This window comes from Danio rerio, chromosome 19 (assembly GCF_052040795.2).
Source record: "Danio rerio strain M-AB ecotype USA chromosome 19, GRCz13ab, whole genome shotgun sequence".
In the NCBI taxonomy this organism is placed as follows: Eukaryota; Metazoa; Chordata; class Actinopteri; order Cypriniformes; family Danionidae; genus Danio; species Danio rerio.
Window position 1 is genome coordinate 1,985,001 of NC_141039.2, and position 70,000 is coordinate 2,055,000.

General features: G+C 36.1%; 1 protein-coding gene across 2 annotated transcripts; it reads left to right on the forward strand.

Moving 5' to 3' along the window:
- Positions 1 to 27,811: 27,811 nt before the first annotated feature.
- On the forward strand, positions 27,812 to 44,384 carry lrrc3b (leucine rich repeat containing 3B). 2 transcript variants are annotated; one of them, XM_087293785.2, is made up of 2 exons: positions 27,812 to 27,968; positions 38,936 to 44,384. In XM_087293785.2, exon 2 carries the CDS (start codon positions 39,049 to 39,051, stop codon positions 39,823 to 39,825), a length of 777 nt encoding a protein of 258 aa, XP_087149911.1. In that variant the 5' UTR covers positions 27,812 to 27,968; positions 38,936 to 39,048; the 3' UTR covers positions 39,826 to 44,384.
- Positions 44,385 to 70,000: the final 25,616 nt, after the last annotated feature.

A 70,000-nucleotide genomic window follows, 5' to 3' on the forward strand; every position in this document is an offset into this window, starting at 1 on the left:
TGCTTAAAATGTCACTAAAATAGCTTGTCGGATGGTCATCCTAATCATACTTTTTGAGGTACCAAAAACATTTGCAAAATATGTATAATAAAGAAATATTTTTTAAAAAATACTTATTTTTAATTACAAATTTATTACATCATATATCATTAGAAAAAATTCGTTAAAGTTTTAAATGAAGAAAAATAAACTGCATCATAGTGTCATTAATTGGGCAAATAACAAACTGGCCAGCACTGACAGCACTGGCCATCTGAAAAATAAAACAATAATATTAATAATGTGGAGCTTGACGATTTTTCTAGTCTCTTTTGTAAAAAAAATAAATAAATAAAAAATTTTACATTTTGAAAGTTCATGGATAACAAAAATAGCCTAATTAGTATTAAAATTAGCTTTAATATGGGTCACTTTTGCTGCTTCAGACCATTTTATTGGTGTTTATTTGTTCAAGAATAAGGTCCACGATTCACAATTAAAGTAGGGCTACTTTTAGTGAAAAATCACTTCACTTTCGTCACCTTTTTCTTGCACAACTGCATGTTAGACTCAAAAAATAAAAAATAATTGTTTGCATTCATGTGAATCCTTCTTTGATGGGTTATTTTCACAATTTATGATGGCATAGCAGTAAAAATAAGACAAATGAGCTCACGTGTGGGACAAATTCTGGACCTTTTATCAGGTCTTTCGAACACACCCTGACTATGGGCCTGTTCCATCTCACAATACTTCTCAGGTTATGATACATGCTGCACAAGCTCTAGGTTAATAATAACCATATTCAGATCTTTAAGTGTTTTAGGCTGCTGTTTCTGGTAATTAAGCCTGAAATCTTCAGTTCAAAATTCAATTTGAATGCACATTTATTGAATAATGACCACAAAACCGATGCATAGTCAGACTTTACAGTACGGTTTCATTAGTTAATGTTAGTTAATGTCTGAATTAATAATGAACAATACTTGTACAGCATTTAATAATCTTAATTCAACATTTAATGCATTATTACAATCCAAAGTCATGCTTGTTAACATTAGTTAAGGCACTGGATGAATAAATACTTAAAAAAATGTGTTCATTGCCTGTTTATATTAGTAAATACATTAACTAATACAATCGTATTGTAAACTGTTGCAAATTAAAGTGTATAATTGTGATTAATCGTCCTCGATTTTTTTATAAAACAACATCCAAGGGTTGTTATAACAATATAAATCTTTTACCATGAAATCTAACGTTAAAGATATTTAAACCAGCCGATCACATAAGAAACATTAATCTTTTTTACACTGTTTACACTAATGCTAAAATATCTAAAACTGAATTAATAAATAGTAACTGTACAGATATTATAAAAAAGATCATTCATCCTATTTGAACTAAATTTGCATATTTACTGAAAGCATTGAATATAATAATAACACAATATTTCTTAAAATTGGAATAAAATAAATCATCACAGTAGAACCACATGCGCCCTCTTGTGGAAAGTACTGCTACTGCTGCTGACCATTGAAAGATGCCTCAGCTCCTTTACATCAGGAAAAGCACATTTAATTCTGTCATGATTTACCCGCATGTTATTACACATTTTATTTATTTATTTACTCAAGTCACTGGGGTTCAGTGCTTTTTGGATGCTGTTGATTGTTAATAATAATACTAATACATTTTATTTAAAGGCGCCTTTCTAGCAACTCAAGGACACCGTACAATCAACAAGATTAATAAAACAACAAGAGAAATAATAAAATATACACAGCAATAGTGCAAAAAAAAAAATTAAGCATTAAAAGCCATCTTAAATAAGTGGGTTTTGAGCCTTGATTTGAACAGTGTAAGGGAGTCAATGTTTCTGATGGCAGGTGGTCCAAAGCCGCGGAGCAGAGCGGCTAAATGCTCTGTTGCCTATAGTTAAAAGGCGAGAAGAGGGAACAGACAAGTGGAGGGAGGAAGAAATTGTTCTTTAAAATACATTTTTGTGTGTGTTCAGCGTTATTCAGGTTTGTGTGGATTGTCCCTATACAATAAATCGATGTATGTTATTTGTTTGATATCTCATTGCTTCACTATGATCAATAGAGTAAAGTCTGCTTGTTTTTCAGCTCATGCATCTATAACCCCACTAGTCCTACACCACCCATCCACCTCCAAGCTGGTATCGAACTGGTGATCTTCCGCATGGGAGTCGGTTGCTCTACCAAGGAGGCTAAAGACCATGGCTTCTATCATCTGTCGCTAGAGCACATTTAGAGATCATAGGAGTGAGGTTTTACCCGCACAGCGCCTATTAGTTGGCCTCCGTTACACATCATTATAGACCAGGGCGGTATGACCAAAATGTCACGGTATGTTTATTTCTTGGTAGCACTATCTTTCATGACATAGTTGTCTATAAACGTAGTTATTCCCGAAAATGTAGCTACAAAAGGGCTTTATATAACAAATAAGCTTGAATATTTAAGAAAAGAATAGGACTTTATTTTATTTTTAGCCTTATAAATATAGTAAGAACACGGTGGCTCAGTGGTTAGCACTGTGGCCTCACAGAAATAAAGTCGCTGGTTTAAATCCCGGCTGGGCCAGTTGACATTTCTGTGTGGAGTTTGCAAGTTCTCCCCGTGTTGGCGTGGGTTTCCTTCTGGTGCTCAGGCTTCCCCCACAGTCCAAACACATGCGCTATAGGGGAATTGATTAACTAAATTGCCTGTAGTGTATAAATGTGTGTATGGGTGGTTTTCAGCACTGGGTTGCAGCTGGAAGGGCATCCGCTGTGTAAAACATTTGCTGGATAAGTTGGCGGTTCATTCCACTGTGGTGACCCCTGATGAATAAAGGGAATAAGCTGAAGGAAAATGAATGAATACATTACGGTACACATTTAATTTCATAGTAGGGATATACACCATTATACCACCAAGCTGTTCATCATCTTCATCATCCTCATGGGTGATATATGAGGAGCAGTTTTTACTGACACGAGGATCCTCATCGGCCTCTCTCTAACAGACGGTAAACCTCCTTCTTTCCTAATTACGGACTCATAAAGCAGCTTCCTGAAGTCAGAGATGTGTGATGAGCTCAGAGACGCACATTAAACCTGTTTAACTTTATGCTCAAGGTGCTTCCTGGAACAGAGGAAATGAAGCTTTATGAGCTGCTGCCAATTACAGCGCATTGAGCCTTTATTTAGAGTCACTGACGGACGGCACACACGGAGAACTTCAGATTAAGGTACTGATGGGACTGATAGTTGTGTAAATGTGCAATGGTGTTTACAAGTGATGTAGATTGAGTTTTACTCTCCTTTTTTATCATCAGGTGACCACACAGTGTTAAACACCAAGGATTTTTGCAGGGGTTATTTGAATAATTTTAGTTTTGTGTCTTGTAAGATATACAAGGGGTCCACAAAATTATATTAAGTCTGCATTTGTGTGTTTTTAATGTTATATACACTCACCGGCCACTTTATTAGGTACACCTGTCCAACTGTTCGTTAACGAAATTTCTAATCAGCCAGTCACTTGGCAGCAGCTCAATGCATTTAGGCATGTAGACATGGTCAAGACGATCTGCTGCAGTGCAGACTGAGCATCAGAATGGGGAAGAAAGGGGATTTAAGTGACTTTGAACGTGGCATGGTTGTTAGTGCCAGACTGGCTGGTCTGAGTATTTCAGAAACTGCTGATGTACTGGGATTTTGTCTTTGAGTGGCCCAGCCAGAGCCCAGACCTAAATCCTATTGAACATCTCTGGAGAGATCTGAAAATGGCAGTACGTCGTCGCTTCCCATCCTACCTGATAGAGCTTGAGAGGTGCTGCAAAGAGGGAATAATTCCCAAAGACAGGTGTGCAGAGCTTGTGGCATCATATTTAAAAAGATTTAAGGCTGTAATCGCGGCCAAAGGTGCATCAACAAAGTATTGAGCAGAGGCTGTGAATACTGATGTACATCAGATTTTACAGCTTATTATTTTTAATAAATTTGCAACAATTTCTAAAACTCTGCCCACATTGTCATTATGGGGGATTGTGTGTAGAATGTTGAGGAAATAAATGCATTTAATCCGTTTTGGAATAAGGCTGTAACATAAAAAAAAAAGTAGAAAAAGTGCTACGAATGCACTGTATGCTACATTATAAAACATATCTAAAAAAGAAAAGTGTTAGCAATAAACATTTATACCACATATATAATCATAAATGCATTACACACTATAAAGAGATCCAATTAAAGCTGTTATCTTTGTGTTTCCGAGTCCCGTGAGGTAAGACGAGAGCAGATGGTGAAATTAAATAAAGCTTGAATCAGCACTGAAAATGAGTCGCTTTACTGCTCGAGATTATTAGCTTACAATAAAAGTCTAGCAGAGATGATCCTGAGCAAACGTGGAAGGATGGCTTTTCACCAACTTGGTTTCAGTGGGAAAGTGTTCATTTTTGAGTGAACTATCCCTTTATGGACATTAACGTAAACAGATGTGAACATACAAGCATAACTTTTCAATGCGCATCTGCTTGCACCTGTTTACTGTCCTTAAAGGGATAGTGCACTCAAAAATGAACAAAATGCCTCATTATTTACGTATCCCTCGAGTTGTTTCAAACCTGTCTGAGTTTCTTTTTTCTGTTGAACACAAAGGAAGATTTGCTGAAGAATAGGGTATATGCTGAAATATGCCAAAGGACTTTTAATTTGCCAGTACCTGGGTTAAGCGCTTCTGGTGTACTGTATGCCTTGCAAAATGAGCATGTTTCAGGTTTGTTTTCTATAATAATCAGCTATCTCCACTGGCTGAGTGATATCTGATATAATGTGGCTCTCAGATTGTACAAGAAGCACTGCATTACGTTGTATTTTTCCCCATTAAGTCTTTATATGAGTATTTATTTAGCCCCAGTATATTCAATGGAGCTTCTGCGCTAGCCTGCTGATCCTGATGGGCACGTGCGAGCAAACGGCTATATGTCTCGTTTTACGCTTGAGCAGCTAAATGAATGCTTAAGTCTATTTAACTGATTGTATTTTAACTACATTACAACATCCATGCTGTAAAGGGAACCGTATATAATGGAAAAAACTCACAATAACTGGTCACCGGAAGTTTATCAGTATTGGAAGAAACACTGGCTCCGCTTATACCCTATGCTGGTGAAAAAACAGCCACTGGCTTTCATGGTATTTTTTTGTTATATAATATATATATATATATGTCTTGGATTCCTTGCTGCAATAATACACTCAACCTGTATATGTTTATATACATCCATCTGTAAATATCACCATAGTTTTTTCTATAACTGCACTTTATAACTTATAACCTGGTTAGACCTAAACTGCATTTCGTTGCCTTGTACTTGTACATGTGCAATCACAATAAAGTTTAATCTAAACTAATCTAAAAAAAATTCCAACTCAACTTTATTGTCCCATTTAGGGAAACTATTTTCCAGCAAAGTGCCACATTTACCCTTAGTGATGGGAGAAATTAAGCTTTTTGAAGTTTACATATTTTTAAATCCAATAGTTGAAAAAATATATATAAAAAAATATACATGTAAGCAGGCATTTTTGCAATGTGTTGCAAATACACTCACTGGCCACTTTATTAGGTACATCTAAATAGTACCGGGTTGGACCCCTTTTGCCTTAGAACTGCCTTAATCCTTCATGGCAGAGATTCAACAAGCTACTGGAAATATTCCTCAGAGATTTTGCTCCATATTGACATGATAGCATCACACAGTTGCTGCAGATTTGTCAAATGCACATCCATGATGCCAATCTCCCGTTCCACCACATCCCAAAGCTGCTCTATTGGATTGAGCTCTGGTGACTGTGGAGGCCATTTGAGTACAGTGAACTCATCGTCATGTTCAAGAACCAGTCTGAGATGATTGACGTTTTATAACATGGTGTGTTATCCTGCTGGAAGTAGCCATCAGAAGATGGAGACACTGTGCTCATAAAGGGATGGACATGGTCAGCAGCAATACTCAGGTAGGCTGTGGCGTTGACACAATGCTCAATAGATACTATTGGGCCCAAAGTGTGCCAAGAAAATCTCCCCCACACCATTACACCACCACCACCACCAGCCTGAACCGCTGATACAAGGCAGGATGATCCATGTGTGTTGTGTGTTCAGAGATGCTCTTCTGCAGAGCTCGGTTGTAGCGAGTGGTTATTTGAGTTACTGTTGCCTTTCTATCAGCTGGAACCAGTCTGGCCATTCTCCTCTGACCTCTGGCATCAACAATTCATTTGCGCCCACAGAACTGCCGCTCACTGGATATTTCCTCTTTTTCTCTGTAAACCCTAAAGATGGTTGTGCGTGAAAATCCCAGTAGATCAACAATTTCTGAAATACTCAGAGCAGCCTAGTTCAAAGTCACTTAAATCCCCTTTCTTCCCCATTCTGATGCTCGCTTTGAAATTGTCTTGACCATGTTTACATGCCTAAATGCATTGAGTTGCTGCCATGTGAGTGGCTGATTAGAAATTTGAAACAGATGGACAGGTGTACCTAATAAAGTGGCCGGTAAGTGAACTCCAGATATGAACTTCATGTATCATATATGTATTCGTCATATTTTCTCATACACTCGGGACTTTTATTGCAAACTTTAACAAGATGCACAATCTGCTATTTTGATGCCATAAAACGCCTGCATTGCAACTGTTTAACATCTTTATTTACAACTCTGCCTGCTCAGTCTCTAATGTGCATTGTGTTTTGTATTAATGCAATGCTTCTTTTTTTTTATACAGATTGTGTCCGGTGTGTTTTACTTATAGATGAAGGCAGATGTACAGAGGAGCTCAAAGGCAGATTGGGAAGGAAGATGTCCAGACCTCCGGGGGTTTTTACTGAGGTTTGATGGATCACCAGGAATTTTCAACTTCTGTGAGCCATTTTAGGAGACGGGGGAATCTTTATTAACTTTTATGTCGGATTACGGATGTCTTAGCCTGGTAATGAACTAATCAATTATTCATCTTTTTTTCCCTGTAATTTGAATTCATCAGACACCTCTTATAGACCAATGTTTTGTTTTTTTCCATATAAGACTCTTTCTGTGCTTCCACTGAAATATTGACAAAAACTAATAACACAATCTACAGGGTATTCTTCAGTGAGGTTTGAGTGTATTGAGTAAACACACACGGTTCCTTTGACACATTCACACACACATTCACACACACACAAGCGTTCTGTAATTATCCATCCACCGATGTTTGACACTTCATCCTGGACTCTCATGTGGAATACTCATTCATTCTTCAATTTTCTTGTCGGCTTAGTCCTTTTATTAATCTGTGGTCGCCACAGTGGAATGAACCACCAACTTATCCAGCATTGTTTTTACGCAGCCTTCCAGCCATACACATCCATACACTCATTCACACTCACACTATGGACAATTTAGCCTACCCAATTCACCTGTACTGCATGTGTTTGGACTGTGGGGGAAAACGGAGCACCCGGAGGAAACCCTCGTGAACGCAGGGAGAACATGCAAACTCCACACAGAAATGACCCAACAGAGGCTCAAACCAATGACCTTCTTGCTGTAAGGCGACAGCACTACCTACTGCGCCACTGCGTCGCCCGTGTGGAATACTTTCGTGCGTAATTCCTGGCACTCATTAAAATATAACCCTTCTTATATTGAATCTCCTCCTATATGTCCCAACATTCCAATTAGGAGATATCCAGGCTGAATTACGCTCACCATGGCAACCGAGTCAGCATGTATTCCCTTTGATATCCGCCTGTCCCACAGGGCAGAGCTTTAGCACCGCCGGCTAAAATTAGCACTTTCTGCCTCTTTCTGTCACTCGTTCTTTAGTGACCCGTGTAGTACACTAGTGACCTGAAGATGACGGGCTTTCTGGGAATACTGGATCACAGTCCCTTATTAACTATTTACTATATTATTACTATTTTAAACTTTTATACAAAGCAAAGAAATCCGTGAACATCTTAAAAAAACAACTCAACTGCTTTTGAGGGAAGAACTGCAATGCCATGAAGCATAGCAGATGATATAATCACAATAAAAAAGGACAGAAATATGAAACTACACTACATGACAAAAGTCATCTGCTCGTTAACGCTAATTTCTAATCAACCAATCACATGGCAGCAACTCAATGCATTTAGGCATGTAGACATGATCAAGACGATCTGCTGCAGTTCAAAGTGAGCATCAGAATGGAGAAGAAAGGGGATTTAAGTGACTTTGAACGTGGCATGGTTGTTGCTGCCAGACGGGCTGCTCTGAGTATTTCAGAAACTGCTGATGTACTGGGATTTTCACGCACAACCATCTCTAGGGTTTACAGAGAATGGTCAAAAGAAGAGGAAATATCTAGTGAGCGGCAGTTCTGTGGGCGCAAATGCCTTGTTGATGGTCAGATTGGCCAGACTGGCTTCAGCTGATGGAAAGGCAACAGTAACTCAAATAAGCACTCGTTACAACCGAGCTCTGCAGAAGAGCATCTCTGAACACACAACACGTCCAACCTTGAGGCGGATGGGCTACAGCAGCAGAAGAGCACACCGGGTGCCGCTCCTGTCAGCTAAGAACAGGAAACTGAGGCTACAATTCACACAGACTCACCAAAACTGGACAATAGAAGATTGGAGAAACGTTGCTGCTCTGATGAGTCTCCATTTCTGCTGCACATTCAGAGGGTCGGGTCAGAATTGGCCTCAACAACATGAAAGCATGGATCCATCCTGCCTTGTATCAGCGGTTCAGGCTGGTGGTGGTGGTGGTGTAATGGTGTGGGGGAGGTTTTCTTGGCACACTTTGCGTCCATTAGTATCTATTGAGCATCAACACCACAGCCTACCTGAGTATTGCTGCTGACCATGTCCATCCCTTTATGTCCATCTTCTGATGGCTACTTCCAGCAGGATAACGCAGCATGTCATAAAGCCTGAATCATCTCAGACTGGTTTCTTGAACATGACGATGAGTTCACTGTACTCAAATGGCCTCCACAGTCACCAGAGCTCAATCCAATAGAGCAGCTTTGGCATCTGGTGGAACGGGAGATTGGCATCATGGACAACACTGACAAATCTGCAGCAACTGTGTGATGCTATCATGTCAATATGGAGCAAAATCTCTGAGGAATATTTCCAGTAGCTTGTTGAATCTCTGCCATGAAGGATTAAGGCGGTTCTGAAGGGAAAAGGGGTCCAACCCGGTACTGTTAAGGTGTACCTAATAAAGTGGCCGGTGAGTGCATAGTAATAAAAAAGTGTATTAAAACAGAAATTATGTAAAATATTTTTCTTTTAAAATATATTGACTTAGAAAATTGTTATTTTAACTCATTATTAAGTAATATTTATCTCTTTACTATATCAAGAAAGTTCAGCCGAATACCATGCTGGTGTTCTTTCATGAGTGATTTTCAGCAGAAAAAGCTTTTCTGTCATGCTCTTCTTCTGTGTGTGTGTGTGTGTGTGTTTCTCTGGGGTGCAGAAGGCCTTCATTAGCCTCTCACACATAAAGAACAGCTGTGTGTTAATGGATCGATGAGTTGACCAGCTCTTTCCATGCTTGACCTTTGCTAAGTGGCTAACGCTCCGTCTTGTTAGCGTCTGTGCTATTGACCACCGCGAAGTGTGAAGCTCCTGGACAAACTGTGCGGTTTGTTAACATCAACCAATTACTCCCACATATTAATCTTGATCAGACACAAACCAGAGCTTGACTAAAGCTAATGAAGTCCACACGGGTCTGCCTGAACTCTGCTGGAGAAAACCAGCAAGACCAAGATTAATCTGACTGTCTGTCTGTGCCGCCATCTTTTCTCCAGATATCTATTCATTCAGCTTTCATTCATTCGTCTATTTTTCATCTGTCCATCCAAATTTCACTCTTTCATCCATCTTTTGTCTATCCATCTATCTATTCATGCATCCCTTTTTTATTCCTCCAACTTTACATCCCTCCATATTTTGTCCATCCACCTTCATCCATTCTTTATACATCCATCCATCCATCCATCCATCCATCTATCCATCCATTTTTTCTATCCATCCATCCACCCGTTTCATTCATGTATCCATCTTTTGTCAATCTATCTATTCATTTATCTTTTTAAATCAATCCATCAATCTTTTGTCCCTCCATCCATTTATCCAGTTTTTATTCATCCATCCATCCATCCAAATTTCACCCATCATCTGTGTTTGTCCATCTACTCATCTGTTCATCCATCCATCCATCTTTTGTCTATATATCTTTCCTCTGTCCATTCATCCATCATTTGTCTATCCAAACATCCATCAATCTTTTATTTATCCATCCATCAATCCGACTATCTTTTGTCTATCCACCCATCTTTCATTTGTCTAAAGATCCATCCATTCGTTTTTTATCAATCTATCATCTATCTTTTGTCTTTCCATCCATCCATCTTTATTCATCCCTCCATCCATCCACCCATCCATCCATCCATCCATCCATCCATCCACCCATCCATCCATCCATCAATTTATCCATCCAAATTTCACCCATGCTTCCTTTTTGGTCATTTATCTATCTATTTATTCATCCATCTATCCATCTTTTGTCCGTTTTTCGTCCATACGTCCATACATACTTTTTCAGTCTATCCATCCATCCATTCATGCTTCCATTTATTTTTGTCTATCCATCCATCTTTTGTCCATCCATCCATTTTTTTGTTCATCCGTCTATCCATCTTTTGTCCATTCGTCCATCCATCCATCCATCCATTCGTCCATCTATTCATCCATCCATCCATCCATTCATCTTTTGTCTGTTTTTTCGTCCATATGTCCAAACATACTTCTTCCATCCATCCATCCATCCATCCATCCATTTATCTATCCATCCATTTATTTTTGTCTATCCATCCATCTTTTATCCATCCATCCATGTTTTGTTTATCTGTCTATCCATCTTTTGTCCATCCATGTTTCTTTTGTCAATTCATCCACCTTTTGTCCATCCATTCATCTTTCATTCTTTCATTCATTGATCTCTTTTGTCCATCCATTTTGGTTTTCATCCATCCATTTACATTTAGTCTATTAATCCTTCTAACCATCTATCCATCCATTTTTCATCCATCCACCTATCTTTTGTCTACCTTTTTATCCATTTATCCATCTTTTGTTCATCTGTCCTTTCTATCTATCTATCTATCTATCTATCTATCTATCTATCTATCTATCTATCTATCTATCTATCTATCTATCTATCTATCTATCTATCTATCTATCTATCTATCTATCTATCTATCTATCTATCTATCTATCTGTCTATTTATCTGTCTGTCTTCTCTTCCCTCGCTCTTTTCCGGCAGTGTGCATCACCTTTAATTGCACAAATATCCATCTATAGTCTCAGTTAATGAGAGCTCATGATGACTGCATGCATAATTCTCAGAGGATTGAGCAACGCGCTGGTGAAAATAGTAAGAGACGGATCACAGTGTGTGACACAGCAGGACCCAAACTCCTCTATTATCTCTGTTTCTGCTCATTCTGCAGTTTCTGTATCTTCAAACAGTATGAATGTCCACCCTGGGACTCGATCACCTTTTCCATCTTGACCTTTCTGAAGTCCACAAATGACCTTTTCCCGCTCAGGAATATTAATGGCCGTTTCTCGGACTTAAGTACCTATAAAGCAAATATGCAGACATGATGGCGGCATCGCAGCAGAAGCAGATTTATTCTCTGAGGGTCGAGTTCAGACGACTGAAAGCAGGAATTAATTTCCTTTGACGCTTTATGACACAGACAGAGCTCTCCATTCATTCATCCATCTTTTTTTCAATCCATATTTCTTTTGTCTATTCATCTAACCAATTTTTATATACCATCCTTTTATCCATCTTTTTGTCCATCCATCCATCCATCCAACATTTGTTCATCCACTTTTTCAATCAATCTTTCTTTTGTCTGTCCATTTATCCATCCAACTTTCTTTCACCAAAATGTTATCCATCTTTTTGTCTATCCTTTCTTTTACCTGCTATCCATCTTTTTTCATCCATCTTTTTTCAATTCATCATTCCTTTGTCCATCCATCCAATCCAATGTTGTTCATTTACCTTTTTATTGCATCTTTCTTTTGTCCTTCCTCTGCCCATCCATCCATCCATCCATCCAAATTTTGTTCATTCGTCCTTTTCAATCCATAATTCTTTTGTCCATCCATCCATTTATCTAACTTTTTCATCCATCTTTATTTAACCTTTTTTGTCCATCCATCCAACTTTTGCTCATTAATTTTTAAATCCATCTTTCTTTTGTCCAACCATCATCTGTTTGATCCATTCGTGCATCCATCTTTCATCATCCATCCATCCATCCATCAACCAATCCAATCATCTTTGTATCCACCATTCATCCATCCATCTTTTGTCCATCCATCTGTCTATCCAACATGTTCACCCAACTTTTTTAATCCATCTATTAAACTTTTGTCCATACATCTTTCTGTCCAACCCTTAATCCATTCATCCCTCTATTTACACCCATCCATTCATTTATGCATCCAACTTTTGTTCATCCATCTTTTTTCGATCATCTTTCTTTTGTCCAACCATCTTCTGTTTCATCCATTCGTACATCCATCTTTCATCCATCCATCAATCTATTCTTCAACTAATCCATTCTTCTGTGTATCCAACATTCATCCATCCATCCATCCATCCATCTGTTTATCCAACATTTTTTCATCCAACTTTTTTCAATCCATCAACCTTTTGTCCTTTCTGTCCAACCCTCTATGCATCCATCCATGTATACCCATTCATCTATCCATCAATCTATGCATCTTTCTTCCATCCATCCATCTAGCTTTTTTCTTTCATTTTTTTTCAATCCATCTTTCTTTTGTCTGTGCATTCATCCATCTATCCATCCATCCAATTTTCATTCAACAAAATGTTGTCCATTTTTTAACCATCCATCCTATATTTTACAATCAATCATTCTTTTGTTCATCCATCCATAAATTTATCTAACTTTTTCATCCATCTTTATTTAACCTTTTTTTGTCCGTCCATCCATTTTTCCAACTTTTGTTTATCCATCTTTTTCAATCCATCATTCTTTTGTCCATCCATCCATCCATTTATCTAACTTTTTTCAAATCCATCTTTATTTAACCTTTTTTGTCCATCCATCCATCCATCCATCCATCCATCCATCCATCCATCTATCCAACTCTGCTCATTAATTTTTAAATCCATCTTTCTTTTGTCCAACCATCATCTGTTTGATCCATTCGTGCATCCATCTTTCATCATCCATCCATCCATTCATCAACCAATCCAATCATCTTTGTATCCAACATTCATCCATCCATCTTTTGTCCATCCATCTGTCTATCCAACACATGTTCACCCAACTTTTTTAATCCATCTATTAAACTTTTATTCATACATCTTTCTGTCCAACCCTTAATCCATCCATCCCTCTATTTACACCCATCCATTCATTTATGCATCCAACTTTTGTTCATCCATCTTTTTTCGATCATCTTTCTTTTGTCCAACCATCATCTGTTTCATCCATTCGTACATCCATCTTTCATCCATCCATCCATCCATCCATCCATCAATCTATTCATCAACTAATCCATTCATCTGTGTATCCAACATTCATCCATCCATCCATCCATCTGTTTATCCAACATTTGTTCATCCAACTTTTTTCAATCCATCAACCTTTTGTCCTTTCTGTCCAACCCTCTATGCATCCATCCATGTATACCCATTCATCTATCCATCAATCTATGCATCTTTCTTCCATCCATCCATCCATCTAGCTTTTTTCTTTCATTTTTTTTCAATCCATCTTTCTTTTGTCTGTGCATTCATCCATCTATCCATCCATCCAATTTTCATTCAACAAAATGTTGTCCATTTTTTAACCATCCATCCTATATTTTACAATCAATCATTCTTTTGTTCATCCATCCATAAATTTATCTAACTTTTTCATCCATCTTTATTTAACCTTTTTTTGTCCGTCCATCCATTTTTCCAACTTTTGTTTATCCATCTTTTTCAATCCATCATTCTTTTGTCCATCCATCCATCCATTTATCTAACTTTTTAAATCCATCTTTATTTAACCTTTTTTGTCTGTCCATCCATCCATCCATCCATCCATCCATCCATCTATCCAACTCTGCTCATTAATTTTTAAATCCATCTTTCTTTTGTCCAACCATCATCTGTTTGATCCATTCGTGCATCCATCTTTCATCATCCATCCATCCATTCATCAACCAATCCAATCATCTTTGTATCCAACATTCATCCATCCATCTTTTGTCCATCCATCTGTCTATCTAACACATGTTCACCCAACTTTTTTAATCCATCTATTAAACTTTTGTCCATACATCTTTCTGTCCAACCCTTAATCCATCCATCCCTCTATTTACACCCATCCATTCATTTATGCATCTTTCATCCATTCATCCAACTTATTTCATCCATATTTTTTCAATCCATCTTTCTTTTGTCTGTCCATCCATCCAACTTTCATTGACCAAAATGTTGTCCATCTTTTTGTCCATCCATTTTTTGATCCATCTTTCTTTTGTCCTTCCTCTAACCATCCATCCATCCAACTTTTTTCATCCATCTTATTAAACCTTTCTTCTGTCTGTCCATCCATTCCTCCATATAACTTTTGTTCATCTATCTTTATTCAGTCTTTTTTGTCATCCATCATATGTCATTCATCCATTTGTGAATCCAACTTTCACCCATCCATTTTCATCCATCATTTCATTCGTCAACCAATTCATTCATCTGTGTAACCAACATTCATCCATCTTGGGGGATTGTTTCTAAAGAGCAAACCATCATTATACAATAACTTGCCTAGTTACCCTAACCTGCCTAGTTCACCTTATTAACCTAAGCCTTTAAATGTCACTTTAAGCTGTATAGAAGTGTCTTGAAAAATATCTAGTCAAATATTATTTACTGTCATCATGACAAAGAGAAAATAAATCAGTTATCAGAGATGAGGTATTAAAACTATTATGATTAAAAATGTGTTGAAGAAATCTCTTTCTTCAAAGGCTTTTCTGTGTGGAGTTTGCATGTTCTACCCATGTTGGAGTGTGTATGGGTGTTTCACAGTACTGGGTTGCAGCTGGAAGGATATCTGCTGTGTAAAACAGTAGTTGGTGGTTCATTTCGCTGTGGCGATCCCTAATGAATAAAGGGACTAAGCTGAAGGAAAATGAATGAATGAATGAATGAATGAATGAATGGTGTTAAAAACATACACTGCAACTCATCCAAACTCATGTCTTTGAGAAACTTCCAGAAACTCCTCTGAGCCCCATTAGATTCACAGCCACAAATGGCCCAAACCCCTCAGTGCTGCGTTTCATCTTCTGCAGCCAGAAATCAACACGATTCAGGAAAGTGCTTGTGCAGAAAGCTTGAAGAGCTGAAGTCATCTATCAGCTGAACACCTTCTGACCGCACACTTTGAATCTGCACTAGTCATTTAAACTCCAAACACTTTAAAACCAAAAGCTGCTGATATTAATCTGCTGCTGAAAGATGAATGCGGCCCGCGTTCAGGAAAATCTGCACAATGACCCGAAAAACACAACTGAGCTGATCTGATTCTGGATAGATCAACAAAAGATAGATGGAGTGGAGAAAGATGCATACATAGATAAATAGATGGATGGATGGATGTAGGCTTGGACAGAAGTATGGACAAAGGTTGGATAGATAGAAGGCATGAAAAAAGTTGGATAGACAGATACAGTATATAGACAAAAGATTTATTATTTTCATATTTCTGTATTTATTTTTTCTGTTGATTGTATTAATGCAGTCAAAATGTTTTTAAACATATATTTAAATTTAGAAAATTCTATATTTTTGTGTTAATAAAATATAGTTTCTTTTATATTTGATATTTATCTTATAGTTTTCTAAAAAAATACATATAAATATATACAATGATAATATAAAATATATAAAGTACAAAAATGATGTATATATATATATATATATGTATATGTATATATATATATATATATATATATATATATATATATATATATATATATATATATATATATATATATATATATATATATATGTATATATATGTATGTATATGTATATATATATATATGTATATATATATATGTATATGTATATATATATATGTGTGTGTATATATATATGTGTGTATATATATATATATGTATATATGTATATATATATGTATATATATATATATATATATATATATACATATATATATATATATATATATATATATATATATATATATATATATATATATATATATATATATATATATATATATATATATATATATATATATATATAATTAAGATGAGAGATGAGTCATCATTTAATACACAACTGTTGTGGTCCAGTGGTTAGCACGTCAGATTATGATGCCGCCGACCCGTGTTTGAGCCTCGTCTGAGAATGTTTTTTTATTTTAAGACATATAATACTGTTAGGGTTGTTGAACATTTAAAGTTCTAAAGCAGCTGTTTTCTCAAAAAAAGACGTGATAGTGTAATTGGAAACTGAATTGGAAATGACCATATTTTAATATAGTCAGTCGTGAACTGAGGTGGGCCGGTCTGAGGCTTGAAACTCCAGGGCTGAGTCCCACTCCGGCCCTGTGCTGGAGGCACTATGTCTCTCTTGGTGCAGCAAAAAACACACATCATTTTCAGACCAACACGCTCATAAGTGCATAAATGAGCACAAATGCATTTGCTGTTTCAGCGTGATGCAAAAATGATACCTGCACCATCTCTTTTTGCACATCGCAGAGGTGTATAATGGGGGATTGTTATATTGCTCTAGAGTTGATGTGATATGAGCTTCCCTCTGACGCTCTCCTCTTTCCTCTGAGAGACTATCAAATAAAAGCATCAGGGCTTTTCTGCATGCCATCGCTCTTCATTCTGCATTTATATTTCCGCATGTTTCCCGCAGGAGGGATTGAGATGTTTCAGATCTCACGCGACCTGCTCTTGACCCCTGAATTATTCCCATCATTTACTCTAATCCTCGCCGGCTCTGAAAGGATCTTTAAACTCAGCGAAAGGTCAAGCTGATCAATGCAGAACATCCGACCGGCATTTATTCTGCTTCCATCCATTCATGAAAAGCTGGCCGAGTGCATGCTTATAATGATGCAGTTCTGCTGCATATGACAGAATATGCATTATATATTCTAAATAAATGAATGAATACTGCTTTTTTATTTTTGCCATTTTTATTTTGATGAATAATAGCGATAAAACTTTGCATTTGGATATTATTTCAAGGGCGAGGCAGTGGAGCAGTAGGTAGTGCTGTCGCCTCACAGCAAGAAGGTCGCTGGTTCGAACATTGGCTCAGTTGGCGTTTCTGTGTGGAGTTTGCATGTTCTCCCTGCCTTCACGTGGGTTTCCTCCGGGTGCTTCAGTTTCCCCACAGTCCAAAGACATGCGGTACAGGTGAATTGGGTAGGCTAAATTGTCTGTAGTGTATGAGTGTGTGTGTGAACGTGTGTGTATGTTTCCCAGAGATGGGTTGCGGCTGGAAAGGCATCCGCTGCGTAAAAACTTGCTGGATAAGTTGGCGGTTCATTCCGCTGTGGCGACCTCGGATTAATAAAGGGACTAAGCCGACAAGAAAATGAATGAATAATATTATTTCACATTTATTTTGCCATTATCCATTCGTGAAAATTGCAGGAAGAGAATATGATTCATAAAATAATCAGATATGCTTCATACGTTAAAATAAATCTATATTTTTTATTTTATGCACATTTTTGTCACATTTTAACTCGTGCTTGAGTTAAGCAGGACTGAAGGTGTTTTAGACTCAGTGTCTCGTCATTGATGACAGACTCCCTGCAGACGCCGCTCTTAAAATAACACTCAGTGCACTAATAATTCATGCTTTTGTCTGACCTACAGCACACGTCACACAGCAGAAGTAGACTATAGTGTACACCGATCATTCCAGAGCACAAGAGTCACGCAAAACTGACTCGAATCTATACAGTAAAAAAGTTAGGAAACCAAGGCAGGGCCTTCCTTGTGACCTAACAAACATTTTCACACGCCTCATTTAAGACAAACGTGGAACAAAATGACAAAACTGAAAATTAGAAAAAAGTCGATATTAAATATGAGTATATTACTCCTGTACATGCAGCCCTGCCACAATTTCTGACTGGTCTCATACCTTGTAAGATAACATCAACATGTTTGCTTCATGATATTTACAAACATAGCCAAATATATACAGTTGAAGTCAGAATTATTCACCCCCTTTTGATTTTGATTTTCTTTTTTAAATATTTTCCAAATGATGTTTAACAGAGCAATGAAATTTTCACAGTATGTCTGATAATATTTTTTCTTCTGGAGAAAGTCTTATTTGTTTAATTTCGGCTAGAATAAAACCAGTTATTAATTTAAAAAAAAACATTTTTGGGACAAAATTATTAGCACCTTTAAGCTATTTTTTTCTGATAATCTACAGAACAAACCATCGTTATACAATAACTTAACTAATTACCCTAACCTGCCTAGTTACCCTAATTAACCTAGTTTTTAATGTTTTAATTAAGCCTTTTAATGTCACTTTAAGCTGTATAGAAGTGCCTTGAAAAATATCTAGCCTAATGTTATTTACTGTCATCATGGCAAAGATAAAATAAATCAGTTATTAGAAATAAGTTTTTAAAACTATTATGTTTAGAAATGTGCTGAAACAATCTTCCCAGAACAGAAAAGAAATTGGGGGAAAAAATAAACAAGGGCGCTGATAATTCAGGGGGGCTAATAATTCTGACTCTACAGTATATATATATATATATATATATATATATATATATATATATATATATATATATATATATATATATATATATATATATATATATATATCTATATATATATATATATATATAGTGCAAAAGAGATAATAAAATCTATTTGCAAATGACTGTTTGCTTGATGTACTTTTTTGGCCATTTAAATGTATTAAGATCCAAACTACATGCTATTTTAATATATTACAAAATGTTAATAAATATATTATCTATTTACATGCATACATTTTTACAAACTTTTGATTACATTTCTATTGAATGCAATGAATGGCTCTATTTTCATAAACTAAAATAAAGAAAAACTAATAAATGCTGTAATGTATTGTTTATTGTTTGCTATGCGAGTTAATACATTAACTAATAGAACCATATTGTAAAGCATTACTATTAAATTGAACATAATATTGATATTTTAACAATACAATACATGCAACAAAGCTTATTAAAGCTGTTCTGAAGGAAGTCCGGTGAGCATTTATCCTCCAAACCATCATCTTCTCATAATATTCTTGAAGTCTCCACGACTCTGAATGTCGTTTTTCAGAGCTCGCTGCACCATAAAACACCATGAAACACCATAAAAGACTCCTGAAGTATAATGATAGCTCTATCAGACAATTGTTGGCTGAAAAAGAGGAAAAACAGACTTGGATAGGATTTTTGGTCATTTGAGGAACATTTTTTGTCACTTTTTTAGGCATTTGGTCATTTAAGGAGCAATTTAGGTCATTTGTTGAGCCTTTTTGGTCCTTTTAGTTATTTTGTAGTATTTTTGTAATTTTAGGAGCCTTTATGGTTATTTGAGCATTTTTTGATCATTTTAGGAGCATTTTTGGTCAACTTTTGAGCATTTTGGCCATTTAGGAGCATTTTGGTCACTCTTTTTGGGCATTTGGTCATTTAAGGAGCAGTTTCAATCATTTTAGGAGCAATTTAGGTCATTTGCTGAGCATTTTTAGTCATTTTAGAAGCATATTTTAGTTTTTTTTTTTTTGGTATTTTTGTAATTTTAGGAGCATTTATGGTTATTTGAGCATTTTTGGTCATTTTAGGAGCATTTCTGGTAATTTCAGGAGCTCTTTTGGTCAAATTTTGAGCGTTTTAGTCATTTTAGGAGCATTTCTGGTCAGTTTAGGAGCATTTTTTGGTCATTTTTTGAGCATTTCTGGTTATTTTAGGAGCATTTTTGTCAATGTAAGAGCATTTTTGATCACATAGGAGCATTTTAGGTCATTTCTTCAGCTATTTTGTTCATTTTAGGAGCATATTTGGTCAATTTAGGAGAATTTTTTTGTCATTTCAGAAGCATCTTTATATTTTTAGAAGCATTTTTTTTTTGTCATTTTTGGAGATTTTTTTTCATTTTAGGAGCATATTTGTTGTTTTATAAGCATTTTTGATCATTTTATAAGCATCTTTGGTCATTTTAGGAGCATGTCATTTTTTACTTTTTTTGAGCTTCGCACTATTTGTTCCTGATTGTATATTCAGAGTGAAGATTGAGATGAACTTGTGACCTTTCCTTCACTAATGTGTGTTACTGTAGTGTGTGTGTGTGTTTTCTATGTTTTTATTAACAGCATTTGTTCTTGGTTCCGCTTTCAGTTCATTCTAATAACCACGAATCAACCATGCGAGCACTGAAATGAACAGATGAATGTTTTAAAATGACTAAAGAGACACACAGCGATTCCTCTCCACATTAAACAGCGAGACCAGAATCATTTTAACCTCCAAGAATATTCCAGCTCTAAATGAATCTCATTTGCGATTCTCCATTCATTCCTGTGGGAAAGATATGAGAGAGAGAGAGAGAGAGAGAGAGAGAGAGAGAGAGAGAGAGAGAGAGTGTTCATATGTGCCTCATTACAGTCTGTGACGTCCAGCCTCACTTTTCACATTCATAAAACATATAAAAAATTTAGCACGAGGATAAATGCGACTTCTTTCACATTCAATTATTTCCATTCTGTTCCTGGAGAAAGGTGATCCCCTGCCATATCTGTCTCTGAATACTCAATTACCTCGCATGTATTGAAGAATCATTTGCAAATGTGAAAGAATAAAGCATTGAATGAAACGAGAAAGGCAGCACAGTGGCTCAGTGTTAGCACTATGGCCTCACAATAAAGGTCGCCGGTTTGAGTCCCGGCTAGGTCAGTTGGCGTTTCTCTGTGGAGTTTGCATGTTCTCCTCATGTTGGCGTGGGTTTCCTCTGGGAGCTTCGGTTTCCACAGTCCAAACACATGCGCTATAGGGAAATTGATGAGCTAAACTGGCCTTAGTGTATGAGTGTGCTTTTAAATGGGGGTGTATGGGTGTTTCCCCAGTACTGGGTTGCTGCTAAAAAGGGCATCCGCTTTGTAAAACATATGCTGGATAAGTTGGTGGTTCACTCCACTGTGGCGAGCTCTGATTAATAAAGGAATTAAGCCAAAGGACATTGAATGAATGATTTGAATAGATTTTTATCTTAATTTTCTTTATACAAAGGCAATCAATAAAATAATTATAAGCTGATATCTGACTGGCTCTGCTGGTTGCCATGGAACATATTTCTCATATTCATTAGGTTTACCTTGACATACTAAAAAAGCCAAACTAAAATACTAAAATAAACTGACATAAATGAAAAAACTTAAATATTAATACATTTTTAAATGAAAACAAAGTATAAAAATGAGCAATAATTCATACTACAGCAGCATCTCATTAATATTAAAAATACAGTGAATTAAACTAGCAAATTTGAATTGATCGTTTATTTATATATATTTATTTAGCAAGAAGGTCACTGAGTCGCTGGTTCGATCTTCGGCTCAGTTGGCATTTCTGTGTGGAGTTTGCATGTTCTCCCTGTGTTTGCGTGGGTTTCCTCTGGGTGCTCCGGTTTCCCCCACAGTCCAAAGACATGCGGTACAGGTGAATTGGGTAGGCTAAATTGTCCGTAGCGTATGAGTGTGTGTGTGTGAATGTGTGTGTGGATGTTTCCCAGGGATGGGTTGCGTCTGGAAGGGCATCCGCTGCGTAAAAATGTGCTGGATAAGTTGGTGGTTCATTCCGCTGTGGCGACCCCAGATTAATAAAGGGACTAAGCCGACAAGAGAATGAATGAATGAATGAATATATTGCCTTTTCATGTAATTTTGAAAGTTATATTTGAAAGTCTGTTCAAATTATAATAAAAAAGATTCATTATTTGCCTTATTTTACCTGACATGCGAGCTCACAAACATTGCATTTAAAATAAAAAAAACATATAACATATAAATGCGAATATAATAGTTCATGCTGCAATTTCTTATAATAAAAACCACAGTTTGTCAAATGTAGAACATCATGCATAAACCAAACATGCGTGCATTTATTGGCTGATTTATTTCTGAAGCGCAGAAGAGAGAATTTGCATATGCATGAATGTGATGTGTCTATATAGGAGACGCATGACGTGTGCTGTTATTAGGTTTAATTAGGCTAATTTCCTCTCACTGAGGTTAAATTACTGACACAGACAATCTGACGTGTGTCCTCCATTCAGCGGTGATTGTGTTTGGATGCAGTTCAAGACTGATGACCGCTTTCACACTGCTCCACATACCTGCCTATTGGCCGCAAAAAAAATAATTAGCCACTTAGTATGCAAATGAGTGCTACAAAGCGTGACCTTTGAAAAAAGCAGGAATGTAAATGTCTTGTTCCAAATCAGTCCCTTTGCAAATTAATGAAGGAGCGGTTTGGGGTTTGGGTTTGTCTGTCATTGTTTTGTTTTTGTTTGTTTTGTTTGTTTGCCAATCAAACTTAATGTATCGATGCCAGGAGGAAAAACCCCCGCTAGATAACATGCGACACAGGCAACCTGCCAATCTGAGTCTTGAAAATCATATCAAGCCATAATGCTGCAGCTGCACTACTGAGAGTTGCCAAGTCCACTCAGAATCCACACAACACGGGCTCATTGGAAATGCATGCTTTAGTCCACATTTTTGTCTAAATTAAATATAAACTGGAGACAGATATTTTTCACCAAAAATTAATTTAGAGCCTTGGGTCTTGTCTTCTGTACCCTTGTACCCTTAGTAACATATTTCAGATTTGCAAAAATGTAGACAGCGCCCTCTAGTGGATTTTTTATTTGTAATGTTCAACAAAATACACCCAAATAATGTATTTCAGATTTACAAAAACATATATAGACACTCCCCTATAATGATTTTTAATCTGAAATGTACAACAAAACATACCTTTAGGAACATATTTCAGATTCGCAAAAATGTAGACAGCGCCCTCTGGTGGATTGGTCATCTGTAATGTACAACAAAACATACCATATGTAACCTATTTCAGATTTTAAAAAGTCTAGGCGTTGCCCTCTAGTGGATTATTCATCTGAAATGTACAACAAAACAAGTAACGTGTTTTAGATTTGCAAAAATGTAGACAGCGCCCTCTAGTGAATTTTTTTATCTTTAATGTACAACAAAATACACCCAAATAACGTATTTCCGATTCACAAAAAATATATATAGATACTCCCCTCTAATAATTTTTAATCTGAAATGTACAACAAAACATACCTTTAGGAACATATTTCAGATTTGCAAATATGTAAAAAGCGCCCTCTAGTGGATTAGTCATCTGAAACGTACAACAAAACATACCCTAGTAACATATTTCAGATTTGCAAATATGTGGACAGACATCGCCCTCTAGTGGATTTGTCATCTGTCATGTACAACAAAACATACCCTAAGTAACGTATTTTTGATTTGCAAAAATGTAGACAGCGCCCTCTAGTGAATTTTTTATCTGTAATGTTCAACAAAATACACCCAAATAATGTATATCAGATTCGCAAAAAATATATAGACACTCCCCTCTAATAATTTTTAATCTGAAAGATACAACAAAACATACCTTTAGTAACATATTCAGATTAGCAATAATGTAGACAGCGCCCTTTACTGGATTTGTCATCTGCAATGTACAACAAAACATACCCTAAGTAATGTATTTCAGATTTGCCTAAAGGTAGACAGCGCCCTCTAGTGGATTTATCATCTGAAACGTACAACAAAATATACCTTAAGTAATGTATTTCAGATTTCCCTAAATGCAGACAGCGCCCTCTAGTGGATTTTTTATCTGCAAAGTTCAACAAAATACACCCAATTAACGTAATTAAGATTAATAAAAAATATGTAGACACTCCCCTCTAATGATTTTTAATCTGAAATGTACAACAAAACATACCTTTAGTAGTGTAATCCAGATTTTTAAAAGTCTAGACAGCGCCCGCTAGTGGATTTTTAATGCAAAAAATGTAGACATTGCCCTATAGTGGATTTTTCATCTCTAATGTACAACAAAATACACCCAAATAATGTATTGCAGATTTGCTAAAATATAGAAACTGCCCTCTAGTGGATTTTCATTTGAAATGTACAACAAAATATACCCAAAGTAACGGATTTCAGATATGCAAAAATGTAGACGCTGCCCTCTAAGGATTTTTTCATCTGAAATGTACAACAAAACATACCTTTAGAAACGTATTTCAGATTCGCAAAAATGTAGACATTGCCCTCTAGTGGATTAGTCATCTGAAACTTACAACAAAACATTCAATTAAATTCAGCTTTAGTTGTATAGCGCTTTTACAATGTAGATTGTGTCAAAGCAGCTTCACATAAATAGTCATAGTAACTGGAACAGTGTGGTTCAGTAACTGGAACAGTGTGGTTCAGGTTTTAGTGTTTAAGTTCAGTTCAGTTCAGTTTAGCTCAGTTCAGTGTGATTTAATCATTACTGAGAGTTCAAACACTGAAGAGCCAATTCATCGATACGTAGCTCTACCAATCCTGAACCTACATACCCTAAGTAACGTATTACAGATTTGCAAAAATCTAGAGAGCGCCCTCTAGTGAATTTTTTATTTTTTATCTGTAATGTACAACAAAATGTACCCAAAGTAACTTATTTCAGATTTTAAAAAGTATAGACAGCGCCCTCTAGTGTATTTGTCCTCTGAAACTTTTAACAAAACACACCTTTAGTAACGTATTTCATATACGCAAAAATATAGACAGCGCCCTCTGGTGTATTTGCCATCCGAAACGTGCAACAAAACATACCTAGAGCAACGTATTTTGCGTTTTGTCAAAAATTATCCACATATTTCCCATTAAGGCTGGTTAAATTTGCAATTTTGGGCTTATTTTTAAAGTTCCAGTAAAAAATAAAATAAGATGTAGGTTGCGGGTTTTTATCATATTTTTTACATTTTTATTTGCTTTCTCTAATGCATTTTAAAACACATTTTTCATTACATTAATCATTACAGTCAACATTTGTTTTATTCTGCTGTAAATATTTGACTGCTTTTTAATATTAATATTAATTTATTTCATTATTTCTCTTAAATAACTCCTTTTTTTGCATTACAGATTCAAATTAAATTCTATTTAAGCTATTAAAAGCTGATTTAATGATAATGCATAAATAATAATAGTTCAAATTGATTATTATTATGAAATCTGATAACATTGGGCTTGTTTTTGATGCATATTTGTCTTGTGATTGGTTTGCCTTGGGAGCATTTACTGAGCCTATTTTTTCCTTCAACAAACAAGTGTAGGGTGCCGGAAAGTGCACGAAACACTCAATTATATCTGCGGTGAAATGACATTTCTGATGTATTGTGTTTTTGAGGCCTCAAGTGTGGCTGGTTTAAAGAGCCGTTCATTTGCTGCTGATGGATGTTTTTCTGTCATGACGGCGTTTGATCACCTTTACTAATTATCTGGAGTGATTGATATCTGGAGGATTCTGAGCTCGGCTGTGAACGGATGATCTGCCTTTCTCTCAGACAGACTGTGTTTATCAGGAAAAGCACAGCTAATTGTTGGTTTTCTCCAGCGTCTGACGTTGAGTGAGTACTCAGACAGCAGCTCCTCGTGTATTAAACATGCCGCGCGCTGGTATTTACTGTAAAACCATCAAAACAGTCACTGAACCGTGGAGTTATAATTGATCACGAGTGCTTTTATGTTATTAATGTGCCATTTAGCCGATGTCCACACACACATGCAGGCGTTCCTCAGAGTTCACAGAGGTTAAAAACCATCTCAAGGACGAAAGCAGGACGGCTCATGTGTGAGTTCTTGTGAGAGTTTGACACTGCAAACATTTAGTTGTGATTTTTAACCCTTGTGCTGCCTGTACTTCAGAATAAAAACTAATTATTGACAAATATTGCATTAAAACACACTTAAAACACTTAAAGTGTAGTCTTATGTGTTTATAGGTATGAACAAGTACTTGAAATCCAATTGAACATTGGGTACATGACCATATGCATGCATGTTTTTTAATGTCATCACCATAAGAAATACAGCATTTAGTGATTTCTTCTTATCTGTAAAACAGGGATTATTTGTTTGATAATGCTTTTGCCTTTATGTTGTGTAAATGTACACTTAAGATGATGTTTACTGATACTATTGGCCCCATATAGCAGGACAACAAGCCACAATAGTGTATAGTTAATGTACATTTAACTGTGCACTTGTTTACAGATGCTGCATTGACTTAAAACTAAAGTATCCTCATTCTACATTGCTCAAAATGTACCATTCCAAGGTACCACTCATAAAAATTGTCTGTGGTTTAGCTTCAAATAAAGCAGAAAATCTTGGTTTAACCACAAATGAACAGTGGGTTTAGTTTAACCATGGTATTTATGGTAAAAATAATTGTGGTTTTACACATTAATCTGCCAGAAACATGGTTACTGCGCTTTTTACTGTAATAAATCTATGATTAATTCTTCCTAAGAGACAAGAGCAAGCATTTTTGTTTTTAAAAGATGTCCAATAGATGTCTAATAGACGTCTAAACTCAGTCATCTTGGCTAAAACAAGGTTAAAAATAAACAGAAATGAATGACTACACATATAAAGTGTGTCTAATCTCTATTTGATGACTAGTCTATTTTTGTGCTATATTTGGCCCAATTTTAGCCTTGTTTAAGCCAAGCTGTCTCCGTTTAGATGTCTAGACGTCTATTAGACAAAATTGTTTGCTGGGGTACAGTACGCCATATACCTGGGTAAAATCAAGGTAAATATTAAAAACAATTACAATGCCTTTTATTATAGTTTAAGCACTCCAAGAGTTTTCCACATTAAATCGTTTTACAATGGACACACGCGGGCTACTTTTCAGAAGTCGAACACTTGAGAATAAAGCACGCCTCAAAACGAGTTTCAGCTTGAATTTCTTATATCATATTTACAAGAAATCCGTCAGAATGGGTATTATTTCGCAGATTAATAAAAAAAATGAGCTTTAATTAGTCACACAAACGCAGACGCACACACACGGCCATACGCTCGCGCTGCTGACAGAATCCAGCTTGCAATGTTCGATTCAGTTCACAGAATCGGTTCATTCAGATGGTTCGTAGTTTGATCAGTGTTCATACAAGTTAATGCGTTTTAGCACTGTGTTTGGTCACCAATGTAGGCTGTAGATTGTGTTAACTCAGTTATGCTAACGTTAGCGTCTAAGACATAAGCAACAATATTGCTATTGAACTACTATAAGAGCAAACAGGTGTTTGACTAGACACCATAGATCAAAACGTGCAGTTTAGATGACTAATTTCTGAAGAATTGCTCCAACAACAAAATATGAATGATAGTAATGTTAATCTTTTGGACTGAACATTAATTTATCTCCACTCTAATACAGAACAACAGCAGTGATTGATGAATCGACTCGACTGAATTGCTATAAGGAATCAGTTCAAAAGAACCGTTCGTTCGCGAATCGAACGCCACTTCCACGGAGCGATCGAACCCCTCCCAGTTACTCCCGTGGCTTTTGCCACGAACATCAGCCAACAACCTCCAAATATGCGAGAGTGGAGATGAAATAGGGACCGAGAGCGTCTGATCTGATGTCTGAATGATTCCCCGAGGATGTGAGAGTCACGGATGCGGCGATCGATGAGTGTTTCTGTCGCAGGTAAGAGACAAACGCATGTCGCCTGTTGCTCCGCCGCACGTAAACACACACATGACAGACACCGACATGCATTCATCTGTCACATATATGCATTTTACATGTTCACAACTGCACACTGGTCATTCACGGTGTCAAACGAGCGGATTGTACGTGCGTCAGCCGCTGTTTGTCTGCGAGTCAATTATTGCACACGTTTCAAATGATGTGCACCTTTTGAATAGCAATTGACAGGCTTTTATGATTAATGCATGCACCCGGAGAGACTGATTTAACCAAACCAACCATGCACGAGCAACTTATTAGCAGTTATCGATGAATTCCTTATGATGCACCTAATGATCAGGGTTATTGAATACAATAATTCTCCAGGTTCGCTGTAGGGTGTGGAGACTGAAATCCAAGATCGACTGGAGAAAAGTTCTTTCCATCACTTAGCTTTGTGATTTGGAGCTGTCTCTGAGTGCTCTGGATGCTGAAATTGCCAGGAGAAGGTGATGCTGCTTTGATCGCACCGGAAGGGTCAGATTTCATGCCAGAGCCGGTGGGATTAAATCAGGGATAATGCATTGGATCAAAGCTGTGATGCTGCTCATATCTGAATGGATTATTGTTATATTTGACGAGAGACGCTTTTAGAGGGGGCCTACAAAGCAAAAATCAGTTTTAGAATATGGTTTAAACACAGATTTGTGTGAAAATATTATTTATTGTATTTTTTTTTACAATCACACTTGATAAGAACAGTCTGCAGGAACACTTCCATTGACATTCTCTCTTGAACGTGTCATCACAGGGGGAAAGCCCCGCCCACTAGTGACGATTTCTCTTTCATTAGCATAGACAGCCCTGAGTAAGAAGCAGCCCAAATGAACACTGCAAACTCCCAGGTCTGTAGCCAGTCTGGTTAAAGAGGTGGTTCATTTTTTCAACAAATAAATCTTTTTGCAGTTATTCGGCTCATTTTCTATTTAATTATGACATTTAAATACTGCATTTAGTTGCATATTTTCAGCACTATTTTTAGCTGATTTAGCTTGTTGGATGGTCATCATAACCACAAATTTTGATGTATTTACTAAATATTTAAAATAAAAAAATTGACAAATATTTATTTTTAAAATACAGATTTATTACATCATATTTCATTAGAAAAAAATTAAATAAAAAACTGAAGCCTATTGTAATTTATTAGGCAATTAACAAACAGGGGTGCGTTTCCAAAAACCATTGTTAGCCAACTAACGACGCAAGTTACGTCATTACAAATCCGTTTCCTAAATCCGTTGCTCTAGCTAACATTAGCAAACTGCGTCGCAAACTTGAGCACTCGCAACTTCAGCTCTGGAGCTGGAAACATAGCTCCTGGCTGTGTTCTATTCCCACTTATCCCCCCTATGCCCTATTCATTTAGAACATTCTAACATTCAAAGTTGGAATTATTAAAAATAAAAAGCAGTAACCTCATCTCTCATAGGTGTAATTTGCTTTCAAACTATTTCTACAGTTCAGGTTTAGCGATCTTCATATTTACAATTGTGCTCCCTTCGCAGTGCACTTTGAAAACATTAATGTCATTTTCAACAGCGCCTTATGGCGAAAGCTACAGGTGACCTATTATTTAAAAGCGAATTTAAGTTACGTCTCCAAAGTTTGTGGAAACAAAAAGCATACGTTAATTCTTTTAATTGATAGTGGGTTATTTATTAAGTATCTGTACTGTATATGACATGGGCCTGCTGGTTAGAACTTTCTGCAGTGGTTTACGTGTCAAATTGTAAAAGTAGACTTTTCAAATAAATAAATAAACAATATCCTACTTAATAATAATAATTTTTTTTATTATCATTCATCATCATCATTAATATTATTATTAAATTATGATTCTTTTCATTTCTGATCAATAATAAATATAACATTTCATTTTATAATAAATCACCTCATTATTTATTTATTTATTAATTAATTAATTTATTTATTTATTTATTTATTTATATGATTTATATATGATATTAGAATACCTGTTAGCTTTTGTAAGTGATATGTTTTAGAGTAGAATATTATAATGTTCAACTTCTCAGTAATTTTAGTAAAGCAGACATAGGCCCTATGTGCCATTCACATATATTTCAGTTAATATGGAAAGCGAGTGCATATTTTTACCAAATATTGCATTTTATTTTAAATGCCTGTTTGTGTAAAATAATATAATATACACAAAGAAATTAAGGGTTTTTTCTCTAAAGAAGTTGTTACTCCACCCAGTTTAGAGCATCATTATGTGCATTTTACGTTATAACTAACGTGGTTAAAGCGATGGATCTGCCACAGAGAAACTACGGGTTTTGGGAAACACTCGTCACTACATCGTTCGTTTCACAAACGATGCATCGTACTATGATAGTTCTACTCTAACCAGCAAATTCTACTTTCCTCAGTCAGAATGTGGCTATTTGAATAATAAAAATGTACACATAATAATAATAATAATAATAATAATAATAATAATAATAACAATAATTTAGAGCTTCATACTTTTTTTAGCCTCTCTTGTAAATGTGCTTCACACTTTTTATTGGTCGTTTTCTTTCAAGAAAAAGGTCAGAGAATTAAAATAAAAGTTATTTGTCAAATGTTTTTTCTATTTAAAAACAATTCAGTAGCTAAAGATGGCTTTGGCTACTGTATGACAGATGTTTTCTTGCACAGCTGTTTGTTGGACTCATGAAAAATAATTGATTGCATTGGTCAAAATTGATTAGCGGAAGTCACACCAGGTATCTGCTTGGTCTTAAAGCATTTTTCGATTGGCTATTTTCACTATTTATGAGAGCATATCAGTCTAAATAGGACAAACGAGCTCATGTATGGGACAAATTCTGAACCTTTGTCATTGAGGGGTGGGTCTTCTGAAACACCCTGCTGTAGCTCCGCCCTCTTTTGAAAAGAGCACAATCTCATTTGAATTTAAAGCGACAGTCACTAAAACACCACAATTAGAATAAAAGCCTAAAAGGGTCAGATTTAGAGCATTGTAAAACATTATTTGTGTGCTATTTTGTGCTGAAACTTCACACATACATTCTCCAGGGACATCAGAGACTCATTTTAGGTCTTATCAAAAGATGCATAATAGGTCACCTTTAAAACAGCCTCGTATTTGACCTTTTTGCTGCATGTATTTAAAGTAAAATGCATGTCAAAATATCTCATTCCTGCATTAGATGTTGCTTATTTATTGACAAGTCCATGAGTTGTGTTTTTCACATTCAAAGCTTTATTATATGAATGAATCATTGCAAGAGCAACGAAGAAAACCATTATGATTTCATTCCACAGCTCTATAATCTTCGCATTATACATTTTAATGTGTTATGGAGGCAGTAATGTGGTAAAAGCCCATAACTCTTTGACCCACATCCAAGCCTGATCATCTGAATCAATGTGTTTTAATATTAAAAGCTGAGGCTCTTCTGCTCATGATGATGAGTGCTGTAATGTCAAGAGCACATGATCATTTTGCAGGATCACTTCTCTTAACCAGCACCTGAGAAAATACAACACAACTCGATGCATTGTGCATCAAATATTAAGATTTGTTTTTGAAGAATGTTGAAAAGAAGTTTTAAATATTTAACGCTGGCATTAAATCAGAGATATTTGTTTTCTGAATTTACATTATTGCCTTTATATAGTGAATGATTCATCAATGCATGAATTATTGTTTGTTCTTTATTTGATCTCAGCCTTGTTATATTTCATAGGCTTTGCAATTTTAATAATATTAATAATAATAACAATATATATATATATATATATATATATATATATATATATATATATATATATATATATATATATATATATATATATATATATATTTATATATATATATATATATATATATATAGTATATAGTAGTATATAGTAATAGTGAATTAAACATGTATATTAAATAAAATTATATCATTTTATTTAATATAAATAATTCTCTAATACTATTAAAGCTATATATTACTATCATATTTAGTATATATTTTTTATATATATATATATATATATATATGTATAGTAATTTGCATGTTCTCCCCATGTTGGCATGGGTTTCCTCCGGGTGCTCCGGTTTCCCCCACAGTCCAAACACATGCGCTAAAAGGGAATTGATGAACTTAATTGTATGAGTGTGTGTATACGAGAGTGTATTAGTGTTTCCCAGTACTGGGTTGTGGCTGGTAGGGCATCCACTGTGACCCCGGATGAATAAAGGGACTAAGCTGAATTAAAATGAATGTTTGGTAATAAACAATACATGGCTTTATTGTAAGTGTAAACTGCAGCACCAGATCTAGCTGCTAGGTTTTTCAAAATATGCATTTTGCATTGTTTGTTGTGTCGTATCCATAAACAAGAAGCAAATAAAATCTTGTGGAAGGTCATGCAGTGAACAGAGGCCGTAAACCTCCAGCTATCAGCAATGATCTGAGCTGAACAGCAGAGCTAAACTCAAATGCTCCTCTGCTACCAACTGCAGATTTATCTTTAAACAACAGAAACAGAGCCCGGAGGCTTTAGAAGCTACATATAATGGACCACACATGATTATGGCGGAATAAACCCTGACAGTGTCCTCAAGAGCATCCTAATGTCAAATTTATTATATTATTTTTTATTTTATTATATTATATTATATTATATTATATTATATTATATTATATTATATTATATTATATTATATTATATTATATTATATTTTATTAAATTATATTATATTATATTATATTAAATGATATTATATTATATTATATTATATTATATTATATTATATTATATTATATTATATTATATTTTATTAAATTATATTATATTATATTATTATATATTATATTATATTATATTATATTATATTATATTATATTATATTATATTATATTATATTTAAATATATTATAATATATATTATTATATTATATTATATTATATTATATTATATTATATTATAATATAATATATTATATTATATTATAATTAATTAAATTATATTATATTTTATTAAATTATATTTTATTAAATTATATTATATTATATTTTATTAAATTATATTTTATTATATTATATTATATTATATTTTATTATATTATATTATATTATATTATATTATATTTTATTAAATTATATTATATTATATTATATTATATTATATTATGTTATGTTATATTATATTATATTATATTATATTATATTATATTATATTATATTATATTTTATTAAATTATATTATATTATATTATATTTTATTTTATTAAAATTAGCATATGTTTTACACAGTGGATGTCCTTCCAGCCACAACCCAGTACTGGGAAACACCCATACACTCTCATATTCAATCACATGAATATTTGATCAGTCAGAATCACTCAGAATATTTGCGTTTGCCTTCTGGGGTTTTTTGCATGTAGGCTTCATCCTGAATTCCTCCTGCCTGGAATTGTGGAAGTAGTTTGTCTGTGACAGTCACACATTTTTTCAGTATTTCCTGTGATGGCCTGTCAGTCATGATGGTTTGCAGTAAAAGGCGGGAGTTCTGCCATCATGTATATCTCTATACAGTAGAACCCACACGACACCTCAGTCAGAGAGCTGGGATTCACTCTGTCAGTCCAAACTGACCAACCAGAGCCTCAGGCAACACACACACACATACAATTCTAAAGATGTTTGGTGACTAAACACTCATATTAAAAGATATAATTGTTAAATAAATCTGTTTTGTTTAAACGCACTATAATATATTGTCTATGTTCACTGAGAAATTGATAAAACCGGTAATTCTGACTGAACTAACACACACATACACACACTCGCACTCTCTTTCACACGCACACACACTATCTTTTCCTCACACACTCTCTATCTTTCTCTCACAGGCACACACACACACACACTCTCTCAATCCTCTAATCACCGAGCACGTCATTTGTCAGGACTCCTGGGATGCTTATTTTTACATCACTATTGATTTACTTGCATGCATCTTTCACTGCTAAATTTAGAAACTGCCTCACATGCAGGATGAACACAAAAGGTCCAGATGTGCACACAGTAAATGACCACCCTTGTGCTAAATCAGTGATATTTCCGCCTGTGCTAAACTCAGCTCAGAAATGTGCCGAGGACACAGACGTCCAGACGCTTTTCTCAGTTGTTTACATCAATCCTGATTGGCGTCACGTACTGTACACACACATACACACACAGGAGTGGCATGTGTTAATGCATGTTAATTATAGCTTGCCTGAAATACAAGCGGTTCATGTTTGCTGACCTTGAAGGGCCATGAAGCCCCCTCGTTTCAGCAGGGTGTTTTCACACCTCTACTTTGGAAAAAGTCAGAAAAGTGGGCGTGTCCAGCTCTGTTTAGGGGGGAGTGTCGGAGGAAGAAAAGAGGCATGGTGTGGGAGTGTCTATTTGGGCGCGCTGACTTTCAGAGTCAAAACACACACACACACACACACAGGGGAGAAAGGGACTGTGTTTACATGGACATCTGTAGTCGAATTATTTGGCAAATTATTAAATGTTGGACTTTAACTGCAGTTTGGCTCTTTCATTCAGGGAATTCATTCATGTCCCTCCCGACAAACGAGATATTTGATTCGAGGAACTGCTCTAAGCGTGTATTTTTCATGCAATGTTTGATACCGCACGGCGAATGAGAGAAAAAAAACTCAGCATTTCCCGGAAACTTGGCAACACACGGCAGGTAGTGTCAGAAAGCCGCGTGTGTTATTCCGGTCACAAAATGCGGTGAAAATCCTACCCGAGGTTAAAGTTTGGTTGTGGTGCTAACATGTTTACACTCGGTGCAATAGTTAACTTAGTTCGATACTAACAAACTGAATAAACAAAGAGCACTGGTCGCTCACTGACCAAATCTGTAGAGACAGGACAATCACCAGCAACTAGAGCCGCGTCTTTATCAAGAGGAGACGAGCAGCGAATCCGGATCTCAGCGTTTGCAGATGAGAACAGCTCTCAGGTAAACAATAATCCTCCTTAGACACGTAAGTTATTGTTGTCGAGCGTCGCGTACACTGTTAATCCACACGTGACTCCAGCTGAGCTCTCACAGAGAGAAAATGAAAACAAAACTGAACTGCAGCAAACTATAAAAGCAACACTTCACGCTTGTTTTGCCAACACAACGTGGCGTCTCTGTCGTCTAAACACAGTCTGCACGCTGGAATACACGCTATTATGTCATGACCGTGACGCAGCTTCAAAAATTCGTTTCAAACCGGAAGTACGAGTTGCTTGAAATAACGCAAAAACAACCAATTTACACTTTTTAGAGAAATATAGGTGTCCTGATAGTGTTTTTAGCAGTGTGGGACACATATACGACTGTCAACAGCTTAACACATGTGTTCTGGTGTTTCGTGACCCTTTAAGTGTGTGTTTCTGAAACATCTTCACGTGACGAATTGTGCTTCGCTGAATCAGTGGTGTGTCTGTAATTGGAGTTGATCACTAATTAGTCTGTAAATGTTTTGGTTTAAGAAAGAAATCCTGATCAGTAGTGAGGGTTTGTTCACTCTGAGGGGTTTATTTTAGTGCTAACTGCTGTGTATTTTCCATTAGCTAACTATATAAAAGCTGTGTAGGGAAGGAAATGTTCAGCCTTTCTATATAGCCAGTGTTTATCAGGACAGACAGCGATAGGTTGAGCAGATCAAACACACACAATAAACCGTGAATCACGATTCCGGTGTGAAAACGTTCAATTAGAGGTTTTGTGCACAAATAATTTTGTGTGTGTGTGTGTGTGTGTGTGTGTGTGTGTGTGTGTGTGTGCCGCTTTCATTCTCTCAGAGTTATTCAGCAAGGACACGTCGCATTAATCAAAAGTGACTGTACGGATGTTTCTAATATCACAAAAGACTTCAAATAGACGCTGTTTAATATGCTGTGGAGCACTGGAAATATGTGGCTTCAGAAACATGTTCCTGTGTAACTCATGCAGCTGCGTTTCTCCATATTTGATAGCATGGCTTTCACATTTGAATATTCCAAAACAGCACTTCACGTTTCCCTTGTGTTCCACGTTAGTGCTCTATGTTAGTTTTAAACTGCAGATGACACTTTAGGCTTGTGTTTAACAGCAGATGGCGCTCCAGGTTAGTTTTTAGCAGCAGACGATGCTCTAGGCTAACAGCAGATGAGGCTCTAGGCTAGTTTTTAACAGCAGATGATGCTCTAGGCTAGTTTTTAACAGCAGATGAGGCTCTAGGCTAGTTTTTAACAGCAGATGATGCTCTAGGCTAGTTTTTAACAGCAGATGGCGCTCTAGGTTAGTTTTTAACAGCAGATGGCGCTCTAGGCTAGTTTTTGGCTGCAGACGATGCTCTAGGCTAGTTTTTAACAGCAGATGGCTCTCTAGGCTAGTTTTTAGCAGCAGACAATGCTCTAGGCTAACAACACATGGTACTCTAGGCTAGTTTTTAACATCAGATGGCACTCTAGGCTAGTTTCTAACAGCAGAAAATTCACTGGGCTAGATTTAAACAGCAAATGTTGCTCTTGGCTAGTTTTTAAAAGCAGATGGCGCTCTAGGCTAGTTTTTAGCTGCAGACAGTGCTCTAGGCTTGCTTGAAACAACAAATGTTGCTCTAGGGTAGTTTTTAGCAGCAGACGGTGCTATAGGCTAACAGCAGATGGCACTCTAGGCTAGTTTTTAACAGCAGACAGCGCTCTATGCTTGTTTTATTCAGTGGATGTGCTCTAGACAAATTTTTAACAGCATATGGTGCTCTAGGCTAGTTTTCAACAGCAGATGATGCTCTAGGCTAGTTTTTAACAGCAGATGGCACTCTAGGTTAGTTGTTAGCAGCAGACAATGCTCTAGGCTAACAACACATGGTACTCTAGGCTAGTTTTTAACAACAGATGGTGCTCTAGGCTAGTTTTAGCACCAGATGGCGCTCTAGGCTAGTTTTTAACAGCAGAGGGCGCTCCAGGCCAGTTTTAAACAGCAGAAATATCACTGGGCTAGTTTAAAACAGCAAATGTTGCTCCAGGGCTAGTTTTTAGCTGCAGACAGTGCTCTAGGCTAGCTTTAAACAGCAATTGTCGCTCTTGGGTAGTTTTAAGCAGCAGACGGTGCTCTAGGCTAACAGCAGATGGCACTCTAAGCTAGTTTTTAACAGCAGACGCCACTCTAGGCTAGTTTTTAACAGCAGACGGCACTCTTGGTTAGTTTTCAACTGCACATGGCGCCCTTGGCTAACAGCAGATGGCACTCTAGGCTAGTTTTTAACAGCAGACAGCGCTCTATGCTTGTTTTATACAGCGGATGGCGCTCCAGGCTAATTTTTCAATAGCAGATGGTGCTCTAGGCTAGTTTTCAACAGCAGATGGTGCTCTAGGCTAGTTTTTATTAGCAGATGGTGCTCTGGGCTAGTTTTTGACAGTAGATGGTGCTTTAGGGTAACAGCAGATGGCACTTTAGGCTAGTTTTTAACAGCAGACGCCACTCTAGCCTAGCTTTTTAACAGCAGAAATCGATCTGCGCTAGTTTTAAACTGTGGCTGTTGCTCTTTGCTAACAGCAGATGATGCTCTAGGCTAGTTTTTAACTGCAGACGGCACTCTAGGCTAGTTTTTACAGCAGATGTCACTCTATGCTAGTTTTTAACAGCAGACGGTGCTCTAGGCTAGTTTTTAACTGCACATGGCGCTCTTGGCTGTTCTTTTGCATATTAGTTGTCTTAATATGGAAATAATGTTGTAAACATTTATTGTAAAAAAAAAAAGTGAATGTTCAATGTAAAACATTGATTTAGAAAACATTTTACATTGGAAAGCAATGTCCATTACCTGTTGACAAGGCTGAAGGGTGATTTTGGAATTTTAATACTTCTGTTAATCGATACTCTAAGAATGTTTGGATATCAGCTGATTAAAGGGCCAGAATTGCAGTCTTCAGTTTGCTACATAGTGCTCAATGTCACACTGATGTCAGTTTTTCTGACAGACCTCTCAAAAAGTCACGCTCTGTCTGTTCCCTGTGTTTCAGTAGCACATTCTCTTCGGGTGATGGAGGAGAGGTGTCATCCCGACTCATAAATTAGCGAATGCGTTCACTGGAGGGCTGCACCATATTGGAAAAAATCTGACATTACGCTATTTGGATTTCCTGCAATATATATTTTGCAATGTATATATATATATATATATATATATATATATGAATAATTTATGAATTATAAATATGATGTCTGCATTATATATATGAAAAGTATATATTAAAAAATATTAAAATATACAGTTGAAGTCAGAATTATTATCCCCCTTTTGATTTTATTTAATTTTTTTAAATATTTCCCAAATTATTTGTAACAGAGCAAGGAAATTTTCACAGCATGTCTGATAATATTTTTTCTTCTGGAGAAAGTCTTATTTGTTTTATTTCGGCTAGAATAAAAGCAATTATTAATTTTTTTAAAAACATTTTGGGACAAAATTATTAGCCCCTTTAAGCTATTTTTTTTTCGATAATCTACAGAACAAACCATCGTTATACAATGACTTGCCTAATTATCCTAACCTGCCTAGTTCACCTTATTAACCTAGTTAAGCCTTTAAATGTCACTTTAAGCTGTATAGAAGTGTCTTGAAAAATATCAAGTAAAATATTATTTACTGTCATCATGACAAAGATAAAATAAATCCGTTATTACAATCTTCTCTCCATTAAACAGAAATAGAGCAGGTCTGTCTATAAAAAAGAATACTTTTCTTAAAGATGCAGGACTTTTTTTGTGCCATGGTGGATACCTAAACATTATAGTCAATAATATCGTTATCGCAGTGAATAAATCCTCCATCCCTACTGCAATAATGACCATTACAGATGCTATACATAGAAACTGTACATTTTGCATCCCTAGTTGACTGTGTCCTCTCCCTTTGCAGGCTCACACAGACGATGAGAGCAGCCGAGACCCATAGCTCTTGCTGACGGCGCCATCCCGCAATGGGGCTCCCGTGAACGGCCTCGGCGTCGAGTATGTTGGCCGGCTGTCAGCATGACGCCGCTGGACCTGTGGCTTTCGCGCTCCATCCCCATGTGTCTGTTGCTCCAGAGCCTGGTGCTTATGGTCCTGTGCTTTCCATCTGCCAGCACCTGTCCTAAAGGCTGCACATGCCAGCGATCAGAAAGCCCCCCACATGGCCTCAACGTCACCTGTAGCCTTTCTCGCTTGAAGGAGATCCCTCCCGACGTCCCACCGGACACCCAATTACTCCAGCTGGACAGAAACCACATATCATTGGTGCCTGACCGCATATTTCATGGCTTGAGGATGCTACGGAGACTCAATCTATCCCATAATGCTGTGGAAACACTAGGCGAGGGGGCGTTCATTGGTTTGGAGGGCTCTCTGGAGGTATTGGACTTGTCATACAATAGGATCACTAGCGTGCACAAGGATGCATTTGCGCGTTTGAAGGCGCGTGTGGTGGTGGACAATAACCCTTGGCATTGCGACTGTGCGCTGCAGCAGGCGTTGGGAGGTATGGCGCACAATCACGAACGTGTGCTGTGCCGGAGCTCGGAGCTGAGAGACCAGGAGGGCCAGCCGTTCATGGCTGTGGACGCCGATTTGTGCAACCTGGCCAAACGGACCACCGACTACGCCATGTTGGTGACCATGTTTGGCTGGTTTGCGATGGTTATCTCTTATGTTGTGTACTATGTACGGCAGAACCAGGAAGATGCCAGACGACATCTTGAGTATCTGAAATCGCTTCCCAGCAAACCCAAGAAACCGGACGAACCGGAGGACATCAGTACAGTGGTGTGACTTTTGTGTGTGATTAAAGGCCTGTTCAGATTAAGAAGGACAATTGTGATGACCAGTTGAATTTAAGTCTACAATGCATTCACAGAGAATGGACCCTTTTCACATTACTGGGTTTTCAGAAGTCGTCATAGCTGGTAAACTTAACACACGTTTTTTGCATTTTTGGCATTTCGCTCAGCCCTATCAAAATATATATCATTATCGTTCAATATGGAAAATTATTATCGAGATTGCATTTTTGCCATATCGCCCAGCCCTAACGAAATATTTAACGTTAATATTCGATATGGAAAACAATATCGAGATTGCATTTTTGCCATATCGCCCAGCCCTATCGAAATATATATCGTTAACGTTCAATATGGAAAATAATTATCGAGATTGCATTTTTGCCATATCGCCCAGCCCTAACGAAATATTTAACGTTAATATTCAATATGGAAAATAATTATCGAGATTGCATTTTTGCCATATCGGCCAGCCCTAACGAAATATTTAACGTTAATATTCAATATGGAAAATAATTATCGAGATTGCATTTTTGCCATATCTGCCAGCCCTAACGAAATATATATCGTTATTGTTTAGTATAGAAAATATTCATCGAGATTGCATTTTTGCCATATCGCCCAGCCCTTTCGAAATATATATATCGTTATTGTTCAATATGTAAAATATTCGAGATTGCATTTTTGTCTTATCACCCAGCCCTATCTAAATATATATTGTTATCGTTCAATATGGAAAGTAATTATTGAGATTGCATTTTTGCCATATCGCCTAGCCCTAACCCATCCCTGTTGCGTTTCTGACCATCAACAATGCGCACATTAAGATATCGATGCTGAAACTAGATATTATGCATCCCTTGTTTACTGTAGCATTTTAAAGTCGCGTATATCAGTGGATCCATCAGCGGATCGCTCGTTTGTCAGCTCATAGACAGACCAGCTGATTCGATGCAATTTTGACACACTCCAGTGATCTAGGGATGCACACTATGTAGTATCAGCGGTGAAATAACAACTTTTTTTTTTACAATCCTATTTGCTAAATTAATGAAAGTAAAACTCCACAATGGTGTTATCAAGACTTTTATATAAAGAAAACAAATTGAGACTAAAAATAGTAGCCAGAAGCGAGAATAAAGTCAAATTGACAGTACCACCTCCGTACACTCTGCATTACAAACGCCTCACACCAGCGGTCATTCGTTTTTTGTCATTTGATGTGAAGACGTTATACTACATACATAAATACATGATAAATGTTCAAATGTTTTTTTTTTTAAATGAGAATATTTAAAACTTTCAAGGATTAAGGATGCTGATGAGCGTTTAACGTGTCATAACAGTCTTTTGAAAAGGGTCTATCCATGTTTGGAATCACTTCTGGAAGCTGATTGTGATGTAAACAATGGCAGCCAATCAGAATCTATCTTTAAAGAGATTAAACCTGTGGGACGGCAAAGAAAAAAACAACAAGCATATGAAGGATTTAACCAATATCTGTGGGTATTGATTAGGGCTGGGCGAATAATCGTAACGAAATCGCAAACGCAATTGAGCAAGGCTACTATTGTCATGCACATCTTGTCAGGGAAGCACGGTTGCTTAATTAGCTGTAATTCTCCGCTAAAGGCCAGAGGGCGCTCTCAAGGAAGTTTCAAACACCCAAATAATGAACAAATAAGAGTGAACAATAGATTGAAGTGTTTTCATTGATTCAGCATGACTGATAAACACACAACTATGAAATCGTCTGACATAAGGAATTATTACAAACACTCGACTAAAGTTACGAAGTGAGTTCGGAGTAAAACATTAATCATTAATTTTGGCTAAGTCCCTTTATTAATCAGGTCACCACAGTGAAATAAATCGCCAACTTATTCAGCATATGTTCTACGCAGCAGCTGCAACCCATCACTGGGAAACACCCATGCACTCTCATTCACAAACATACACTGGGTATTTAGCTTACCCAATTCCCCTATAGCACAGGTCTTTGGACTTGTGGGGGAAACTGGAGCACCCGGAGGAAACCTACGTGATCACGGGGAGAACATGCAAACTCTACACAGAAATGTCAACTGACCCAGCTGTGACTCAAACCAGCGACATTCTTGCTGTGAGGTGACAGCACTACCCACTGCGCCACCTAAAACGTTATAATATGTGGTAATTTCACATGTAGCATTTGCTACACAGAGCCGTAGTTCACTGAGAAGCTACGCAAACGACGCAAACAACAATTATCGACCAATTAAAACTCATTTAATTGTATAACCCTTTTTTGAGTAGCTTGTCAGCTGCTCCATCTGAAAGTACATGCTAGAAGTTTACAACAACCGGCTGTACTGACAAAATGTGCATGAAAACCATCTTCGAATAATCGCCTAGCTGTAAAATTGATGCTTGCATACTTAAAAAGTTACCATTAGCCATAGCTAACTGTGACGTTTTAATAAACACCCCAATTCTACAACAATTGTTCCATCAGCAGGTTGGCAGCCAATCAGAATCCAGTACTGTGCATTGGTGTGGACGTGAATGTGGTTGTCATTATCCTTTCTTATAACGAATAGGCCTTAAACAAGAATGTTGCTAATTCCGACACAAATCATAAATGTCGTCTAGCGTACTACACCTGTCTTCTCTTTTTCCGATGTGCTTTCCTGTTTCTGTATTTAGACGAATTTGTGAGATACTTCCAACCCTGTGTTTTTACAAGAGAGAGAGAGAGAGAAATGCGACGTATAGGTGGCATTAAAACAATCGCAAAGTTGTCCTTTTAAACTTGGTCTAATCCCACGTTTAGAGCGAGAACTTGCCTTCAGGCACATTGACACGAGAAATTTTCTATTTTAACTAGTCAGTCGGAGCAGACCGTCAATCGTTTAGCAAAGCTAATGACCAGTACAGGTATTTTGAGAAATCAAATCTCAGGTGCAAACGTCGATTTGTAAAAAAAAAAAACCTACGATGTTTTGATGCTACCAAGTTTTGTAAGACTAACGATAAGACATTAGCTACAATTGTGAATCATTTTACGACCTTTTAAAGGCGTAGCGCACCCTTTATCAGTGAAGATGTGAGACATTTCTTCCAACGTTCTAAAACTATTATTGTGATCCTGTGCATTTTTAGGTTTTCGTTCCTTTGTTGCGTTAAACTTCGTGCACATTAAATGGTGAATCGTAGAGCACAGCAGTGCTGGTGTGGTGCTTCTCACGTAATTCTCGGAAAAGTAGTTGAGGAACGTAGTCGATACCTCCATCCGAGTCTATTGTCGGTAACGTTTCTTGTGAGGCTCTTCGTCGATGTCGTAACTCACCGTGCGTAAAAAGAGGCTCTGTGTTAGTCATCATGTAATCTACAAGACGGCCAGCGTGTGTTTGTAAACGTACGGTTCAGTCTCTGAAACCAAAATCTGGCTCAACCTTTGGCGCATATAGGGACTTGAGTTCCCCCGATGCTCATTATTGTGTGTGTACAGTAATTTGGGCTGGTTGCGAGCGGAAAATTACAGCTGTCACTCTATAACTGGCATCATTCATACGAATGACTGCTGAGTCCAGCAAAGCAAAGCCCCAGGGAAGAGCTAGAGGATAGAAAGACGACAGGAGACCAGAGGAAATGGAAAACAGAAGGTTGGGAGCTGGAAATCAGGGCTCTTATGAGAACGGATTGTGCTGGTGCTGTGATATAGAACGTTTCAGGTGGCTTTCATGATCCAATGATACTGTGATTTTTCCATTATTACCATGTCTGAACGTTGGTATTATGTTGCACATATATGGGTCATATATGGGTCAAAGATGAGATGTTCTTTTTGCATAAATACAATTGAAGCGTCTGTGTTCCAAATAGCATTTGTGGGGCGAAAAGTCAAAACTAGGGTGAAATTTTCTATTGAGATTCAATGTGACAGATAGATTAATGTAACAATCAAACGGCGGACTGTACTTGTTAGAACTTATTAATGTGATAATGCTCAATATTTTAAATCGGTGAAAGCCTATTGCCGACAAATGAGGAAAAAACCATGTGGTTTGAAGAATAGTGACAAAGTGTAAACATTTAACTAAAATATTGTTACGATGGATGACATTTTAGTGGCCAACTTCTGTAAATCAAGATAAAGCTGTATTATACGGTGGCCGAGAGAGCTTAACGTGCTGCAGTTTAAGAAAACACATGCGATTATAAAAAAACAACAACATATTAAGAAAAGATCTTCATCTGTTTGACAGCACACCTGCTGCAAATCCTCACAACGCAAATCCATTTTTCAAAAACGCACTGCATTTTCACACAACGCAAACAATTTACAAAAACGCACTGCATTTTCACACAAACGCAAACAATTTTCAAAAACGCACTGCATTTTCACACAACGCAAATAATTTTCAAAAACTCGCTGTATTTTCACACAAACGCAAACAATGTACAAAAACGCTCTGCATTTTCACACAAACGCAAACAATTTAAAAACGCGCAGCATTTTCACACAAACGCAAACAATTTAAAAATCGCGCAGCATTTTCACACAAATGCTTTGGTGATCTTTGAAAAATTCACTTTTCAAAGATCACCAAAAACTTTACAGAGCATTAGTCACTGCACAGGGATGTCCATCACGTCTTTGGGTCCACTTGTAAAATTTACGTTCTGGTGTTTTTACAATTATTGTGAGAAAACGCAGCTTGTTTTATTAAATTGTTTGCGTTGTGTGAAAATGCAGCGCATTTTCGTAAATTGTTTCCGTTGTGCGAAAATGCAGCATATTTTATTAAATTGTTTGCGTTTTGAGAAAATGTGTGTTTTATGAAATTGTATTCGTTTTGTGAAAATGCAGTGTTTTATTAATTGTTTGTGTTGTGTAGAAATGCAGAGCGTTTTATTAAATTGGTTGCGTTTTCTGGAAACGCATCGTGTTTTCGTAAATTGTTTGCATTATGTGAAAATGCAGTGCATTTTCGTAAATTGTTTGCGTTGTGTGAAAATGCAGCGCAGTTTAATAAATTGTTTGCGTTGTCTGGAAATGCAGCATGTTTTCGTAAATTGTTTGTATTGTGTGAAAATGCAGCACGTTTTTTTTTTATTGTTTCCGTTGTGAGAAAATGAAGCGCGTTTTTAAAAATGTACATGTGTTGTGAGGATTTGCAGCATGTGTGCTGTCAAATGGATAAAGAACTTTTCTTAATTTGCTAACTTTTTCGTAGTGGCGCGTGTTTTCTTAAATTGCAGCATGTTAAGCTCTCTTAGCCACGGTAGTATTACTCTTTTAGGGCCAGATTTACTAACAGCTTGCGTACAGAATCATTAATGTTGATTTGTGTGACTATTAAATATGTTCAAATGAAGCATTTGTCGCAGACAAACAAGAGTATTACATTCCAATCCCATACAGTATTTATACCGTGGCATTCAGTTTACCGGTATTTGCATTATTTTATGGCCATTTTGTGCCTGTGTTATTCTCTCAGTAGTTTTATATGCTTTTCACATGTGATTTTAAGGTGATTGCACAACATATGAACCCCACACGTCATGATTTTGCCAAATACGATGTCATCCTGGATTAACATCTATCTTTAGGATTAACACCTAAACCCAACCAATATGTAAATTATTCTCAAAATCAGAGGGGAATATTAGTTCTAACAATAGACTTAACATAAACGGTAAACGTATCCCTTAATTTTGATTGGCTGATCGGAATGTTGTTCCAGGATCAACACAGATGTTAATCCAGGATCATGTCCTACTTGCTGAAATCAGGTTGGCGTATGAAGCTCATGTTGTTTTTCTGTTCAGCAAGTGTACATCAGGTAACCTAACTTGCTGCATTAAGACAATATTAAAGCGTCTTGTTTGATTTGTGCATTCGCATTTAGGGGATTGTGCCGTTTAGTAAATCTGGCTTGTATCATTTTTTACCTCTTTTTGTCTTTGACCTATATTCAAGATCGATCTTTGGGGAAATGAACTGCCAATCAGAATCCATCATATCCGTCAATTGGAAACCCCTATGGTAGTTTTGTAAGTGGAATGAGCGTTGTTTCTTTATCGTAACTTCATCGTTGTGTATCCAGTGAAGTGCTTTTCTAATGAAACTTTTTAAACTCCAAGGTCGGTGCCGTTATAATAATAATAATAATGACGTTTGATCGTGGTCGGTTCGTCATGAAACATTAATAGAACCTTAGAAGAACATTAGGGGAACGCTCAGCCCGACTTCAGTGTAGATAAAGAGCTTGTGTTTTTTTTTGCGTAGGAAGGTACCTGAAATCCCTTTAAAGAGTGGTGTTTTGAATGTACTTATCTAGTCTTTTGCCTTGTCTAACTACACGCTGTATTGTGCTGGGAAAGAAAGCCGTTTCTCAATGCAGACTCCACAGTGAAGCACGCTGTAGCCAAGGACACGGGGGAGAGATTTTCTAAGTGCCTGAAATACTCGTCTATAAGTCTCTCATTCTTCCAGCTAGCGATAACTTTTTTGCTTTGAAACGTTTGGTTTTGGTCTTCTTGCTCGTCTTTACTGCACATGTTCAGGCAGTCTTTGAGACCGATGTGATGATGATGATGATGTTCTTCCTGTTTTCTCAAGGCCTTTTCGCATGATTCGTGTCGCTTCTTCAATGCATCTCTCTCTGTGCTGTTGTGCAACTCTTTGACCTCCGCATGAAAAGTGTTGCCGATTGCATTGCTGAAGGACTATGGTTGCTTGGTGGCAAAAAGAAGAGTATTGAATCTTGAAAATGGCTTGGATACTTTGGAAAAGGAATGAATTAATTCCATTATATGGGTCAAAGACTTGAGATGTGCTATTTTGGTGTGTGCACCAATTTAATTGTCATTCAGTGCAAAGTAAATGCATATAAAGGTTAAAGAACTTGCATATTTATGAGCTCATTAACCCCTTTAAATCTGAATTATGTTGCGGGATTCAGACGAATGTGGAAGCACATGAAGCGAAACGATCAGTATGTGCTAGATACTGAACATTATTTACTTATGATTATGATCATATAAATAATGCACTGGATCCCAATTCCTATTGTTAGTTCTTTCATCAGCCAAGTCAAATTTGAGAGTCAAAATATTATTTGATTTAATAATCAATTGGAAATTAAATGAGTTGATTCCTTAATATGAAATTAATTCTGAACTTTGGAATTGATTCTGAAATCTCAATTGGTTGGAATGGGGAATTAATTATTTGTGGAATCAACTTTTGATATTTGATTCATCTCAGAAAAGAAGAACTGATTCTTTTTGGACTCTTCTCTCAATATTTGAATCACTTTGAAATATAAGAGTTGAATAGTTTTTCAAGTGACTCAATTTTTTTGAATCACTTCAGAATAGAAGAATTGATTAATTTTTCCAATAAACTCTTGATTTTTGATTCAACTTGGATACGGATGAATTGATTCTTTTTACAAATGACTCTCAATTTATTTTTTATCACCTCGGAAATAGAATTACTGATTCATTTTGGACTCGACTATTTTTGAATCACCTTGAAAATGGAAGAATTGATGCTTTTTGCCATCGACTCTCGATTTTTGAATCACCTCAGAATAGAAAAATTTATTATTTTGCAATTGACTTTCTATTTTTGGATCATCTCGAGAATGGAACAATTTGTGCTTTTTGGACTCGACTTTATTTTTGAATCACCTCGGAATAGAAGAATTGATGCTTTATGCAATCAACTCTCGATCTTTTAATCACTTTGAAATAGAAGATTTGATTCTTTTTGCAATCGACTCTCGATTTTTGATTTATCCCAAAATAGCAGAATTGATTTATTTTAAACTACACTCTCGATTTTTCAGTCACCTCGGAATAGAAGAATTGATTCTTTGTGCAATCGAATCTCGATTTTTGAATCACCTCAGAATAAAAGAATTTATTCTTTTTGTAATTGACTCTAATTTTTTTTTTTTTTATCACAACAGAATAGAAGAATTGATTCATTTTTCAATCGATTCTCAATTTTTTGAATCACTTCAGAATAGAAGAATTGATTAATTTTTCCAATGAACTCTTGATTTTTAAATCAACTTAGATATGGAAGAATTGATTCTTTTTACAAATGACTAAATTTTTTTATCACCTCGGAAAAGAATAATTTATTCATTTTGGACGACATTCTCGATTTTTGAATCACCTCAAATAAAAGAATTAATTCTTTTTGCAATTGACTTTCTATTTTTGAATCACCTCAAGAATGGAAGAATTGATTCTTCTTGGACTCGACTCTTGAATTTTTAATCACCTCGTAAAAGAAGAATTGATTCTTTTTGCAATCAACTCCTGATTTTTGAATCACTTCAGAATAAAAATCAATTCGGTATTTTTTATGGACTTGACTCGTAATTTGATTCAACTTGGAATAAAAGAACTGATCCTATTTGCAATCGACTCTTGGTTTTTGAATCACCTCAGAATAGAAGAATTGATTCTGTGTGGACTCGTCTCTCAATATTTGAGTCACCTTGGAATAAAAGAATTGACTCTTTATGGAATCGACTCCTGATGTTTGAATCCCCTCGGAATAGAAGAAATGATTCTTTTTGCAACCAACTCTCAACTTTTGAATCACTTTGGAATTGAAGAATTGATTCTTGTTGCAATCGACTCTTGATTTTTGAATCACCTGAGATATAAGAATTGATGCTTTTTGCAATCGAATCTCGTTTTTTGAACCCCTCAAAATTGAAGAGTACAGTCTTTGTTGAATCAGCTCTCAACTTTTGAATAGATTCATTTTAGGATTGACTTCTAACCTTAGCTGAACCGAATAAAAGTTTTAGGATGTTTACTGATCCATTTCTGCATTTTAAAATGCCACTTCAAATATTAAGCATTAATACACATTGAGAAAACAAACACAAATCATGTGAAAAGGCTTTTAATGCACAGTAGAGCAGGTTTGCGGCATGTGTTTCTTCCTATGTTACATTTAATTGTCATTATTTTTTTAAAGTTGTTCATTTGTGTGTACCATCTTTGGCTTGGTATACATCAAATCTGAGTTGTGCTAAAAAAAAAGACATAATGAAAATGTGAAGCTTTGGAGGACCAATGGTACATCACATTGTAAACGCATGATGTAGAGAAAATGAAATAAAAGAGTCATTCACAGTGTTTCTGCTATTCTTGGGTTATTATTTCAGTCCTGCTGCCTACATAGGTAAGGCTGTTTTAAAATGGACAGCATGTAGGAGATTCACAAAGCTGTTTTTCACACTGAAGTATTATTAACCTTTGATTAATTATGCATTTCATTCAAATTTAACCAGCATGCAAGCCAACAGCATACATGTCTAATATTTATTTCCCTTTATAGGTGGGAAAAGAGCGTGCACGGTGTCAGATTTGCATCCAGTGGCAATTGCGATAGGGAATCATGAATAAAACAAGAGCTGAAATCTGGCCAAAGCTGAGAGGACTGATCTGAAAACAGGCAAATCTCTGACACTGACATCTGTTGTCCTTTTTCATCTGAAGTGTGGACGCCTGTTATCGTCGCACCGCGTCTAAAACGGGAACACAAATTGGGTCTATTTTTAAGGCGGTTTGAGCTGTGACAAGTTGAGCCTCATGGTGAGCTGCTAAAATGATTCACATCTCTGAGATTCGAGCACTTTCTGAGCTTTTTAGCAATAATTGGATTTTTTGGAAAAGGTGGATTTAATGATCAAATATCAAACAAGGCCTTGAAACAGAGTTATTATTGTTAACTGAAAGGATATAAACTATGATTAAGGACATGAGTGAATATGTAACTGAAATGTAAATTAAGATTTTATTTCAGCCAGTAAAATGAATAAAGTTAAAACAGTAATGAAAATTAATCAAAAGTATTTATAAAAGGAAATAAAATATGTAAGCATTTAAAACATCTAAATGTTGATTCAAATATAAAACAAAAACTTTTTTACCATTTTTTTGTCATCACAGAACAGAAGAATTATTTTTTTTACAGTCGACTCAATTTTTGAATCACCTCGAAATAGAAGAATTGGTTCTTTTTGCAATTGACTCTTAATTTTTGAATCTCAGAACAGAAGAATCGATTCTTTTTGCAATCGACTCTTAATTTTTAAATCTCAGAACAGAAGAATTTATTCTTTTTGCAATTGACTCTTATTTTTTGGATCTCAGAACAGAATAATTGAATCTTTTTGCAATCAACTCTCAATTTTTAAATCACCTCTGAATAGAGAAATTTATACTTTTTACAATCGACTCTTTGTTTTTTGAATCAACTCGGAATAGAAGAGTTGATTCATCTTGCAGTCAACTCTTGATTTTTTAATCATCTCTTAATAAAATAATTGATTCTTTTTGCAATTGACTCTCGATTTTTTTAATCAATTTAAAATAGAAGAATTTTTTTTTTTGCAATCGACTCTAAATTTTGTAATCACCTCTGAATAGAGTAATTGATTCCCTTTACAATCGACTCTTTGTTTTTGAATCAACTCGGAATGGAAGAATTGATTCTTTTTGCAATCGGCTCTTAATTTTTGAATCTCAGAACAAAAGAATTTATTCTTTTTGCAATCAACTCTTGATTTTTAGATCATCTCCGAATAGAAGAATTGATACTCCGTAATTCAATCAGTTAAGTGAATATACAACAGAAATGTAAATTAAGATTTTATCTCAGCCGGTAAAATAAATAAAGCTAAAACTGTAAAGAAAATTTTTTTTTAAAGTATGGTAAAATTGAAAATAAGATATGTATAAATTAAAAAAAATTACATACTAATTAAAATTTTGAACAAAAAAAAAAAAACATTCGAATTAACTAGACAAAACAAACTGCAAACTTTTACTAAAATGTAGACTAAAATGACAAATATTAATATTAATGAAAAACAAAATTACAAATATGTAAAAAAAAATAAACTGACAAAACAAATTCATTAGTAATTAATGCCTAGATCCACTTTTATGGATATATTAATTCAGCACTGCAGTACACTACAATATGTGCTAGCTTTTTTTCGCCGATTTGGTTTATTATAATATACCTAGGATTCTTTTGGTGCATATTTATCACCTTGCATTTTTCAACTGTGTAAATATTTGCAGATTATGAGAATAACGTGGATAATCTTCAAGCGCTGTGAATGATGTTCCCTCTTCAAATGAAGCACTAAATCAAACAGCATCTAATTTAAGACGAGCTCCAGTTTTAATAACTCCCAAGGGTGCACATTTAAGAAACAAAAGCGCTGAAAAACTTTAAAAGCAGCTGTGAAAGCGCTGACAGGTTGAATTGTCCTCGTAGGGACAGATGAATCCTCCAGCATCACAGTTAGAGTTTCTTCAGTCCCGCATTCAGAGCTCGTATATACACAAACCTTTGAGCTCTATTATTATTCCAGTGTTAAAGCTGCGTATACTGTGTCCTTCACATTACAAACTCTCTCAGATGCATCGAGGTGTTTGCCGAATAAATTCAACACACAAGACTCCTCCTGAACATTTCAAGCATTTTACATTCATCTTACGTGAACTGCAATGATGTACATGTATAATGTAGTGAACTGAATCCGTTATTATTGTAAAATAATGCAAAATGCTGAAATGTGTGAGCTAAATGTTGTTTAGCTTATTTTTAACTTCTGATAAAGTCACAAAAGCATAGTTGAAGCTAACAGAGTTGATGGTTTCAGAGTTGACAGTATCAGAATTGACGTTATCAGAGTGTTTGGTAACACAGTTGACGATAACAGAGTTGAGGTTATCAGAGTTGATAGTAACAGAGATGACAGTATCAGAGTTGACATATCAGAATTAACAATAACAGAGTTGACTGTGACAGAGTTGACAAAAACAGAGTTGACGGTATCAGAGTTAATAGTATCAGAGTTGACGGTATCAGAGTTGACATATCAGAATTTACAATAACAGAGTTGACTGTGACAGAGTTGACATAAACAAAGTTGACGGTATCAGAGTTGACGGTTACAGAGTTGACGGTATCAGAGTTGATGGTATCAGAGTTGACGGTACCACAATTGACAAAAACAGAGTTGACGGTATCAGAGTTGACATATCAGAATTGACAATAACAGAGTTGACTGCATCAGAGTTGACATAAACAAAGTTGACGGTATCAGAGTTGACAATTACACAGTTGATGGTATCAGAGTTGACGGTATCAGAGTTTATGGTAACAGAGTTGACGGTATGAGAGTTTATGGTAACAGAGTTGACGGTAACAGAGTTGACGGTAACAGAGTTGACGGTATCAGAGTTTATGGTAACAGAGTTGACGATATCAGAGTTGACATATTAGAATTGACGATAACAGAGTTGACGGTATCAGAGTTGAAGGTATCAGAGTTGACATAAACAAAGTTGACGGTATCAGAGTTGACGTTATCAGAGTTGACATATTAGAATTGACGATAACAGAGTTGATGGTATCAGAGTTGAAGGTATCAGAGTTGACGGTAACAGAGTTGACATAAACAAAGTTGACGTATCAGAGTTGACGGTAACACAGTTGACGATATCAGAGTTGACGGTAACAGAGTTGACGGTATCAAAGTTGACGGTAACACAGTTGACATAAACAAAGTTGACGTATCAGAGTTGACGGTAACACAGTTGACGATATCAGAGTTGACGGTAACAGAGTTGACGGTATCAGAGTTGACGGTAACAGAGTTGACGGTATCAGAGTTGACGGTAACAGAGTTGACGGTAACACAGTTGACAGTATCAGAGTTGACGATATCAGAGTTGTCGGTATCAGAGTTGACGGTAACAGAGTTGACATAAACAAAGTTGACTTATCAGAGTTGACGGTAACACAGTTGACGGTATCAGAGTTGTCAATATCAGAGTTGACGGTAACAGAGTTGACATAAACAAAGTTGACGTATCAGAGTTGACGGGAACACAGTTGACGGTATCAGAGTTGAAGGTATCAGAGTTGACATAAACAAAGTTGACGGTAACAGAGTTGACGGTAACAAAGTTGATGGTATCAGAGTTGACGGTATCAGAGTTGACATAAACAAAGTTGACGGTATCAGAGTTGACATAAACAAAGTTGACGGTATCAGAGTTGACGGTAACAGAGTTGACATAAACAAAGTTGACGGTATCAGAGTTGACGGTAACAGAGTTGACGGTAACAAAGTTGATGGTATCAGAGTTGACGGTATCAGAGTTGACATAAACAAAGTTGACGGTATCAGAGTTGACGGTTACAGAGTTGACGGTATCAGAGTTGATGGTATCAGAGTTGACGGTACCACAATTGACAAAAACAGAGTTGACGGTATCAGAGTTGACATATCAGAATTGACAATAACAGAGTTGACTGCATCAGAGTTGACATAAACAAAGTTGACGGTATCAGAGTTGACAATTACACAGTTGATGGTATCAGAGTTGACGGTATCAGAGTTTATGGTAACAGAGTTGACGGTATGAGAGTTTATGGTAACAGAGTTGACGGTAACAGAGTTGACGGTAACAGAGTTGACGGTATCAGAGTTTATGGTAACAGAGTTGACGATATCAGAGTTGACATATTAGAATTGACGATAACAGAGTTGACGGTATCAGAGTTGAAGGTATCAGAGTTGACATAAACAAAGTTGACGGTATCAGAGTTGACGTTATCAGAGTTGACATATTAGAATTGACGATAACAGAGTTGATGGTATCAGAGTTGAAGGTATCAGAGTTGACGGTAACAGAGTTGACATAAACAAAGTTGACGTATCAGAGTTGACGGTAACACAGTTGACGATATCAGAGTTGACGGTAACAGAGTTGACGGTATCAGAGTTGACGGTAACACAGTTGACGTATCAGAGTTGACGGTAACAGAGTTGACGGTATCAGAGTTGACGGTAACAGAGTTGACGGTAACACAGTTGACAGTATCAGAGTTGACGATATCAGAGTTGTCGGTATCAGAGTTGACGGTAACAGAGTTGACATAAACAAAGTTGACTTATCAGAGTTGACGGTAACACAGTTGACGGTATCAGAGTTGTCAATATCAGAGTTGACGGTAACAGAGTTGACATAAACAAAGTTGACGTATCAGAGTTGACGGGAACACAGTTGACGGTATCAGAGTTGAAGGTATCAGAGTTGACATAAACAAAGTTGACGGTAACAGAGTTGACGGTAACAAAGTTGATGGTATCAGAGTTGACGGTATCAGAGTTGACATAAACAAAGTTGACGGTATCAGAGTTGACATAAACAAAGTTGACGGTATCAGAGTTGACGGTAACAGAGTTGACATAAACAAAGTTGACGGTATCAGAGTTGACGGTAACAGAGTTGACGGTAACAAAGTTGATGGTATCAGAGTTGACGGTATCAGAGTTGACATAAACAAAGTTGACGGTATCAGAGTTGACGGTAACAGAGTTGACGGTAACAAAGTTGATGGTATCAGAGTTGACGGTATCAGAGTTGACGGTATCAGAGTTGATGGTACCTGAGTTGACGATAACACAGTTGACGGTATCAGAGTTGACATATCAGAACTGACAATAACAGAGTTGACTGCATCAGAGTTGAGGTTAACAGATTTGTCAGTATCAGAGTTGATGGTAACACAGTTGACATATCAGAGCTGACAATAACAGAGTTGACTGCGTCAGAGTTGATTGGATCAGAGTTGACGTTATCAGAGTTGGCAATAACAGATTTGACGGTAATAGAGTTCACAGTAACATAGTAGACTGTAACAGAGTTGACAATAGCAGATGTGACAGTAACATAGTAAACAGTAATAGGTTTGACAATAACAACCTTGACAGTCATAGAGATAAAAATAATAGAATTGACAGTAGCATAGTTGACAATAACAGATGACAGTAATAAAGTTGACACTAACAGAGATGACAACAACATAATAGACTGTATGAGGGTTGACTGTAAACTACTGTATTTTATTATTTTATACAACTTTATTTATCTACATTAGATGTAACAAACTCCAAAGTACATCACTCATAAATAAGAACCAGTAATTCTAACAAAAAACACAAAACGTAAAGCGTCAGGCAGGGAGTTCTGGGAAAGTCAATTTACGGTTAACAGGTAACACATCTGTACAGTATTTTACTCTTAATATCACTGCCATTGTTTGTTGCCCATTTAATATACGGTTAGCCTTAATATATATTTAAAGCTTTAAAAAAAAAAGAAAAAAGAGAGAGTTTTCTGTAAAGCCAGGTCAAGCACAGGCCAATTCACTATTGAATTTTCTTCATATAGTTCTAATAAAGTCATCCTCTAGTAACCCATATGTTCTGGGCACACGTTATTATGATCTATTTAATATCCTCTCTTTATCTGGAGAGCAGAAGATGTGTATCTGCTGCGGCGGCGTATCTCTTGTTGTGTGTTTTGCCCGGACATGTTCATATTTAATTATTTTCTGTGTGAGTCTGAAAGCACAGACGTGTCTTTGCGTCCCTGCGGATTCTGGAAGTACGTTTGCTTGTCTTATAAATATTAAAAGCGACTGAGAGCTTGTGTTGTTTCTCCTCCAGTCTCCTTGATCATGTGTTCGGGACACAGAATCTGATGTGATTACATGCAATAAAAGCAGTCTTCATATGTGCCGAATGTCCTCCGGAGAAATGCAGTATTTCTCTGTGGTTTGGGAGCGTGTTATTGTCAAGGTCGTAATGCATTTCGCAAATGGCTTTTGTAATGAAAATGTGCTGATAAACTGATGGATACATTCATATAAATGTTATTGCTCACAGTTCGCACAGCTTTCATTTATGCTTCAGGTAGATACATCCCTGATAATCAATATAAAAGAACATTTTTCTAATGTTGTCCATTGTTGGTTATGCAAACATTCAGATATATTGTTTCAGAAATGTGGGAACGTTGAAAGAATGTTCTCTGAATAAATATTCTGAAACAAGTAGTACCATTTTAAAGACATATTAAAACAGAAAACGCTTTGAAGATAAATATTTTCCTAAACAATTTAATAATAATGTTTTTGTTTGTTTGTTTTTAAAACATTTTAGCCAAACAAACAAGCTAAATATTTAAACTAATTATATTCCAAAATTAAGTTGATAATAACTCCAAAAAAAAAAAGCTTTCCGTTAAATTTAGTTTGGTCGCAGTACCAGACATGACCACCAGGTGACATTCAGTTTCCATTGGTGAGCATACAAGAGCGCCCCCTATGTTTTGAAGAATGTGAACCATATCTTTACATACTGAAAAGATTCTTTAAGTGAATCTTGTCCTGTGAGATTTTAAAAGGTAAAGCTTTATGCTTCATATCTTTACCGTATATCTTCGTTTTTAATACTGTTTTGATTTATTTGACGCAAATAAAGTTAAAATACAATCAATTTTGTACTCTGATTCAAAGATTCACTTGTATTATTTTACACTGAAGTTAGTCAATAGATTCAGTGATTCAAAGCTTTGGTTCATTGATTAATTTTCATCAGTTTTAAGCTCTTTGTGTGGTGAAATGATTCAGTGATTCAAAACTCTGTGGAGACATGTTTGGCTTTTGTTACTGTATGTGTTCATATCTGATCAGATTCCTGTTTTTTTTTTTTTTATCTCTTATGAATAATTAAATGTTCATCAGTTTAGTTCATTTAAATGAATTGGTTCAAAATTACACTGAATAGTTTTAAAACTCTGATTCAAAGATTCACTTGAATTATGTCTAACTGAGGTCTTTGTGTGGTGAATTGATTCATTTATTTGTTCAAAACTCTGATTCAAAAAAATTATATAGTTAGTCATTGTAGTCTCTGTGTGATGAATCGACTCATTGAGTCAAAACATTGATTTAAAGATTAATTTCAATTGCATTTCACTTTGGTCCTTGTGTGGTGAATTGATTCAATTATTCAAAACACTAATTCAGAGAATCAATCATATTGTTCATCATTGAAGCCTCTGTGCGATGAAACGACTAATTGATTCAAAACATTGATTTAAAGATTCATTTGAATTATGTTTCACTTAAGACTTTGTGTGGTGAATCAATTCACTTATTCAAAACACTAATTCAGAGAATCAATGATATTGTTAATCGTTGAAGTCTCTGCGTGATTACTTGACTTACTGATTCAAAACATTGATTTAAAGATTCGTTTGAATTTTGTTTCGCTGAATTCTTAGTTTGGTGAACTGATTAATTTATTCAAAACACTGATAAAAAATATATAGTTAATCATTGAAGTGTCTGTGTGATGAATCTACTCATTGATTTAAAACATTGATTCAAGGATTCACTTGAATTGTTTCACTGAATTTTTTGTGTGGTGAATCAATTCACTTATTTAAAACACTGATTCAGAATAACTGGGATATTGATTGTGATTGAAGTCTTTGTGTGATGAATCGACTCATTGATTCATAACACTGATTTAAAGATACATTTTTTATTATGTTTCACTGAAGTGTTTGTGCAGTGAATCAGTTCATTTATTTAAAGCACCGATTCAGTGAATCAATAATATTGTTTATCATTGAAGTCTCTGATTGATAAATCGACTCATTGATTCAAAACATAGATTTAAAGATTCATCTGAAGTACATTTCACTGGGGGCTCTGTGTGGGGAATTGATTCATTTTTTAAAAACACTCATTCAGAGAATTTATGGTATTCATCCAGAAATCTATATCTTTAAATGCTGTTTTTATTTTGAATTTCATTTGTTCAGTTTCTTTTATTTTAATGAATCATTTCTAGCTACAGTGAACCATTTGATTCATTTGCATCATTCTTCACTGAAGTCATGTGATGGTGAGTCGATTCAATGATTCAAAACTGATTCAAATAGAGTCTGATGAGCGATGTTTGAGTTCGCTGACTCTTCTTAAATATTAATTCTGTGTTAAATCTTCATCAAACGTGAGATTTGTTGGATTCAGGGAACGAGAAGTCTAAATATTCTTCACTGAATCTCATCGCGTTCTCTGAAGGAAAGTCTCCCCTGTGATTTTTCCTCCTGAAACGAGGTGCAGTGAGGAGAATCGCCTCTTAAATGTGTGGATGTTCATTCTCGAGCCTCTTTTGTCTGCTGTTTGAATAAAACAGAAAGATTAACACTGAAGCTCTGGCTCTGGTGGCACATTAACAATAGGATCTGATTTAAAAATAGCCCATATTGATCACGCGGAGAGGCGAGGATTTACTCTCTTATTAAACAATTAGTGTAATGACAGCGGAAGCACAATAATGTCTCTCTCTCTGCCAATGTGTGTGTGTGTGTGTGTGTGAATCAGACGCCTCGTTCTCATGCAGAACATCCGGAATATTCACTAATGAGGGAACTCGTCCAATTTAAGCCATTTTAATTAAAGCCAGAGAAAACACTTCTAATGTTGCTTTGAGACGATGTGATTTCTAGCTCACATCAACTGCACTGCACTAGAGACTCCAGAAAGCAGTAATAATATTAAATATGACAGCAAGAAAGTCGCTGGTTCGAGTCCCAGCTGGGTCAGTTGGCGTTTCTGTGTGGAGTTTGCATGTTCTCCCCGTGTTGGAATGGGTTTCCTCCGGGTGCTCCGGTTTCCCCCACAGTCCAAACACATGCGCTATAGGGGAACTGATCAACTAAATTGGAGTGTGTGTGTGTGAATGAGAGTGTATGGGTGTTTCCCAGTACTGGGTTGCAACTGGTAGGGCATCCAACATGTTCAGATAAAAACGAAGAGTGAAAAAAGGGCTTGTGCGCTGCACAGGTTGGGGCCTATGTGTGCAAATGCCTGTCTATAAAGAAAAAAACATTCATGATAATGATTTTTAATCGTGATGATTTTAATTGGTGCACTGAAATTGAGTTCAAAGGGATCAAAAGCCATGACAATGTGTGCTTTCATGTTATTGTAACTTATTTTTAACAGGTTCATCAGGTTTCAGCCTAATTTTTTACACTTTCACTTTTTTTTTTTTACAGAATTTTAACAGATTTTTCTATCAAATCCAAAGGAAAAAAATAATAACAGCCTATTTAATATGTAAAATTACAGTTATAAACAGACTTCTACATTTAAAAAAGGTACTGTATTTATACAGTTATTTTTCGTTATTTCACATTATTTTATTAGCTGTCGGAATATTGCCAAATACCATGAATAAAAGAAAGAAGAGACCTGGAAAGAAATAGTTTTCCAATTTATATCTATGTGTTTGGGTCAGTAGTGGCACAAGCTTAACTGGCGCTCTAGGCAAACGACAGTCGTGCTGCCCTCAACGTGTTCATGCCGCCCTTTCTCAGACAGAAATGAAGAGGGGGGAAGGGGGTGGTTGGGGGGAGTTATTCGCGGACAAAAGTAAAGTGAAGAAGGGGAGGGTATCCATGCCGCCCCTAACAAGATGCCACCTTGGGCAATCGGCCGCATTGTCCATGCCTAGTGGCGGACTGGCATTTCCCGGTGGCCTGAAGGTCTATAGGTCCTGCCACCGTGATTTTTCCCCCACTTTTCATAAACATCGTGCTTCCCCCACCCCTCCCCCTTTCTTCACTGGCCTGACTTTCAATAACTTTTCCCAGTTGAAAATGCTGTACCAGTACATCCCTGCCGCCACTGGTTTGGGCAAAACTTGTTTGGTTGGTTTAGGTGGTTGGTAAGAGTCCTGGGTGGTTGTAAGTTGGTTGTTAAGGTGTTTGGGATAGTTGTTAGGGGGTTGCCCATGGGGCTTTGGATAGTTATTAGGCGGATTCTCATGGTGTTTTGTTTGGTTAGGTGATTGGTAAGAGTTCTGGGTCATTGTTAATTGGTTTCTAAGGAGTTTTGGGTGGTTGTTAGTTGGCTGTTAAGGAGTTTTGGGTAGTTATTAGTTGGTTGCTAAAGTGTTTTGGGTTGCTGTTAGACGAATGTTCATGGTGTTTTGGGTTAGTAGGTGGTTGGCAAAAGTTCTGGGTCATTGTTAGTGTGTTGCTAGAGAGTTTTGGGTAGTTGTTAGGTGAATCCTGATAGTGGTTTTGGTTGTTAGGGGATTGGTAAGAGTTCTAGGTGGTTGTTTAGTTAGTTGCTATGGTTTCTTGGGTAGTCAATAGACACTTATGGTGGTTTTGGTCGTCAGGTGATTGGTTAAAGTTCCGGGTGTTTGTTAGTTGATTGCTTAAGTATTCTGGGTAGTTGGATATTGATGGTGTTTTTGGTTGTTAGGTGGATGCTAATGTTATTTATTTATTTTTTTGCATAAGATTAGCCACGTTTTCAGACGTGTCTATATTAATTTTAGACAAAACAATTTCAAAGTGATATTTGGTGGAATAAAACATTTTAAATATTTATTTTTCCTGTATGTTGATTAGATTTATCATTTATTTGATGTTATTAAATATTTGGATGCCATTTTTTGAGAGGGAAGTTGGAGAGAATCAAGCTGGCCTGTTTTGTCCTTCCTGCGGTGTTACGTAAGATCTGCACGGCTCACCTTTCAGTGGGTGGATGTTTAAATAGTTTCACACACCTACATCCACCTTCCTCCTCCGTGTGGAGTTGCCCTGTTAAAACGATGCCCGGCGTGTGGAAGCTTGTGTCACGTGGAGTTTAATATGACCCTCCAGTACAACACACCGATACCAAATCAAAGATCAGACATCACAGATCACGACTCATGATGGAGAAAATCTGAACTCACGTCTTTCTCCAGAGATTCATTAGAAATGAGTTTGCATGAGGTCGCTGGTTCAAGTCCCAGCTGGGTCAGTTGGCATTTCTGTGTGGAGTTTGCACGTTCTCCCCGTGTTGGCGTGGGTTTCCTCCGGGTGCTCCATTTTCCCCCACAGTCCAAACACATGCGCTATAGGGGAACTGATCAATTAAATTGGCCATAGTGTGTGTGTGTGTTAGGTTCTGTGAATTAGTGTGTATGGGTGTTTCCCATTACTGGGTTGCAGCAAGAAGGGCATCTGCTGTGTAAAACATATGCTGGAATAGTTGGTGTTTCATTCCACTGTGGCGACCCCAGATAAATAAAGGGACTAAACCAAAGGTAAATGAATGATTGAATGAATAAACTGAGGACTTTAAGACAAAATAAGATTCTTGTTTGCATCAAGGTTATTATAATGAATAATAATAATTAATATATAAAAATGTAAAATGTACATGTAACTAGATTTTATTTAATAATTAATAAATAATAACATTTCATTTATTGAAATGAACTGAAATTAAATTGAACTAAAATGGCAAAATTAAGTAAATACTGTTAGAAAAAATCTAAAACTATTCAAACATAACAAAAAAAGAAATTATATATTAATTGTTTTAAACATAGTTTTTATAAAATAATAGTTTTATCTGCTCATCATTTCCTTGCATCAAGGTTATTATATTTAATAATAAAATTAATTTGAAATAAACTCAAATTAATTGAACAATAACTGTAAATATAACACAAACAAAATACTATTAAAATAAAACAAAAATCTAAAAAGGATATATATATATATATATATATATATATATATATATATATATATATATATATATATATATATATATATATATATATATATATATATATATATATATATATATATATATATATAGGTTAATTTTATTAAAAGACAAGTGATTGAATTCTAGACTGATGTTTTAATAATGTCTTTGTCTTTGTTTTTGTTTCATTTTGTGAATCATATTAGACACGATTTTAATGAACTGATTCAAAAGTGATTCAAAGACTCATTTGCAGCTCATTGATTTAAATTCTGTATCAATAATTCATTTTCTTCATTCTTTAATTATCTGTCACTAGCCATTTTTATTCTAGCTTAGTTTTATTCTATGATTTAGGGTTTTATTAGTTTATTATATGTAATGTTATTATAAAATTGTATTTATTAGGGCAACATGAGAGCTTGATTACTTAAAATAAATAGAAATTAAATTGAACTATGACTAACAATAACTAAAATATTATCATAATAATGAAAACTATCTAAAAATGAATATATATATATATATATATATATATATATTTTTAATACACACACACTTATTATTATTATTATTAAATATATACTTAATTAAATATATATGAAAATATATATTACATTTATTACATTTTGTTTCATTTTATGAATCATATTAGAATTTATAATTATATTAGAACATTTTATCATATATTTTATTATAGCTAATTTCTAATTTCTAATTTTTGCTTTTTTATTATTATTATTAATATTTATTATTGTATATTTTGATTTTACTATTTTTATGTTCATTTCACATACAATTTTTGATGCCTTATGAAATATTACACCGTGTTTTTACTTTTATCATTCATTCATTCATATTCCTTCAGTTTAGTCCCTTTATTTATCAGCGGTCGCCACAGCGGACTGAACCGCCAACTAATGTTTTACACAGTGAATGCCGTTCCAGCTGCAGCCCACTACTGGGAAACACTCATACACACTCATCACACACACACACTCATACACTACGGCCAAATTTGTTAATTAATTCCCATATAGCGCATGTGTTTGGACTGTGGAGGAAACCAGAACACCCCGAGGAAACCCACACCAACACAGGGAGAACATGCAAACTCCACACAGAAATGAAAACTGACCCAGCCAGACTCAAACCATCTTGCTGTGAGGCCACAGTACTAACCACTGAGCCACCAAGGCGCCCTTACTTTTAACATTTATTTAATAATTATTTATTTTTATCTGAAATATTAATTACAGTTGCTCAGTAATGTTGTTCCTTTAAAAAAGAGTGTATACTGTGTAACGAGATCACTGAATACTAATGTTTCAGTATGTTACTGTTATGTGTGTGTGTGTGTGTGTGTGTGTGTGTGTGTGTGTGTGTGTGTGTGTGTGTGTGTGGTTTCTCAGCTGTGGTTAATCAGATTAGTATTGTCTGACCTCTCTGAAAGCGTTGTGCTCTTCAGCTTGTGTCTGATTCCTCATCGGCAGTGTTTTCGTGAAGGGAAAGCCGCCGGAGCTCATGTTTACTCAAACCCAGCACGCCTCAATGTGTCTGTTTATAGCAAGCAAACATGCCATTTGGCACCTTCTGCTGCGATCTGCCATTCTCTCCTGTTTCTGCTCGTCTCGCACTCGCTTTCTCGTCTTCCTTCAGCTTCTGGAGAACTTGAGGTGTGAAGAAAGAGTGGAAAAAAAACCTCTTTCAGTGTCTCCAAACGTTCTGCGTGTGCTCGAAAATGTGACACGCCTGCAAACTGACAAGAACAAGATCAGAAATCTGTGCAGGGTGTGTGGAATAACAGGCTGAAAGAGTGAAGAGGGAACAAAGACACGATCAGAAATGCCAGCAAAACATATTTAAATGTTTAACACACGTCAGTTCAGGAAATAAATGTGTGATGTGGATGTTGAGGTGTTTATTGGGTTGTCATGTGGTTGGTAAGGGTTCTAACTGGATGATAGTTGGTTGCTAAGGTGTTTTGGTTAGTTGTTAGGTGGATGCTCATTGTGTTTTTGGTTGTTAGGTGGTTGGTAAGAGTTTTGAGTGGTTGCTAGTCGGTTGCTAAGGTGTTTTGGGTAGTTGTTAGGTGGATGCTGATTGTGTTTTTGGTTGTTATGTGATTTGTAACAGATCTGACTGGTTGTTTTTTGGTTGCTAAGGTGTTTTGGGTAGTTTTCAGGTGGACATTGGTGGTGTTTTGGGTTATTAGGTGGTTGGTAAGAGTTTTGGGTGGTTGTTAGGTGGTTGCTAAGGTGTTTTGGGTAGTTGTTAGGTGGATGCTGATGGTGTTTTGGTTGTTAGGTGATTGGTAACAGATCTGACTGGTTGTTATTTTGTTGCTATGGTGTTTTGGGTAGTTTTCAGGTGTACATTGGTGGTGTTTTGGGTTGTTATGGGGTTGGTAAGAGTTTTGGGTGGTTGTTAGTTGGTTGCTAAGGTGTTTTGGGTAGTTGTTAGGTGGATGCTGATGGTGTTTTGGTTGTTAGGTGATTGGTAACAGATCTGACTGGTTGTTAGTTGGTTGCTAAGGTGTTTTTGGGTAGTTTTCAGGTGGACATTGGTGGTGTTTTGGGTTGTTATGGGGTTGGTAAGAGTTTTGGGTGGTTGTTAGTTGGTTGCTAAGGTGTTTTGGGTAGTTGTTAGGTGGATGCTGATGGTGTTTTGGTTGTTAGGTGATTGGTAACAGATCTGACTGGTTGTTAGTTGGTTGCTAAGGTGTTTTTGGGTAGTTTTCAGGTGTACATTGGTGGTGTATTGGGTTGTTATGGGGTTGGTAAGAGTTGTTAGTTGGTTGCTAAGGTGTTTTGGTTGTTAGGTGATTGGTAACAGATCTGACTGGTTGTTAGTTGGTTGCTAAGGTGTTTTTGGGTAGTTTTCAGGTGGACATTGGTGGTGTTTTGGGTTGTTATGGGGTTGGTAAGAGTTTTGGGTGGTTGTTAGTTGGTTGCTAAGGTGTTTTGGGTAGTTGTTAGGTGGATGCTGATGGTGTTTTTGGTTGTAAGGTGATTGGTATATGATCTGACTGGTTGTTAGTTGGTTGCTAAGGTGTTTTGGGTAGTTGTTAACTGGATTTTGGTGGTATGTTTGGTTGTTAGGTGATTGGTAAGAGATTTGACTGGTTGTTAGTTGGTTGCTAAGGTGTTTTTGGTAGTTGTAGGTAGATGCTGAGGGTGTTTTTGGTTGTTAGGTGGTTGGTAAGGTTTCTAACTGTTTTTAGTTAGTTGCTGAGGAGTTTGGGGTGGTTGTTAGTTGGTTGCTAAGGAGTTTTTGGTAGTTGTTAAGCGGATGCTGATGGTGTTTTTGGTTGTTAGGTAGTTGGTAGGGGTTTTGACTGGTTGTTAGTTGGTTGCTAAGGTGTTTTGGGTTGTTGCCAGTTGAATGTGGATGGTGTTTTTCGTTGTTAGGTGATTGGTAAGAGTGCTGGGTCATTGTTAGTTGGTTGCTGTGGTGTTTTGGATGTTAGGTGGATTTTTGTGGTATTATTTGGTTACTAGGTGGTTGGTAAAAGCTTTGAGTGGTTGTTATGTGGATACTGATGGTGTTTTTGGTGGTTAGGAGGTTGAGGAAGAAGTATGACTGGTTGATTGTCAGTTGCTAAGTTATTTTAGGTTGTTTTTAGCTGGATGATAATGCTGTTTTTTGTTGTTAGGTTATTGATAAGTTTTATGGGTGGTTTTTGGTTTACTGCTAAAGTGTTTTGGGTAGTTGCAATGTATAATCTGTTAAAGTATATTTAGTTGTTAGGTGGTTACTAAGGAATTTTGGTAGGTTGTTAGCTAGCTGTTATTGGGTTTTAGGTGCTTGTTATGTTGCTTCTTCAGTGTTTATGAGGTATACTAAGTTTTGTTTTGTTTTTGCTAAGTAATTGTTAAGCTGTTTTGGGGTTTGGTTGTCACAACAATGTTTGTGCGGTTAAGCGAGAATTAATTATTAAATAAAGATCAACTAAATATTGTGATTATCAGCTGCTAAACACCTGCAGGATGATGTATGCTCAGCTTAAAGGTGCTGTAGGTTTCTGACTCAATCATAAAAATAATGTCTGCAGATATTTAATTAAAATGCTAAGTTAATATACTTATTTATCTGAAAAGTAATGCTAAAGTCAGCTACTTTTATAAGGATGAAAAAAAAAATTCAAAACATTTTGAATTTGAACTGCAATACCTACTTTAACCACTAGGTATAAATCCTAAATACTGCAACCACATCCTAAACAGTATAGTCACGCTTTGCCTTTAAGCAAAAACTACTAGAAATAGGCTTTCTTATCCAACTAAACTGGCAGTGACACCATTACATCACTGCATCAAAGACTATAGAGTGAAATGTCATAGATATAGAGATGATACTCGGAGCTAAAACACAGACAAGGCAGAAAATGTCATGTTGCATAACAGAAGAAAGGGATAAAAGAGAAGAAACTCTCCAGCTGAGTCATGCATGAGAAACAGCTGGCATGAGTCTGTCCTCAGTGATGGTTCTTCAGCTTAAAGACCCGTGATTCACCATCATTGTGTTTTCATTTGAATCACCGGCACTTTTATTGAGATGTAAATGGGATTCTGAGTGCTGTCTCACCCAAAGCAAATCAACTCCTGAAGTGGCATTTGTGTGCAATTTGACTTAATTCACAGTGAAACAGGATATTCAGCAAATGACAAAAGAAGGAAGCATAGGGCTTAATATTCTCTATTGTGTGATGGTGTAAAAGTATCAGTCAGAACACAGCCAGAACTGACCCACATGAAAAATACTATAGTAATTTATAGTAAATACTACAGTGTTTTTAAACCCTACTATAGTAAATACTGTGTATATCATAGTTTTTACTCCTCTTTGTTAATGAATGCTGTAGTACATTGTAGTATAAACTATAGTGAACGATAAATACTGTAGTATAATTTAGTTTTCACTATAGTAAGCTGTGATGTAGAAAAGTGTTGTAAACCCTCTGTAGTAAAGTAGTAAAGTAAAGTACAGTATTGGGTTATTTGTTTATATTATTTATAGTTGTTCTGTTACCAAAGCAACTACAGAATCTCCAGAACTGATTAATTTAACTACTTTACTACAGTTTTTGTGTTTTTACAGCAACTACATAATCCCCACAACAGGATATTTCAAGTGCTTTAAGAGTTTTTGAGTTACCATAGCAACTGCAGAATCACCATAACTGATTAAGTACTTTTGTTACCATAGCAACCGTAGAATCACCACACCTGATTAATTCAAGTACTTTATTATAGTTTTTGGTACCATAGCAACTACAGAATCACTGCAACTAATTCAAGTACTTTTGTTACCATAGCAACTAAGGAATCATCACAACTGATTAATTTAAGTACTTTATTTTAGTTGTTGTGTTACCATAGAAACTGTAAAATCACCACAACTGATTAAATACTTTTGTTACTATAACAACTACAAAATCCCCACAACTGACCAATTTAAGCACTTTACTATAGTTGTTGTGTTGCCATAGCAACTACAGAATCACCACAACAGATTAATTCAATTACTTTACTATAGATTTTGTTACTGTAGCAACTACAGAATCACCACAACTTATTAAGTACTTTTTCTTAACATAGCAACTATAGAATCTCTACAACTGATTAATTCAAGTACTTTACTACAGTTGTTGTTTTACCATAGCACCTATAGAATATCTTCAACTGATTAATGCCGTAGTCACACCAGAGTTTTAGCTTGCAAATTTTTGTCGTATGACGCTGCAAAAAGGGGCGGGATTAAACAAGATGATTAGACGTTTAAAAAAGCGAGCGATTGGTCCATGTTTCAAATTTCTGTCCAGAGAGGTCATGTTTTGATTCTCGATTGATCTCACGCAGTCAAGTGATGCAGGTCAGAGTTCACCAAATTTGAACTTTGCAATGCAGTGAACTGCGAAATTTGACACACTAACTTGCGTTTCCAATCTGACGCATTCGCATGTGTAGGAATGTATGTCTATGTGGAGAAAATTCAATTTTTTCACTGTTTTTGTTACCATAGCAACTACAAAATCACCACAACTGATTAGTTCAAGTACTCGTGTTACCATAGCAACTACAGAATCACTACAACTGATTAATTCAGTTACTTTACTATAGTTGTTGTTGTTACCATAGCAACTACAGAACCTCCACAACCGATTCATTCAAGTGCTTTACTGTAGTTTTTGTTACCATGGCAACTACACAATCACCATAACTGATTAATTCAAGTACTTTACTATATTACAGTTCAAAACAATATAGGCACACATTTTATTGTTTTATTTTGGGAATGTGAAGTTTCATGAACGTGAAGTTTTAAAATCATATTATTGTCACTTTAATGATTACTTGCTTGAAGCTATTTAAAACATTGACAAGATTTGTGTGTGTGTGTGTGTGTGTGTGTGTGTGTGTGTGTGTCTGTGTGTGTGTGTGTGTGTGTGTGTGTGTGTGTGTGTGTGTGTGTGTGTGTGTGTGTGTGTGTGTGTGTGTGTGTGTATGTGTGTGAGAGAGAGAGAGAGAGAGAGAGAGAGAGAGAATCTTTACAAATGAAACCATGCAAAAATTATAATATTTATGAAAGTATATACACTCTCAGAAATAAAGGTATGCGATCTGTCACTGGGGTGCACATTTGTACTTGAAGGGTCCATATTGGTACCTCAAAAGTATAAATTGGTACCTACAAGTTTCAAGAGAAACACTTTTGTACTTTTTATGTACTAATATATGTACTCTTGAGGTATCAATATGAACCTTTTGGGTACAAATTTACACCTTTTGTAAAGGTACCACCCCAGTGACAGCTCATGTACCCTTATTTCTGAGAGAGAATGTATTAAAATAATGTTGTAAATTACTTATAAATAATGCTAATATATAAGTAATTTTTAAAGTATTTCGTTAAAGGAGTTATTGTAACATTCAGTAAATAGGAAAATGCATGTTTAAAAGGTATGAATAAAAAGACAAATATTTAAAAATAAACACTTTGCATCATGAAAAAACTAACAATAAAAATCCAGTGTACAATTACAGCATGTACAGTTGAAGTCAGAATTATTCACCCCCTTTGAATTTTTCTTTCTTTTTTAAATATTTCCCAAATGATGTTTAACAGAGCAAGGAAATTTTCACAGTATGTCTGATAATATTTTTTCTTCTGGAGAAAGTCTAATTTGTTTTATTTCAGCTAGAATAAAAGCAGATTAATTTTTTTAAGGACAATTTTAAGGTCAATATTATTAGCCCCTTTAAGCAATATATAATATATATATATATATAATATATTTTTTCGATAGTCTACAGAAAAAAAACATCGTTATACAATAACTTGCCTAATTATGTCAACCTGCCTAGTTACCCTAATTAACCTAGTTAAGCCTTTAAATGTCTCTATAGAAGTGTCTTGAAGAATATCTAGTCTAGAATTATGTGCTGTCATCATGACAAAGATAAAATAATTCAGTTATTAGAGATGAGTTACTATAACTATTATGATTAGAAATGTGTTAGAAAAAAATGGGGAAAAAAATAAACAAGGAAGCTAATAATTCAGGGGGACTAATAATTACTTCAACTGTACATTAGTTTACGTTGCAAATTGGGTATGTTTTTTGTTGCATATTCAAATTAGCATGCAAAAAAATATGTAAAAATATAAATAAAAACATTCTAAAATTAAAGTAAATTTAAGAAATAATCACAGGAATGGCAAGCAGCGCACTGACTCATAATTGAACATACTCTAATCATATTTATTTACAACCTCAACATGGAATTAAGAAGTATATAAACATTTTAGGTGTACATATAAACCTACAGTAAACACAGAAATAAAATCTTGATGATGAAAACGACAACACATTTCACCATCTACCCCAAAAGAAAGTGTATTTGGTAATCATTCACAGAAAACCAGCAGCATGTCTGGAGAAAGGTCGGTGTTGGTTTCCTGTGGACTTTAAATGAAGGTACAGTGAGTTTCCCCAGAGGGCCAGGCTGTTTTCTACTAGGAGCAGAAGCATTGCATCCAGAAAGTCTCACACACGACACACAAATGTGAAAGTTGTTGTGACAGCGGCTCGACCAGCATGCTCTTGCATCATTTTCCGAGTGGATAAAATGCCAGTGTATTATTGTGATCTCGTGTTTTTCCTGGGCTGTAATGAGCGCGGGGTCTCTTTAGGAACGGAGAAATGTAAATGGAGCGGTTGTAGTTTGTGGAGCAGTCCTTCAGTCTGCTTTCATGTGGGATCCGGCAGCTTGTTAGAGAAATGCTTTCGCAGTTTGCCAGCCGTGCGATCTGGCAGAGGTGAAGTGTGGGAAACACCGAAATAACATCCAGCTCTCCGCGACTCCCAGAGACACACAATCACCAACTATTCCAGAACTCTGCTGCTGATTAATATGTGCGACGGAGACCTGAACGCCTCATTGAGGGAGGATTTGGCCTGTTGTCTGTTCTGTTTACTTTATTATGATAGAGAGAAGCAGATGGAGGATATATCTATCTATCTATCTATCTATCTATCTATCTGTCTGTCTGTCTGTCTGTCTGTCTGTCTGTCTGTCTGTCTGTCTGTCTGCCTGCCTGCCTGCCTGCCTGCCTGCCTGCCTGCCTGCCTGCCTGCCTGCCTGCTATCTATCTATCTATCTATCTATCTATCTATCTATCTATCTATCTA

What these genes read in the sequence shown, in the direction of transcription:
- lrrc3b (XM_087293785.2), top strand. Translation starts at nt 39,049, where the DNA reads ATGACGCCGCTGGACCTGTGGCTTTCGCGCTCCATCCCCATGTGTCTG.